General features: G+C 39.1%; 2 protein-coding genes and 1 long non-coding RNA gene across 3 annotated transcripts in view; 1 reads left to right on the plus strand and 2 right to left on the minus strand.

Moving 5' to 3' along the window:
- Window positions 1–8,416: 8,416 nt before the first annotated feature.
- LOC142149974 (uncharacterized) lies at window positions 8,417–22,411 on the plus strand. The gene is made up of 3 exons (XR_012690949.1): window positions 8,417–8,644; window positions 15,479–15,545; window positions 22,359–22,411. It is a non-coding gene; the product is annotated as an uncharacterized LOC142149974 (long non-coding RNA).
- A 13,327-nt stretch (window positions 22,412–35,738) lies between these two features.
- FBXO22 (F-box protein 22) lies at window positions 35,739–48,821 on the minus strand. The gene is made up of 7 exons (XM_075208435.1): window positions 48,607–48,821; window positions 47,251–47,389; window positions 43,453–43,540; window positions 41,490–41,585; window positions 37,177–37,341; window positions 36,825–36,990; window positions 35,739–36,371 (listed from the first exon to the last, which is right to left on the minus strand). The coding sequence occupies exons 1-7, from the start codon at window positions 48,771–48,773 to the stop codon at window positions 35,960–35,962; spliced, it is 1,233 nt and encodes a 410-aa protein (XP_075064536.1). The 5' UTR covers window positions 48,774–48,821; the 3' UTR covers window positions 35,739–35,959.
- A 14,109-nt stretch (window positions 48,822–62,930) lies between these two features.
- Window positions 62,931–72,089, minus strand: part of UBE2Q2 (ubiquitin conjugating enzyme E2 Q2) — a 17,337-nt gene continuing 8,178 nt past the window's right edge. The window contains exons 5-13 of the mRNA XM_075208436.1: window positions 70,036–70,176; window positions 69,278–69,362; window positions 68,505–68,565; window positions 67,765–67,855; window positions 66,719–66,777; window positions 66,263–66,311; window positions 65,331–65,426; window positions 65,189–65,255; window positions 62,931–65,065 (exon numbers count right to left, since the gene is read on the minus strand). Coding sequence (XP_075064537.1) covers window positions 65,034–65,065; window positions 65,189–65,255; window positions 65,331–65,426; window positions 66,263–66,311; window positions 66,719–66,777; window positions 67,765–67,855; window positions 68,505–68,565; window positions 69,278–69,362; window positions 70,036–70,176 — 681 coding nt within the window. The 3' untranslated portion in view covers window positions 62,931–65,033. The remainder of the gene's footprint in view (window positions 65,066–65,188; window positions 65,256–65,330; window positions 65,427–66,262; window positions 66,312–66,718; window positions 66,778–67,764; window positions 67,856–68,504; window positions 68,566–69,277; window positions 69,363–70,035; window positions 70,177–72,089) is intronic.

Raw genomic sequence — 72,089 nt, forward strand, 5'->3', positions numbered from 1 at the left:
ACGGGGAGAACATACAAACTCCACACAGATAAGGCCATGGTCGGGAATCAAACTCATGACCCCAGTGCTGTGAGGCAAAAGTGCTAACCACTTAGCCACTGTGCATATAATGGATTAAAAAGATTATATAACAAACATTTGTCCAAGTAATAACAAGTTTTGTGTTAGCACCTCTGAGGTGGTGTCCTTTTCTCAGAGGGAATTCCACCATTTTGCATTTAACCAAAACATTAATTATACATATATTTATTCTGCTCTGGAAAAGTTTGTATATCGAAAGGTGTCTAGTCACGGGTATCAGTCTTTCTTCGACGCCACCACCAACTCTCCCCCTTGAAAACAGCTTTGAATTGGCAAGCGTGGGTGCATTGGTGCAAGCAGCACTCACTCACCATGGTGAGTGGGGCACACCTCTCAACTTCACACAAGTTGGGACAAACAAACCTATTGAGGTGACAGTGGGACAGTCCCCTCAAATCAGAGCTATCTGCCTAAATCGGGACAATTGTGAGGCATGCTAATTAGTTGCTGTACTGCACTTTGTGGACCTATAAAATTCCCTGCAGATGAAAAACTATGTGACACTAGTGTATTTATCAAAATTTAAAGTACAGCTGTTGGGTATTCAGTTGTGATGTCTGCTGTATTATCACTTTGCTACTCAGTCTCTGTTGTGAATTATGTCCCTGCTTCAGTTAACACTAATGGGGCCAATTCAATTTGACCGCGTTATTCTAGGAATAACACGGCCTGCACACTATTACCATTAGTACAGTAAAAGTGTGCAGTATTACCGTTAGTATGGTAATTTTACCGCTGCTTTTGCTCACACCACTTGGAGCCGCGAGTAAAAATCTGTGTTAAAACTAACGTATTAAAGGTAATAGTACTAACGCCGCATTAATCCTAGACTAACGTGGCCGAATTGAATCTGCCCCTATGTGTGCTGGATTACACTAGATACATCCGGCAATAAGATATCATATCTGTGCATATGTCTTGGGCTCCATAATCCTACCAGCACACTCCTTCTCTCTGTCGTCATTGGTTGGAGCTCAAGTAGTCAAATTATGTCTCATTTATAGTTAGGAGCAAATTAAGCTAAAGGGTCCAAATCTGCACCTGGACAAAACATAGTGATGTAAGGGCTGCAAATGCAATTATCTGCTTTTGCAGACAATTACTGAGCAGCTTTATTTTAACACTGAAATTTATAGTTGAGCCCCCACTCCCCATTCTAAATCTGTCTGCCCATTTTAACTTTGCCCCTACTCAGCACCACCTAGTTTTGCAGAGGTGCAAATTTGCACCTTTTAGCTGGATTTACGCCTAACTCTAAATGAGGCCCAGGGGGTGAGTGTATATTTAAGAGAGTGTGCCACTTTCAGTTACCACTTTACCATTACCCGGGAGAAAATGAATGCTATGTTATTATGCCCTACACCAACATTCTGGAATGCTGTACATTCAAGCATAGAAATTAAAACCATTTTAACAATATTACATACAACATTAGAATGAAGGTGAGGAGAGCCTGCTTTCTGGAAGCATATTTAAAATAATAATAAAATAATAAGACAGTTCTGCATATGGATTCAGCTGAATCTTTAGTTACAAGGGTAGCAAAATCCCGCATTGCATCTAACTTCTCTAGTGCCATCTACTTTCCATTTTTGCCTATCCCCCCACGTCCCTATGGATCAGGTAATTCAGAGGGAAATTCGATATGGAAGCTTTAAGCTATATCATATCCATATGATTGTGCAAAAGGAAATGTCCAGTTTTCGATAAAGATAACTATGTCAGTAGAGGAAGAAACAATACTCTAAGTTCCAAGCAACATCCTATATTTTCAGTGACCATGAAATGTATAATTAAGGAGATTCAACATGAATGAACCAAAAGGAAGGTCTGACTGTAACTTTTGAAGATAATGAATTTGCAAGTTGAGTTTCTGCTCCTAAGGTTGATACCTACATTAACAAGAGGTGATGCCTAAGACTGCATGGTAAGAAATACATCCTTGAGAGTTCATCCAGTCACATCATTCAGGCAGAATCTATGTGACATCAGGAGGAAAGTGCTCTCTTTTAATTTGTGACATTACTATTATTATTATTATTGTTGTTTATTTGTATCATAGTGAAAACATCCAGGAACTCAGTAAATTATGTCTTTGGCCGTTGGGATATATTTGTGCCTTTGATGGTTACATTCTGATTAAAACCTCAATATAAATCTGTCTTTACTACTTTGTGTGTATCAGCATACGTTTGGAATATGGATGGAAATATGGTTTGTAGAAAAAGTACTTGGACACATGTAACAGACGCACATGCATATGTACAATAATTTCACATCAGAACGTACATAACTTTTATTTTAAAATAACTGCTAACAATATAATAAAAAAATCTTTCAAATATAATATACTGTATATGTATATAGATATATATGTGGATAGATAGATATATAGATAGATAGAGAATATTTTTTTATTTCATAATTTTACAGTAACTAAATAAATCCTAAATGCATATAGTGGTTTTGTGGTAGCTATTGAGACACATATGTGTAATTTATAAATCAAAGATTATGCTGTGTCGGTCATCATTATCATCCTGCATTTACAGCTGACTTGCAGTATGTGTAAAAGCTACGGATGACGATAAACACAGGACTTGAACTGGCATCTGCGTTAATGCGCCCTTACTGTACATGGGCTAAGTTAGTCCGCCCCATTCTTCCCACATTCTGAAGTCATAAGTGTCAGATGCATGAGGATATGAACTACCTGCAATAGCGCTCATTGGCATAATGTCCATTTCTGGGCATGTGCAGTGCGGAATCATGCAAGATACGCTGTGCAAATTGACCTATGTCCAGACTTGACTAAGGCAGTGTGTTCAGGTTTCTTTTTATGTGGCATTCATTAGTGTGATTATAGTGAGTAAAGGAGAGAGCTCACTGACAGCTGTATAACTCATGTGTTTCAGGAAAGACAGCAAAGTTTGGTGGTGGGTATTATGCAAGTGCAAGGAAGTATCACGGTATCATCGAGGGATAACTAGATCCTGGCAGTTCAGCTGGGATTGGCGTGACTTCAGCTAGAGACGCGGAGTCTAACAAATGAAAGGTCTTCGCCAGGGATTCCTGCAAGGGTATATGGACTTCGCGGTTTCCACTTGCAGGTCACGACCCCCTAGAGAACTTCCCAATGAACCGCAAGAAAATGAGCGAAGGATTTGACAGGCAGTAGCCCACGGGAGATGTAGAAGAGGTAGGACAACTGGAGATCTGTAGCCGTTACTACTGACAAATGGAGTATAGTGATGATCTGCGGAATTACCACTAGGGAGTGGATTGCATCGATGTACCGCAGAGTTACAAGTAAGAAGAGGATTGTAGCAATGATCTGCAGGGAGAGTGGTTTGTAGCGATGATCTGCAGCATTGCCACTTAGAGAGTGGTTTGTAGTGATGATCTGCAGCATTGCCACTTAGAGAGTGGTTTGTAGTGATGATCTGCAGCGTTTCCACTTAGAGAGTGATTTGTAGTAATGATCTGCAGCGTTGGCACTTAGAGAGTGGTTTGTAGCAATGATCTGCAGTGTTGCCACTTAGAGAGTGGTTTGTAGTGATGATCTGCAGCGAATTAACCCCGGAAGAGCAGGATCACTTGGATACTGAATATAGGAACCCACAGGAACACAGGAACCAGGAATGCCGTAGAACAGGAGTTGCTTCCAGAACAGAAGGTAGAAACTGACTGAAAGAACCTGCCCAGACTCAAGAGTAATGAGGCTATATATAGGGCTGGTTTACTAGGGCAGCCAATAGTCAGGCAGAGCAAAAGGATAAAGGCTGGCGGTTCTGCGCATGCGCAGAACCACCGTCAGCGGAAGGACCGGCCGGCAGAGTCGACGCTAGAGAGGCATCTGGATAGCCGCAGCAGTTGAGCAGGTAAGACAGGCTGGCGGGGACGGAGCGGGATAGCAATGGGTGAACACGCCGGCTCCCGGGCAGACGCCGCGGAAGACCGGCGCGTGACAGGAAGTCAGCTCAATTTCTCAGCCGAACACAATAACCATTGGCTCATACAACTGACTTAGAAAATAAATAAACTGACAAATTGCTGATTACGTTTTTTACATTAATCACTGTAGCAGACTATAAGAAGAATCTTGGTATTTACCACTTTCATTATTTTTTTTCATGCTGATAGTAATTATTTATAATTCTGCACAGTGTCATGTGACTAGAATGACAACCACAGTCACATCACACATGATGTAGTGAGCAGATAAACTTTGTAACGTCCCTCTGAGATCTGTCTGCAGAGTGCACTTTAAAATCCTCCCCTTCTATATTCCCCGTCAGATTTCACATGATCTGCTGAGAGCTGTAAGCGCGCGTGTGTGTGCCTGGCAGCCATATTTGTTTGCCCTCCATAGAGATTTTGAAAAGGAGATAATGATTTGTAGGAGGATAGCTAAGAAAACCAATGAATCATTAAAAGGTATTTAACTTGCTGAGTAAAGAAAAAAATACTTTTACCTGGGATTGTGGCTATAAAATGAAAAAAAAATAATAACATTATATGGTAGTCATAATATATTAGATGGTATAGAGTCCCTATGTCTGGCTGCAGTGCACAGCATCTGATGCACTTACATGTAGCATGCACCTACACAAGTGAAGAGTATATAGAAAATACATTATGCCAGGATTTACTGTCCATTTCTAGGAGGAAGCAAAATGAGTATCTAGTGTAGGATAGTTGGTGAAATTGTAGGAGACTGTATCTAATCTATGAACTAGTCCTAATTAACTAAGTTTAGCATAATTTCAAAATGAATCCAGTTTTTTCTAAGAAGATAGATATAATATAATTGATAGCACAATACATTCCACTAAGGAATGTGGTTGTACTGGAACAGATAAAGCTTCCAAGAAAGTCAGATAGCTTAGTACAGGATGCCTAGTAAGAATGTCAATTAGATCAGCTCTGCAGAAATAGGTGATAAATGTGTGATGTATTTGAACAGCCCTGACAACACCAATTCTAAAACAGACTAATGTAACATCATTTCACAAAGGGAGAAATCATTTTTGTAGTTACACACAATTCAATTTGCAACAGTTAATTGGCTGTCAAAATTGCAGTATATTTGAGCACATTTCGTGGCTGTTTCCTGGGGCCAAAAGCTACAGGGACACAAAGTCATATTAAAAATCTGTAAAACAAAAGAAGATTATAACAAATGAAAAATGTAAAAAGTCAATGTCAGTGAATAGATAAAAACAATTGTAATAAAATATGGTTAAAAAATAACCATATTTATGAGAAAAACCTATCAATTCCAAAATTTATTTTATTGAGCCTCATTTTTGAAAAAAAAACTCGACCAGCAGTTAAAAATGCATTGGTATTGCACAGGTGCATCTGGATAGTCTGTACAGCGCACATCAAAGTGCATGATTATTCTCTACCCTCGGGAGATGCCTCTGCAACCTATAAGTGCACCTAGGTTTGCAAAAGTGCAAGCATCACGTCAATGTCCAATTTCCTACCACTTCAGAACCACCCCCTTTCAATAACTTTTCATTCACTTTTGTATGTGTGAAGCTTTTTATTGGATTCCTGGGGGAAGTGTATGGAGAACGACTCAGGAGCTAAAGCACAAATATGGTGATGAGACTAATTATTACCATGTGGTATGTGTGCTCCCCTTCCCTTCACTATGTGTTCAAATATAGCAACTCAGAGGTGGGGATGTTCAGGTCAAGGTTTGGAGCAGTTTAACAAATAATTAAATAACAGAGCACTGCTGTAAGACTACACTAGTTCATGGAACCCTTAGTTTATCAAAAGGAGCGGGCAACGTTCATGTAGACATCTCCAGCTGAACACACAACAAAGCAATGTACTCATGAAAGACACATTATTTTGATCTGTATTGTCATATCCAAGTAAGAATAATGTTAATAATCCTGTACTCTCCCTAAACAATATAAAAAAAACATTGATCATATTAATATTAGACCATGCTTGAAATATGTTTTCCCTCCAAAAACCCACGGATAATTATCTCATTAACTACAGATTTCCTTTATATTCAGTGTATTCTGATCTGAGCCGGGAGTAAAATAATTCAATGTGCTGACTATATTTACAACCTTTGCTGTTTTTACCTACTTCGGTTGCTAAATTTACTTTGTGGAATATACAGTGGCTTGCAAAGTATTCAACAGATTTGTTTTGATGAAGGGCCCACCGGGGGACTGCAGCGCTATGGGCCCACCAGAGGGGGTGTGACCAGCTATCATAGAGGCGAGACCAGACACTAGAGGGGGAGTGGTCAGCCCACGAAGGACAGCTAGCACCATAGTGTACTATATAAAGAATGCAGTGTATATATAAAGAGTACACAGTCTTGACCTGCCCCTTAGATTGGGCAGAACAGTCACCAAAAATAGGGATTGTCCCACTAAACCAGGCTTGGCTAACCTGTGGCACTCCAGGTGTTGTGAAACTACAAGCCCCAGCATGCTTTGCCAATATATAGCAGCTTATTGCTGGAAAGGTATACTGGGACTTGTAGTTTCACAACACCTGGAGTGCCACAGGTTAGCCAAGCCTGCACTAGACTCAGAACATTTGACAGACTGTCCTACCTGTTCTTGTCACTTTTACCACCTGTGGCTGCTGGTTTCGTTACTTGCAGCTTGTCTGGATCCTGGAATGTTGAGGGCCCTATTTGGAAAAGTAATGGGTACATTTAGAAAATTTCAACCAGCCCTGGCGCGAACAACTACTTCTCAATAAGCTTTTCTTTTGAACTTCCTGGTACACTCCACACTTCATTGTTCCCTCAGTGATTACAAGGTGTCCTGGTGCTGGGGATTTAAAGAAGCCCCAAACCGCACTACTCATACTTTTTCTAATTTGTGCCAAACAAAGAAAACAAATAACTTTTTGTCTCACTTGTCTACAAAACTTTCTTCAAGTGACCTGTTGGGTCACAGATGGTCTTTAGGTAAACTTGATACAAGTAGCAATGTGAACACTGATCCTTTGTAGTCTCCCATGAACACTAGTCTTATGCAGTTTTTCCTTATGCTGGACTCATGGACACTGACTTCATAAATGAATGAGAAATAGCTTTTGTTGGATTGTAGTCTCATTAATTATAACGTTTGACTCAAACCACTCAAGGATATTTCATTATCATTTGTTTTCTACAAACACAACTTATGTTGGCTCAATAAGTATCTTTGTGTTTCATTTGTTTATTCATATTCTCTTTTTCTATTAGTAAGACTGAGATAAAGACATTCTTATATTTGGTGTTAAACAAGATAGACCAGACAAGATAGACCAAGCTGCTCACTACAGTCATTGAAATCTATTTCTATTGTTTAAATCAATGCAGGAATACAGACAATTCTAGAATGATGACAGTCTTCCTCTCATCTCTGTACGTTGAAATGATGCCAAGAAGGTAGATGGTATAATCCAACCAGTCCTCAGACAGAACTATGTGCCCCTCCTCAATCACCAAGGAACATTATTAAAGTATCATCAAGTGCTACAGTAGACATCAGAGACTGCTCTCCTACAGCCAGGTACCTACTCACTTTTCTCTTCTGCATTTTTACAAGCCACAAACTGCAAGTGTCCTATGTTGTATAAAGCAAGTTAAAATAGGTTAATTTGAAACTAAATATTGAAAAAGAAAGTTTTACAATTTTGCAATTTAATTGTTTCTGAACAACTTTAAGCAAAAAAACATATTAGGTTTTATTTAATATGTTGCTTTGCAAATTTAATAGCTAATGTTGTTTTATGTTCATTTGGATATAAAACTGTGTTCATTTCACATGTTAAAGTGATGTTTTTTAGCATTGTGCAATTGTTACAAGCGACAGTAGTTACAATTTGACGCAAATCTTGTTAAAAATCATTGCAACAGCTCACAATGTAAAATAAGTCACTGGTTTTACATTTGTTTTAATTCATTTATTGACTGTGTTTGGTAGAAACAATTTTAATATATCTTTTTACCCTCCAATTTATAGACTATAGCTGTTTGACATACAATTTGCTAAGTTCATAAATGCCACTCCTTGATTTCTCTGGGTGCCAAATGCTCCACAATTGTTATTTGATCTTTACCCACTGCTTGATCTTAATCCAGGTCTAATATGAGTCTTTGTTCTGGGAAAAAGATATCCCAGATGAGCTTTGCCAGTTACATAACCACTGTGTTCTTACACCAGCCATAGACAATATCATGCGTCTTTGCTAAAAAAAAAAAAGAATTATGCAATCAGCAACATTCCAATGAAGCAACACGTCTGTAGTATCTGTGACCAATAGGTATAATAGTGCTGAATTGGGACAGAGAGAAGGAAATAAAAAAGGAGCTCAATACAATCATAATATTTTGGAAATAAATGATAAAAAAAGACAGTGGAACAAACGAGAGTAACAAGGATAGACTCAGCCCAGGGGAGGAGCAGCTGTGTGAAGCTCAGGAAGTTCAATATCCATACTAGGATTGCATGGGGTTGCACAGACATTACACAGACCAGTGACATGAAACAACCTCTACTATCTTTCCCGTAGATGACAGGATACTGTAAGTAACAAAACACTACAGTGTTGCTACATTACCCAGTTATGTGTCAGCAGTATATGAATGTGGGTAGTAATATAATCCATGTGTATGTGAAACATGTGGAAATGTATAACAGTTGAATACTGTGTATGGGCCTATTTGCATCTGTAAGCTACCCAGCATATAAACATGTGTGTATCAATATAGCACTATAAATAGTGTGCTCTTACATGGCCTTGTACTAGAATGAATATAATCAGTATATTTTCATTAGGAATATATATGTTATTATATATAACATTCATATATCTACTATACTGTACAAATACTATGTGTAGACACAAAGTGTCTCTGATTTCTAAGGTCTCGCACAGTTTTAATTATTTTCTTGTTCTTCTTAATACCAGTACCAGTAATGCAGAGTACCACTTCTGTCATTCCATATGATGAATGTAATTGTTAGTATCACTTATTATTTAATATATGATATGATATGAAAGTTAATAATAATTGAAGGTTACAATGACCAGATGTCCCAGGATCCCATAGATTGTTCAGAGGGCTGCTCTTGACTGTAACATTTCCCCAAAAATGTCTTAGTACTTAGACTGGACAGTAATAATATAAGAATTCAAATTTCTTGTAAATTAAATGCAACAATTTTGCTGGTTGGGTGCTTTTAATAATATCATTTTTCACAAGATATAACATTTAACATAAAAAGATGCCTTTTTTAACCTGTGTCCATAGACAAGAGCACCACAGCAGACTGTTACATATACATAAAACACAACTTACTATACACAAGTACAAATACCACAATGCAATGTAACATTTAATAATCTAAATTGATATTAGGGCATGTCTTAAAATCAAATGATTAAAGCTAGAAAGAAAAACAATATATTGTTACGGCAACCAGTGCGGCATAAACTCATAGAACTAGTATAGAGGTCTTCACCTTTAGCAGCCGCCTTTCCTGTAGAGACTGGTTATGCTCACAGGTACTCGGATGCCCCCAGGACTTATGCTCAGAGAAGTTTAAGTTTATGCTCACACGGCAGCGCACAGGTACAGGAGGTAGCACACAGAACAGAGGCAGGCCAGAGACTGGACAGAGCACTGGAGGCAATGTTAAGTACCAGTAGGGTCAGGGTCACCGGCAATGGTTCAGAGTCCGAGTACAGGCAAAAGGTCAGGGTCACAGGCAATGGTTCAGAATCCGGGGACAGGCAAAAGGTCTGGGTCACAGGCAATGGTTCTAGGGTCCAGGGACAGGCAGAGGTCATACGCAGGTAAATCGATCCAAGGTTTCAACACCAAACAAGAACTTCCCCCCTTGAGAAGGGGTCAAGGAACCCCGACATCCAGGCTTCTTAAAAAATTCCTTAATTAATCTCACAGCGTGGAGACGCCTCTGCGGTATCCAACATCGCTCCTCAGGACCATAACCTTTCCAGTGTACAAGGAACTGAACTTGGCCTTGAACTTTTCTTGAGTCAAGAATTCTTTCTATAAGGAACTCACGGTCTCCATTCACAAGCAAAGGCCGGGGCCTGTTAGAGGAAGGCTGGTTGAGCTTGCTAGGAGAAACAGCTTTTTTTAGAAGAGAGCAATGGAAAGTGCAGGGTATTTTTTAAAGAAGGTGGTAGTTTAAGCCTGAATGCCACTGGGTTTATCATTTTTTTCAATGGTAAATGGTCCAATGTATTGGGGCCCCAGTTTCCTGCAAGGTTGCCTTAATTTGATGTTCCGTGTGGACAACCAGACTCGATCCCCCACTTTCAATAAACACGGACCACGATGACGATCAGCAAATGACTTGGATTTGTGAGAAACTTGATATAGTGCGGAGTGCACCTTCTTCCAGTCAGACCTTAACCTAGATGTGAAGGCAGGCGTCCCGGAATCGCCAATGGAAACAACAGACGAGAAAGAATTAGCTTTCGGGTGGAACCCAAGGTTACAGAAGAACGGGAATGTACGTGTTGCGGAATGACAGGAATTGTTGTATGCAAACTCCGCCCAAGGTAACAGAGAGGACCAGTTATCATGGAACTTGGAAACATAGATGCGCAGGAACTGTTCCAAGAATTGGTTGGTTCTTTCCGTCTGACCATTCGACTGAGGGTGGTAAGCTGAGGACAAACTGATTTTGAATCCGAGGGAGTTGCAAAAGGACCTCAAAAATTGTGCAATAAACTGGGACCCTCAGTCCGATACGATGTCTTCCGGAAGGCTGTGGAGACGGAAGACATGTGCAATGAATAAGGTGGCCAAACTTCTGGCATCCGGCAGTTTGAGTAAGGGTACGAAGTGTGCCATTTTGCTGAACCTATCAACGACCACCCAAATAGTGTTATGACCCGAAGACAATGGGAGGTCGACAATAATGTCCATTGAAAGATGGCTCCAAGGCCTGCTTGGAGTCCGCAAGGGTAGCAGTTGACCAGGAGGACAGTCTCTAGATGATTTATTTCTGGCACATTCTGGCCAGGTACGTACGTAGTTTTCCACATCGGATGATAAGCTGGGCCACCAAAGCCAGCAGGAAAGTATTTAAATGTTCTTATGGATTCTGGGATGACCTGCTGAGCGGTTGTCGTGGCATTCGATGCAGACTTCCTCAGATGAACCGGGACAAACAATTTACTAGCGGTTGTCTGAGCTGGAGCAATTTTCTGGAACTGGCGAAGTGTGACCCCAAGATCTTGAGTTAGACCGATATGAATGGAGGTTGAGGCACTTACAGTTTGCGGGTCAGGAGGCCGAGGATGGCATGCCATAAAGCTCTGAGACAGAGAATCAGCCTTGGTGTTCTTTGATCCTGGGCAGTAAGTGATGAGAAAGTTGAACCGGGTGAAAAACAAAGCCCAGCGGGCCTGCAGAGGATTTAGAGTTTTGGCGGTTTGAATATACTGAAGGTTTTTGTGGTCAATGAAGATTGTTATGACATGAGCTGCTCCTTCTAACCAATGCCGCCACTTTTCGAGGGCCCACTTGATGGCCAATAACTCTCGATTCCCAACATCGTAATTAATTTCAGCAGGCGAGAATTTCCTGGACTCTTTGAGAGAGAATGGCGCCTCCTCCTACATCTGAGGCGTCCACTTCAACAATGAACAGGGGCTCAGGGTCTGGGTGCCTAAGAAAGGGTGCAGATGTGAAGGCGGCTTTTAGGGCAGAAAAGCTCGCCAACGCCTCTGAAGACCAATTAGCTGTATCTGCGCCCTTCTGGGTGAGAGCAGTAATAGAAGCCACCAAGAAAGAAAATGAGCGTATAAACCTCCGTTAGTAATTGGCAAAGCCAAGGTACCTTTAAAATGCCTTGAGGTTTGCAGGAAGAACCCATTCCTGGATTGCTTGGACTTTACTGGGATCCATGGAGAAACCAGATGAAGAAATAATATATCCTAAGAAAGCCACTCTGGAGACTTCAAACTCGCACTTCTCAAATTTTGCATAGAGATGATGTTGGTGCAACTTCTCCAGAACTTCCCGAACCTGTTGGCGGTGCTGAGACAAGGACTGAGAGTAAATTAGATTATCGTCCAAGCAGACCACCACTGCCTTTTCTAGGAATTTGCGCAAGACATCATTGATGAGGTCTTGGAAGACTGCCAGGGCGTTGCACAATCCAAATGGCATTACCAGATACTCATAATGCCCGAAATGAGTATTAAAGGCCGTCTTCCACTCGTCTCCCTGTTTGATGCGGATAAGAATATAAGCACCCCGGAAGTTGATTTTAGAGAAAATGGTGGCTGACAAAAATTAATGGCAGCGGGTAAGTGATTTGACTGTAATTTTATTCAGGCCGCGGTAGTCGATGCAGAGTCTCAGACTGCCATCCTTTTTGGAACAGAGGGATAGGTGATAGGTGATCAGGAAGAAGGAGACTTCCTCAGTATGGAGAGCTTCTACAGACAAATGAATCAATGGAGTCTTAGTGAGTATGCTACCCCCAATCAATGGGTTTCCATCGAGACCGCAGGCGGTAATGCTTGATCCCAGTCGGACTTTAGGAATACCAAGCGTCTTAGCCATGTGGATGTCCAGAAAGTTACCTGCCGTACCGCTGTCGAGGAAGGCTGTGACCTCCACGGAATTATCGCGGAAGACTAGACGTCCAGGGACCAACAAAAAGTTTTCTGAAGAGATTACTTGGAGACCTAAGCGCATCTCTTCACCAGCGCTTAGGTTTAGGCGTTTCCCGACTTGCTAGGACAGAATGAACTAGATGGCCTGATTGGCCACAATACAAACAGAGACCTAGAGAACGTTGTCTGGAATGTTCCTCAGGAGGCAGACGGAAGGCGCCCAACTGCATGGGTTCAGGGGAATTCAAAAGAGTAGAACCACCAGACTTGGGAGGTGAGCAAGGAGGTATAGATGACTCTCGTTCAGTTTTCCTCTCTATGATTCGACAATCAATCTTGATGAAAAGCTGCATCAAATCTTCAAATCTAGGTACAGGATACTGAACTAGGGAGTCCTTGATTTGCTCTGTAAGGCCCAAGTGGAACTGACTCCGCAGCTTCGGATCATTCCAGGCACTATCAATTGACCATTGCCGGAATTCTGCACAATACTCTTCCACAGAACGACGTCCTTGCCTCAATGACTGGAGATGTGACTCAGCTGAGGCCACTCTGTCTGGGTCGTCGTATAGCAAACCCAATGCCTGGAAGAAGGCATCCACGGTTTGTAAGGATGGACTCGTTGGCGGGAGGGAGAAGGCCCAGGACTGGGGATCACCCTGGAGTAGGGAGATTACAATCCCGACTCTCTGCTGTTCAGAGCCAGAGGAGCATGGTTTTAGGCGAAAGTATAACCTGCAACTCTCCTTAAAGTTGTGGAAGGCGGACTTGCTTCCCGAGAATCGATCGAGCAAATTCAATTTTGGATCCGGAGAGACACCAGAGGAGATCTGCTGAGGCTGCAGGCTTCTGGATGCCTCTTCTTGTACTGACAAGTGATGAGATAAACCCTGTACAACTTGAGATATAGCCTGGATCTGATTAGCTAGGACCTGGGCTGGAGAAAGGTTAGAGTCGTTGTCCATGGCAGAATTACCTCCAATCTTTACTGGCCAGTTATAATGTTACGGCAACCAGTGCAGCATAAACTCTTAGAACTAGTAGAAGAGGTCTTCACCTTTAGCAGCCGCCTTTCCCATAGAGACTGGTTATGCTCACAGGTACTCGGATGCCCCCAGGACTTATGCTCAGAGTAGTTTATGCTCACACGGCAGCGCACAGGTACAGGAGGAAGCACATGGAGCAGAGGCAGGCCAGAGATCTGCAAACTGGACAGAGCACCGGAGGAGATGTTAGGTACCAGCAGGGTCAGGGTCACCGGCAATGGTTCCGGGTACAGGCAAAAGGTCAGGGTCACAGGCAATGGTTCTAGGGTCCAGGGACAGGAAGAGGTCATACACAGGTAAATCAATCCAAGGTTTCAACACCAAACAAGAACAGGAGCAGGCAGCAGTATTGGGACAGAACGCTATAACCGGAAGTGAGGCCCAGCCCTCACTGCCTTAAATAGTACAAGTGACCAATCAGAGCAAGAGCCCTGCAAGTGCTCCAGCAGTAGAATGATTAAGTGCCAGCTCAAAGCTAATGGCAAGGCAGAGAGCCAGCAGATGCCTAACTAATCAGCCATAATTGGCTGATGCTGGACAGCCCTGCGTGCACACGCCCGGCTGTTTGACAGCTGGCCAGGTGCGGCGGCAGGGAGACCGAAGCGTCCCGTTTGTTGTTGCCCAGGCAACAGGGATACAGAAACCAGAAGTGATGTCCCGGTCGTCATAACGACGGCCGGGACGCCAGCAGAAGAGAGCCGAGAGTCGCGGCGGTGTTCGTGGCCGCCGCGACTATTAACATATATTTAGTCAAAACTGCATGTAGAGGTATGTACATGCCAATAAACTGTCATCTAAAGGTAGAAACCTCCTATAATTTAGCCATTTTATTATTGAACGGATATATTTTAACTCTCCTTTTAATCGCTCCTCTTGTTTTACTTGTTCTCTCTTCCACTTAGAAAGTAAGCTCTCTAACATACAGGGACATCCATACCCTCTGTTGTCATGTCTGCATTTATTTTGTCTGCCTTGTATGTCTCTGTTTTATGTATGTACCGTTTTCCCTACTGTACAGTGCAGGCCGTAGCTAGGGCTGTGCGAGAGGGCGCACCTCTGAAGGGGTCGCAGTTCATGAATATTTTTGGTTCATTTGGTTAAAATTGAGGTCTAGGGGGTTGCAGCTTTGCTTCGTGCCCCAGGCAGTAAAAATTTAAGTTACGGCTCTGGTACAGCGCTGTTGAGCACTGTGGTGCCTTTCAAATCTATGATAATAATAATAATTGTGTATGGAGTCATTTACCCATATAGTTCAGAACCAAGAGCTAGGAAAGAGGGACAAGGTTATGGACCCAAAAGGAGGAGACTCCCCATGTGTGGGATAGTTGGGCACTATCACAATAATGCATTTACTCAATTAAAAAACATGTTTTATTAACTGTATTATATAAACTTGAGCTGGGGAAACTGTGTATTATAGTACATGGCTTTATAATTAAATGAAAATGATGACAATTAAATATCCAGCAGCAACCTGTGCCTGCAAATTGAATTGAAATGATAATAGAGGTAGTATCATCTGTAGAGGTTTTACAATGGAAATGATGATTAAGGTTTTGTGAATTCATTTCTCCACCTAGACACATTATACGTGTTACACAATTGTTAAGTGATACCAAATAAAAGTATCTTGGGTGTTATTTAATCAGGATTTTGAATACTTATTTTTTCAAATCTATTAAGTAAAATAATTTATGTGTGTTTTTCAGATTCCATTTTCCAGCATATTGTCTTTAAGCCAGGACCAAATTATCTGTCTGCATAATATGACAACAGGTACAAGTATACAGTATATTGATGTAAGAGTATTCTAATGATATCTTGGTAGTCTACTTGAATTTGATGTATGAATTAGGGTATTTTGTTCAGAGTGATTTGTACAGATGTAAAATGTAAGCCATGTAGCACTTACTGAAGATGGTAGACATAGGTTACTATGTAGAGAGCATGTAAAACATTGTACATTTCTGCATGGTGCAGAAGCACAGATGTGTCAGCAGTGGTTGAAGTGGGGGTGTATATGGTGATATGCCATACGGCCCACTTATGCTACTGCTCTGATTGAAAAACTATCAAATTATATTAATATACATTTTCTATACACCCTACTTCTAAACTTCTATGTAGTTAATTAAGAAATCCATGGCACTTTTGCACCCCCTAAAGTTTATCTTAAAAAAACCAAACATTTTAACCGGATTATGATTTCAAAGCACCATGAGATGCATTTGTAGAGCAGATTATTTTATTACCCACCACATACTCTGTACAGTAAGGAACATAAGTGGAACTAGACCACAAGAGGGCAGTGCTCTCTACAACCTAACCTAAAGAACACGTAGAGAATGAACAAGTAATTGTTTTGTACATTTATATTTTCTGTGCAAACACACAAAGTTTGCTGAGGAGAAGGTATTGCTGAATAGTGAAGAAAGGAGGGTAAAGGAGTAGTCATATATTCTTGTTATGAAGACAGAGTTGTGCTAATAAGCCGTGTAGTTTAACTACTGAAGTAATGGGTCTAAGACCAAGGTGCTAAGATCGATTCATTGTTGAATGGAAATTTGTTCTCATGCAATTATCTACATCAGCAGCCTTGCTTTAGGTTTGAGGTTTGAAACACATTGCACTAGTGTAATGATTTTCTAATCATAAAAGAAAAGTCTAACATGATGCTCTAGGGAATTTGTTGTAGCACTTCTTACAAAAAATAACATTAGGAATCAAAGAGCTACATGAGAGACCCTTGTATAATACATATCGGGCCTAAGTCATTAAGGCAAAAAATGGGTAAATGTTCTCTGGGACAAACCATGTTACAATGCAAGGGGTGCAAAGTAGTTTATTATTTTGCGCATAAGTTAAATAATGGCTGTTTTTTCATCTAGCACACAAATACTTAATAGCTTTATTACTACACTGAAATTTAAAGTTGATCAAGGACATGCCCTATCCCAACTATAAATCTGTCCCCTCATTTTAAATTTACCTCCCCCTCAAATGCAACATGGTTTTGCCCAGGTGCAAATGTTACTCTTTTTTTATGCTTTGCTCTCCTTAATGACTCAGGCCCATCATGTTCTGAATTTTACTAATGTTAAAAGCACAAAGTAAAATCAATGTAAAATACACCAGTTTGTAGTATAGGTATGAGCTCTAAGTTGCAATAGTTCTAGTCACTATGTATCAAATGATGGCATAAATAACACAAATTGTAGGTTTGAAAGTTTAATTATTTTGAAAACGTCCCAAACAAAGGCAAGGTAAGTGTTTGGATTACAAACGCTCATTTCATATATTTTTAACAGAATGATTCATTAATACACTGTCACATGTTGTAGGTGCTAAACTGCATCTGTTCGGAAATGTGTTATGGGCTAAAGGGTAACCTAGTTAGATCAGTAACAGTAATCAGTAATATTTGTAAAATAATAAACAGGAGCGGATAAAATGGACACGCTCAACTGCTGAAGTGGAACTCATTTAAAACATGAAAGCACTTGTTTTAAAACTCAACTTATAAAGTATTTATTTATGCAAGCTTGATAAATGAGTGTTTTCTACTGACTTACATGATTTCCCCATCTCTGGCTGTGAACTTTAATGATGATATATCTGAAAGTGGGTGGTATTCCCTTTATATTGAGAAAGAAAATAATATAATAATGGAAATGCTGTGACTAAAAGGCTGTGGGGTGGAATTTCATAGAAATAGGTCAGAACACAGCAGCAAGCAGTCAGCAACTTCTAATTTGTTTTCTGATTAACCAGAGCTGTTCTGACGCATAAAGCAAACCACAATAATACAGTATGCAAAGTATTAACATTTCTATTTGGCTTAGTTGCTTATGAGCACAGAACTGTAGAATTGCTATAAAGCATTGCACACTCCAGAAGTTAATAATGTAGGTAAAATTCATGAGGAAACCGAAGATGTAACTATACCTGAGCTCAACCACTATCTGTGTTGCAAAAGCTGCAAGATTAACAATGTAACAATACAATCATGTTCTAGAAAGGACAAGCGAGAATTTATATGAAGGTTGGAATGTTTCTGATTGGATAATAAGATAAATGAATAATTCCATTTAGATTAGTTTAACAATTGGACTCATAACCCTATTACTCCCCATTACTTTTGTCCACTTGCTGTAATTACTGCTTTAACTCAGAAGTACTCATGTTTTGGTGGTTCTAGAACCATATTGGTTGACTACATTCTGTACAGAGAAACAATGAGCACATGATTTTCTTGTTCCATTGTAGGTAAAATTGATACTAATATGATGGTGAAAGTTTGCATGCTTAGTTTAATGATTATGTGATTTACACTGGATCCACCTATTTTCCAGGTCATGGAGTACCCTGCGCAGAGAAAGAGCAGAAAGGTTTCTGTATGAATGGAGGCATATGTTATATCATAGGTCCCAATCAACTCTGCAGGTCAGTGAACATGTAATGTTCTGCATCCATTATCTGTGATCAGTTTTAACTTCTCAGTTTAAAAGAATGCTAGTGACACACAACAGCCCACAGCATTCATCTAACCAATGGTCTGTTATTCTTCCTACATATTTTTAACTGGACGCAGATAAATAAGTGTTGTTAATAACATTTGTAGCTCCGAAAGCCAGCTATGAGGTCATGCACTGGGCAGGGTAGCAACATGCTAGTTGGGATAAAATCGCCAGATGAAATTGAGGTATTAACATAACTACAATTAGTGCACAGGGTGGAGCTACACTATGAGGCCAAGCAGTTGTGCTGGTTAGGCTATAAAGCTTTTTCATGCCTTGTACCGCTCTATACAATGCTCTGACTCCATATCCACCACTGTGTTATCTTGTGCAAAACTTTGTTTAGTAATGTGTGAAAGCAGTTAGGATTTGAGGACATTCCCTTCTCTATTCTAGCTCTATCTACACCCATGGAGAGAGGGAAACTAAGGAATGCTGTGATATGGACTAAGAGAATAACACCAACGATTATATTTATTAGGGAAATAATAAGACTTTGTTTTGTTATGGGAAGTGGGACTATATGAAATGGCAGATGGTATGATATACTGCATGGTGGAAAATGTCCAGCAATAATAATATTATAGGATGGGTGAGAAAATAGATGAAATGTCAATAATACGTGTAAATGAGAAACACTATAAGGGGGAATTCAGTTAGCTGCCAGCTGTCTCGCAGACATTCCAGAGATATTTGTGACGAAGATTTTAACAGAAATCTCCGCTCACTTTAGACCCATAGAGGTGCAAGGAAAACTGAGCTGAGGTTTTTACCATAGTAATGGTATAAGTGTGCAGCCACGATATTCTGAGGAATATCGCGACTAAATGAATCCCCCCAAAATTAATTTCCGAACATGCAAAAATGTGGTTGCACAATGCCTATTTAAATGGGCAAATGCACCTATTAGTCTGCTGCCCGCGTATATGGGTGCACAGCTATATTGTGCATTTGGGAACTACCACCACAAAATGCTGATGTGTCTACTTTTGACTTAATACGGGACCCAAAAAAAGCGCATGGTTGGAAGTCTACCTACTGCAGTTTTAGGGCCACTTATTTCATTAATTGAAACTTTTTGATTATTCCTAAAATACTGCTCTATTTTGCCATATTCATGTAATTAATTAATTATGAGATAGAATCGTCTTCTTGACTCTTATTATATATATATATATATATATATATATATATAATATAAATGTCTAGTGGCGTGTGTTAGTCTGTCTGTGTGTGGAAAAAAAAAACAACCAAGCTGCAACGCCACCTGCTGGGCAGAGTTATACACTGACCTATATATTTCTTGAAGGAGAAGTGACAGTTGGGAGTGGTTGGTGGTTGCCGGGGGTGACAGTGGGGAGTTTTTAACACCTTAAGTAGCTTGATTTGACTAGAATGGATGAGTATCATGCACGGGTTAACTGACCTACTAAATTCTTAGTGTGTGTGGGAAAAAAACCTCAAAAAGGGCTGAAATATGGTATACTGACATTATTGACGAGTTGAGGGGTCAAACTCATTTTCGTGAGGTAATTTTACCTCATGAACACACATGTGTACAGTGGCGGATCCAGGGGGGTGCGATCGGGGCAATCGCCCCCCCCCCCCCTAGCAGGGGTTTGCTGCCGACGGCTGCACAGTATGTGCAGGTCCGTTTGGCAGTGACAGTGTGCTGCCCGGCAGAGCAGCCAGGCAGCACACTGTCCCTGCCTGTCACTGCCGAGCGGACCTGCACATACTGTGCAGCCCCCGGCAGCCTCAGAAGTCAAAAAGGGGGCGGGGCCTAAATCGCCCCGCCCTAACATCCCCCCGGGGAACAAACATTTTCTAGATCCGCCCCTGCATGTGTAGCGGCGTGTGTTAGTGTGTGTGTGTCTGTGGAAAAAACTATTTTCTCAGAAAGGGCTCATCCGAATGACCTGAAATTTGGTATACTGACATTATTTTACAAAAAAATGCATGAGTATCATGCACGGGTTAACTTGTATGTATATATATATATATATATATAAAATCACTTTTTCAATGTTGTTGTTACACAGGTGTGCCTAATTAGTACATTAATCGTCTTGATGATAGTATAGGATGTCTCCCAATAACTAGCACCTATGAGCACCCGTAAAAAGTTCTTTAATGGGGAGGAAAAGGACCACCCACCAGAACACTCCAATGAATGCACCCGCTCTACCCCATGAATTTCTTTTAGATATTGTTTGCCTCATTTTTGCATGTACATACAAGGCGCATTCACGTGCAAATGCTGCCTTTAGCTAGGAATGGCCTGATCTGTCCTGCTCTTCTCATCACAATATGTAAAATATGTAGCCCCCATAGATATCTGTATGTTAATGGGCACAACATTCATTCAATTCCCATAAATATGGGTGCAATTACTCACCAATAGACACATGACAATTTTTGCACGTTTGCAAGTTAGCCTCACTGCCAGATTATATAGAAAGAACAATGATATATATATATATATATATATATATATATACATACACATACACACACATATGCATATATGTAAGTTATGCAGGATGGTAATTTATGTAGAGCCAGACATACGTGCAATTGCACCCAGGCCCGGCGCTCCCATTAGGCAAGGTTAGGCAATTGCCTAGGGCGCCAGGCTCTGCAGGGCGCCTCAAAATTAAAAAAAAACGGAAATCCACGGGGAGGAAAGGAGGGAAGGGGCTATTGAATCTTACCTGCATGAAGCTGCTCCTCTCTGCTCTGTCTTCTCCCCTCCGCTCACTGACAGTGACAGGCCCGACAGTGTCTGTGAGTGGAGGGGAGAAGACAGAGCAGAGAGGAGCAGCTTCATGCAGGTAAGTTAAAGAAAGACATGGGGAGGGGTGGGGAGGGGAGCTGAGGGAAGCGCAGCGGCGATTTTTAAAGGGGGGGGGGCGGCGATTTTTAAAGGGGGGGCGGCGATTTTCACACTGTGCCTAGGGCGCCAAGGACCCTAGCACCGGCGCTGATTGCACCTATTTCTAGGCTTCCACTCATACACAGACACAGAGCAAGGTCCTGGTCCATTTGAATTTTTTTTCTTAAATTTAAACATTTTTTCTCCTAATATATTGCCAGTCTCATAATGCTCTTATAAGTAACAGACCATTGGGGTTGCCTTTATTTAAAGTGACAAAAATGTACATTTCCTGGTTTGTTTTTTTTAAATACATTGGTTTTGTTAATATATGGAGCAAGGGAATTAGCTGCAATTGATTGAAAATGACAGATTTTGCCGCCTTAAGTCAAGTTCTTACTATGATCTGTAAAATATAGAACAAATTGAAATATGCACAAGTTTCACTCTTATAACATAATTTAACCATCTAGTCCTATAAAACAAATTTTGTTTCTGTGGACTAGGCTAAAAATGAGCTTCATTCTTAATTTAAACATCTCTTAAAACTGGTTGTACAGTCCACAACAACAATTTTGTGGAGGTTTTTTTTGTTTGTTTTTATTAAACATTCAAGTTTGCTTTTGAGACTTAAAAGTCAGTTTTTTCTATTTCTAATGTTGGGTTGCTGATGAGCAAAGGAAGATAAGAGTGTTGTTCTTTTAAAGTTGACCTACAGTAGTCTTAAAACATGTTTTGATTACTGGCCATGAAGTACTGGGAAAGAGGAAAAGCAGACAGTGACATGATTTAAGGGACAGATGGATGAACAAAACTAAACACAGAAAATTCTCAGCATTAAATGATTTCTCCTCAATGGACCAGCACAAACATTTGCTAAATATTAAGTGGCTCAGAATTATAATTTTTAACAATATATTTTGGTTTATAGGTTTAATTTGCAATTTTAAAGTACAATTTCAAAAAACATTTTTGTACTACTTCTATAGTATATCGCCAATACATGAAGAGGAATGCTTGTGAAATAAGACGATTGTGAAATAAGACGATTTTCCAGAAATTCTTGCTGATGTACTGAAGATTTTCTTCTGCCTTGGCAAATGCTAATGCTTTAATTGCTTGTTGGTTCCATGTTTTTCCCTGAATCTAGTGGATTTCTAGTTATAGTAATCATCATTTGCATGGTTTGTTTTACAGGTGTGTTAACAACTACACAGGTGAACGTTGTGAAGGTATCCTTTTAGCTAGAGTGGAATCCGAACCAAAAAGTGATTATTTTATTCATTTCCTGATTTTAGCAATTTTCCTGGGCCTGCTATTTTTAGGGTTCATCTACTTTTGTTGCAGGTAAGCAAATGCACTAAAAAAAAATGTGTTTTAAAACTAAATAAATATTTGAGCTCTGTTTATTAAAATGCTGTTAACATGCTATTTGTTAGACATAATTTCCAATGTTCAAATCACCGTGCATATCAAAATAATGCCTACATCCTCTTTAAATAAGGATGTGCTCTCTTGATGTCCCTAAATGTTTGAAAATATAAATGAGATATAAAATTCTGTATCTAATTTCACAATTTGGATATTCATGAAATATTTCATCTGTATGCTTTACATTGCAACTCTCCCTATATACTTATATATAATTTATACGTGAATATAGGGTCCCATCCTAGCACAGTCCCTTTTTTCCACTATTTTTTTTAAATATTTTATTGAAGATATTCACTTATTTACACAATATAACATTCAAAATACAGTTGTCATATGAATTTACTAAAGGGCTCACCATAATTTTTTATTCACAATGATTATGCTCCCATAATTCAGACTCCTGAAATCCCCAAATTAACAGAACAAAGCTTAACAAGCTCCTACATCAGTTTTACTTTGTTGACACCAAATAGAAAGCATAGGATTGTTTTTATGGCCTGAGTAAAATCCATGTGTGTTGTGTTTTTTATTTCAAAATTATGAGATCCCTATCTATATATTATGCTAGCTGTTTTGTTTGTTTTGTTGAAATGCTTACTTTCTTATTTTATCTTTTATAAAACATACACATTTTACTGTTTTTAAAGACTGCTTACTTATACTCACTTGTCAATAAAACTGATTATGTGGGTAATGCTTGGTTTGTGTAAAAGTTGCCTGATTAGGGTCTGTTTTAGCCATGTGTGACATTAATCATACGGACGGACTTCATTCAAGTTTTCCTTAGTGAGTTTTATCATAGGGATCAGTAATGCCTCTTACAATTTGTGTTCAGGCTGCAGTGGTCACTGCACAACATTTTGCCATTTGAATAACTGAACCCTGTTTTCTGTTCCCACTGAGTTTTGTTTTTTTAAATTAATTTTGTCTCTAGTTAGGGAAACTTTATTTCTAACATGCCCATGTGATGTCTCTTTTTTTTTAAACCCTCCAGAAGAAAATTTAAGATTCGTAGTGAAGACGAGCCATAAAAATGATACAGATGACATCTCACTGCCTTTCCAAATAACCGGAGGTACATTCTATCTTGGTGTATTCTGTATGTTTGGCAAATCTGAGCTATTTTTGAAAACACACAAAACATTTCATACAGTATTACAATATATTCTTTTACGTAGGTGTAAGACGACATTTGCAACTTTACTGAAGATTGGACCGTTGAACTGCATTTAATTAGAAGTGCTACGATGATTTGCGTTTTATCAAGTGTTCTTGCTGCTCCTGGGGACTTAGGATTCAATGTCTCATATGGACTCGGTTCTTATGCACTTTGGGAAACAGTCCTGAAACATTTGCTGCACAATCTGAATCTCATTACATGAATGTAATACTGCTTTATCTATCAACACCTTTCTGTACAATAGATGCAGGACTAAATATGCTATGGTTTCCAAGCCACAAGATCTAGATGTCAATCTAGATGAGACAAGGAAGATGAGGGAATGTCAGCTTCTATGTACAGCATGACATCTACAAAGGAAACGATGGCGCCGACTAATAAAAACACAGCCACCCAGATCTCTAGGGAATACATTTAGATTATAAAGTACTAGCAAGACATAGTAAACCATCAGTTGTCAAGAAGATGCACCAGAAATGACTGTGGAATCACTGGGTCCAGTGAATAGGAAGTACAGCGGCTATAAAAAAAAAATATTTACCCCTTTTGGCATTTTTCACATTTTATGTTTTTACCTCATGGAATCAAAATGGATTTATATGGAAGGTGCTACCACTGATCATCACACAATAATATGCAATGACAAATGACAACAAAGCTGTAAAAATGCCTTCCTAATTTACTACAAATAAAAGAAACTAAATAATAACAGACAAGCAGTTATCTCCATGGCTAAGATACACCTAAATAAATTCTACTATCATTTGTCTTCAGAATTCACATTGTTAATAGCAGTTGCATTTTAACAATTAAATTGTTTCAACTGATTTAAAAATAATTATGCCAGTCTGTTAGAGGTCCTACTGTTGGTTTCAAAGAAAGAGCTTCATCGTGAAGATCAAAGAACATGCAAAGCAAAACTAAGACAAGGCTATTGAAAAGCACCAAGCAGAAGAAGGATACAAGATTTTAACACTTTTAATATCGTTCCTAGGACTGTCAAGTCCATCATAAAGAAATGAAGAAAATATGGCACAACTGTGAATTTATTCAAATAAAATATTATGAAATAAATATCATATGACATTGATGTTGATAGAATAAATGTTTTGCTAGGTCAGAGGGCTTATCCAGTGCAGTACATTCCTGTTTACAACTGAATTTGTCTAGAGTAGGTCATCCTCAAAATATAAGCATATATGCAAGAAAGGTGCTTGTAAGGGAGGTCAGGTAGCGGTCTGTGGCAATTCTGACAGAGTCACAATATTCCATGGCAAAGATAGAAGAAATGGTCTACGAGACAGCAATAGCCCTGGCACATCACACAACTGCACTTTATTGGAGGGTGGCACACACATCACCACAGTAAATCTGAAATCTTACCTAGAATTTGCCAGGAAGTATGGGGAAGACCCACATACCAAGTGGAGGAAGCTTGTTTTGGTCTGAAGAAGCCAAGAGTGAAATTCTAGCCTCAATGCAAGGTATTATGTACGATGCAAGCCTACAAGTCTAACACTACACATCGTCCCAAGAACATTCACATACCTACAAGCATGATGATGGAAGCATAATGCTATGGGGATGTTGCTCTACTTCTGAGACTAATCAAGATAGAGAGCAAAAGGAATTGAGCAAGATCTGAACAAATCATGGAGGAAAACCTGCAGGAATCTGCAGGAGACCTAGAATTCAAGAGGAAAATTCATATTCCAGCAGGACAATGACCAAAAGAAGTATGGGTGAGAAGAGAAATGTCTAGATGTGCAATGCTAGTAGAGACTTACCCAAATAGTAATTGCAGCTAAAAGCGCTTCTACCAAATATTAAAACAAAGTGGTCATAATTATGTAATCAATTGTCTGTTTTTTATTTGTAATAACTAAAGTAATTTTAAAAACACCAACCTTTTTATTTATTTACCAGTACTGTTTATGTTCATAAGAATTCCCAAATAAATCTGTTTTGATTCTATGATGTAAGACAATAAAATGGGCATAAATATTTCATTTTATTTGTTACATTAGTATATACAATTGAACTATATATCTCATAGTCTTCGCGAGGAGGGTCAATAAGCCAGGTTTAAAAACTCTCTGATATGTGAGCAAAGCTTAGGTGTTTCTACTGAAATAGAGCATAAAGTTTAGCTTTATAAAGAAACATTCAGTTTAATTGTAATAAAAAATATTCTGCACTACAGATGATACATTGTATGTACTGGAAATGTGTACAAATACTGGGTATGTAACTTTAGTTTGACCTATACAAGTAAATATGTGCTAGGAAAGGAACATTCTCAAAACCTTGCTATTTTCTAACCATTTGAAGCAAAAAGGCGCTCAGATGCTCAGAATACAGTGTTTTAACTTTTTTCTACTAAATATATTTATAATTTTAAAAACTTAAATTCCATAAAAGGAGATATCTAGAAATATAAAACCCATAGTCGCAGCTGTGACCGATTTTGATACAGAAAGAGAATTTATTACACATGAGCCGCCAAGGAAGGGTCTGAAGACTGAAAGAGGCCATTTACAATGCACATAATAGCTGCTTCACAGAAATGCACGTTGATATGTTTGCCAGGGCACATAGCTGAATCAGGGCCATCTTAACAACATTATGGGCCCCAGGGCAAAGCAGTGCATCTGGGCCCCTAGATATAGATATAAATATAGATATATAGATGTATACAGATTCAGATATTGATATATAGAGATAGAGATAGATAGATGTACTTGCTCAGTGACCCTTGTAGGTTTTTTTGCAGGTTCTTTTCTTTTGCAGGATTATTTATTCTCATTAAGAGCCGTGCCTATGGGGCCCCCTTGCTCGTGGGGCCCCCGGGCAGCTGCCTATCGTGCCCAATGGAAAAGATGGCCCTGAGCTGAATGGTGTAGGATGAGCACATTTACAGTGGATCAACAGTTTGAAAGGCATAAGGGGGGTGAAGGTGTTACCAGCTATGGATGGGGTAGACTCACATATGCATCTAGATTTGTGGAGCAGTGAAGGAAGGAGATTTCAGTTTAAGGAGCAAGATTGCTTAAATAAAGTGGTAGGGAGGCTGTATTTGTAATCTACAAAGACTCAAATTTTGCACAAGCTCAGAGCTGGAGGAGATCTGGGGGTAAATGTATCATAGTGCGGGTTGTACAAGTCGCCTGAAATCGGCGAGATGACAGCTTAAATTTAAAGCGGCGCTGCCTTGTAAAGGGAAACTTCCCTTTACAAGGCAGCACCGCATTAAATTTAAGCTGTCATCTCGCCGATTTCCGGCGACTTGTACAACCCGCACTATGATACATTTACCCCCTGGACTAGTCCTGTACTTTTAGGGCTTCATTTAGAGTGGGACGCAAAGTCCGTTTTAGGTGCATCAACCAAAAAACCACTATCACGCATGTGCAGCAAGCACCATATCTGCCTGCATCTTGGACACAATTAACACTTGCGACAGCTTGCGGCTTACTACGAGGGAAAGAGCGTAACGCAGAATTGTGAAGGTATGACCCGTAAGTCCTAGGTGCAGTAAGGCGCAGATGCAACAAACGTCAAAAAAGGGCTAAAAATGCGGCAGGAATTAGGTGGCGCAAGTAGTTAGCTAGCTGCAACAAAAAATGCTCGCAGCTCGGTAGGGTATTATGAGTGTGATGCAACTGGAGTTGCATGCTACTCGTAATAGCCTACCAAGCTGCGGCACACTACCACTCCTCCACGTCTTAGACGCACATTGTGTCCGACTCTAAATGACGTCCTTAATAGTTTGCGTCCCCATGTTGTATTTCGGCAGAGAAGAGCAAATCCAGACACACTCAGAGTAATAAATATTTTCATATGTATAAAGTTTGCAGCTGTAATAAAGACATAGCTATAGCAATATAGTAGGATAAACTAAGCATAATGTTATTTGACTGAAAGAGATGAAAATAGAGGAAGTTGGAGTTTGAAGTGAAGTTTACACCTCTGCACAGCCTGAGAGCAGGCATGTACCCTGAAGTGCACTGGGTGGACCATGCTAGCACATGCGTGCAAAACTATGGCATTTTGTGGTGTGCTTTGTAAGTCACCTGTATGTCCCAGAATTCACTGCTGGTGAAGAAGATACAGACTATGAGGCTGTGAGAAGATGACACATCAACCACATAGACCCTAAGGAAGGGGCTGCCTGTATATTTGTAACCTAAAACAAATATGGGAACCCCTCAAGCGCTTATACCACATACATAGCAGCCTGGCCAAATCTATGAAGTACCACCACACTGCAAAGTTCAATACAAATTTAATAAGTTAGAAATTGACCTATGGCGCATAAGAATTATGTACATCAATATTGGTACATAAATAAATCTAAACAACCATACCTCCCGCTCACTAAAAACAAGGTGGTGTGAGCACATATGGAACATTAAAAAGGGTTTAAAAAATCACTCATTATCATGTCATTTTAAGTAAATACTTAAGTGTTCTATGTAGAAGAAGTTTTATTGGTATTGAACATGTTCAGAAACATTGGAGACACAGCGACTTCTCCTCAGTATTAGCAAGGGCAGAGGTGAAATGTATCCACAATTAAAAAGTTACATCCTATTGGTTTGAATCAATATTTTAAATTAAAATGGTTCCTATAATAAGATGAAACTATATAAAAATTCATAGATGACTCACCCTTGTTATGTGGGTATACTGGCTATAGGATGATATAGTGCTATAAATGAATAACCCATATATAAAGTTTGTGTACATTTTTGAATCTAGAACATAATTTATTCAGTACTGTAAGGTATGGGTTTCTTGTATTATAATGCTTTATTGGTAGAATTCCTTGAGTTCTATGTATCCTGGAGCATTGTAATTATAAATCCTTAATTGCATCATTTAATTAGAGTGACAATACAATCAAATGGGAAAATAGTATACTGGTAGAACCTCTTGAGAATTGTATAACCTACTAGTACCAAAGAAAAATTCCTTAAGAAGAACTATTTATTTTTTTGGTGGTTAAAGACTAACAATAACTTTTAATACATCTAACAGTATGCACTCATATAGTTATATAACAGCGCTATAGAATGTTATAGGTCACAAAATTTTTCCTAGGTCTCCCATTCCTTCTGTGGCCAGGTCATATACTGTTTAGCGCTCTTCATTTTTGCCTTATAATGGATCCTATTACATGGCTATATAGGTCTAGTGGGACCCATTGTGAGACAAGACTGTTTACATGGGAACTGAGAATGTCTTGTATGAATAAAATTTGATGACATCACTAAAATCTGATTGGTTGGTGTTCAAGTGAACACAGATTTGGAGTGTTTAAGTTTGTGTAATGTTTTAAGAACATTGCAAAAGTGCTATTATAAGCTAATCAAGAAATGTTTAGTGATATTGTTTCATTAGTAGTGTATTTCTATTTGTGAAATTTGATTTGGAGGGACTACAAACAGCTATCTGCAATAGAGCTCCAATTTCTTCACCCATTGTGATCAGCTCTCTATAAAAAGGAGTCATTATGCATCTAGCTCCCTTACCTTTATAACGACCCCTTTGTGGGTTGAACTGCATTGGTTCTTCTGGGTAATTTTCCCAACTGCAGGCGGGTACCTGGTATTACTCAGTTTGCTGGAGAAAAGAAAACACATGACAGATCCTGGGACTAATATCAACATGTGCTATTGAGATGCAAACTTACTACTAATATCCGGTATGAATGTTTGTGGAAGTAAAGAAAAGGGTACTTTTGTCATATATGCTTAACCAATTTTAAAGAAATAAGTGTGTTTTAAGTTGTTTTTATATGTCAAATAAAAGGTAAAGTTGTGTGCAAACCAAGGTCAGAGCAGTGAAGGGAGATATGCTTATTTGGAGCCACACAGACCAAAGAAAAGGATCTCTAACATCTTGGTAAATTTACTACAGCTCTTGAAATGGATTATGTCAAGTGCAACAGTAGGGGGGGAGATGCATGGTCTCCTCCATACATTCCTCTATATTACTGTAAATGAGAAAATATTTTTGCACTTGGGCCTTTTTTTTACCACTAATTGTAGTTTATTTCCTTACTATTATTGGTGTACACATTCCTCAGGCGACATTGGTCAATTTCTAACTTGTCACTATTTTATCAGTGTTGGGGAAACTTAAATACTGGCATTAAACCCGCCGGCAGGATAAATGTCTGTATTTCTTCTACCGGAAATATGACTACCACCGGTATATTTGGGTCTGACACTTGAATTAAACAAGCCACTTGCAGACTACCTGCCGATTTAAAACAGCGAAACATAGAAAGAACCATTTTTTTTGGTCCCTGGCACAATGATCACAGCACATAGCAAGTGAATGCTTTGTGCTCATTTCTCATATCAACTAGGACTACTGTGATGTCACAATGACCCCGCCCATACCCCCCTATTAAACTCCAGTCCCAGGTAAAATGTACAACCTGATGGCATTATGAGATTAATGTAAACTGGATCTAAGAGAAGCAGCTGGATTAGATGTAATGATACACTGTTAAGAACACTATTAGATTTAGGGTAACAAAATAGTTATTTAAAAGTTAAAATTAATAAACACAGGTCATATATCAATAATTAAAACTATTAGGAAAAGCAGAATTCTTTAAAAAGTGTAGTTTCGGGGTTGTGGCCAGATGGGCTCCTTTTTTCATATTTGGTGGTCCTGCCCTAAAATATCCTCCTTTTGGGATCGAGTTAGGGCCCTCCTCTCCTCCCTCCTTCCATGCCCTGTCCGGAAAGACCCATGGTCTTTTCTTCTCTGTTACCCTCTGATTGATGATGATAGAGAGTCTGCGAAATTGGCTTCCCATGTCCTTGCAGCTGCGCGATGCCTAGTAGTTAAGTTTTGGAAACAAGTTGAGCCTCCCACTATGGCGGCCCTGCGATCCTATGTCTGGTTTATTGCCCGGATGGAACAGATTACATACCACCTGCATGATAAGGGTGATAAATTTCACCAGATATGGGCTCCTTGGCTTTACTTATAACTCCATACCTCTTGTACCATCTCCTTCCTCCTAAAAAAAGAACTCCCTGTACTCATAGGTGGCCTGACTCTTGATGCGTTCTCCCTCCTCAGAGAATCTAAGTAATAATCTCCTTTGAAACTTTTATTGCCCCTCTTTTATTTATTTATTTTTAATTATTTGTCTCTCTTCTTAAAAAGGACAAGATGAGGATAAGGAACTGTGTGGATAAAGGGAAGTGTGTTCTCTTTTTCCTTCATTCTCAGTGGCGACCAGTACTCCCCCCCCCCCTCTTACCCCCCTTCACCCTCCCACATTATATTGTAAAAAATGTTATAGTGTCTTGTGTATTCTGGATAACAATTGTATATTTGCCGGTCTGGTTATTGACAGCCTCTGGCTGTCTTGGATATTTGCTACTCAAATATTTTCAGCTTCATTGACAGTTACCCATGATATGTACTGTTCTCTGTTTTTGTTTCTATTCCTGCAAATGTATTATTAGTTGATTCTTATCTGTACATGATTGCTATTTCTCAAAATAAATAGTTAAAAAAAAAAAAAAAAAAAAAGTGTAGTTTGTCCATAACTGTATCTATAAAATGGCAAAACAAATTCATGACAAACCTTTGATCATTAAGCGTTTAAAACAAGATTTTGATGTAGACTTGGCCTTTGTGATGAAGCAGGGAACTGTACAACAAATGAAGACTGAACCTTTTTTATTGTAGATGTAATTAAAAAAAAAAATTAAAAAAATTATCACATGTGCAAAATGCAAAAACAGAGTAATTTTATGGACAAAACATAAGGGGTGCGAGTCATTAAGTAGAGCAAAGCATAAAAAATTGGGTAACTTTGCACCTGTGCAAAACCATGTTGCATTGGAGGGGGAGCTAAATTTAAAATGTGATGGCAGATTTATAGTTGGGGTAGGGCATGGCCTAGATCAACTTTAAATTTCAGTGTACAAATAAGCTATTAAGTATTTGTGTGCTATATGAAAAAACAACCAGTATTTAACTTAAGTGCAAAATAATAAACTAATTTGCACTCCTTGCATTGTCACGTGGTTTGTCCAAAAGCAAACTTACTCCTTGTTTTTTGCTTTCCTCTCCTTAATGACCTCTAACTCCCAAAATAAAGGAAACATCCAAGTGTCATAGCACAGTATATATAGCTGCTGCTGAAGATGACGACGACAGCGACACGGTATGATGAGCAAATGATAACAGTAACAGTGCATGTTAACATTGATTTTACCAGTGTCTGAAACTCTATTGTGGGATTTGACACATTCTTCCACCCGAAATTCTATTGGATGATGTTTCACGAATGGTGGTTGAAAACACTGTCTCAGAGACAGTTCCTGATTCTCCTTCATACACAGCTGCCCATGGCTGACATCCTTCCATTAGATTGCCATGCTAACATCACCTTAGCCTCTCTCCCCATACAACACTGACAATTTGAGTAGTCTTCATGACTGCTGCTCACTCCAAATACGCCACAATAACCAACTCTGGTCTTTTCTGCTAGCCATGGTAAACACGATATTGGGCAACTGGGCCTGGCATACATTTATGTGTGACTAAGCATGATGGTATCCTTATTGTCTAATACCCTCATCTAAGGAGCCACTTACTTTTAATATACTTCAATATACAGATTATTTTAATTTCAATTGAATGTCATCTACACTGTGTATGCTGTTATAGTATTGTTTTGTGGTGTTAGTAGTTGGATATAGCAAACTATTTTCATTTAAATGTATACCTCAAACTATGCCAAGGTGCTTGTGTATGAAAACAAGTAAAAGTACATCCATTAACACATATATGTAATGTCACTCTTTGGCCAGATGTAGCATTGGGAGATATGCATTTAACCTAACATACACAATAACTGAAAAGAGCTGGAGAGTCATTTCTATTTACCTACTTCATAAACAAAATGCATAAAATAAAATATTCAAACTATATCTTAGGCAGACATAAAAGCAAGAAGATGGTGCACACCCTAGCATTGGATTACCACCAATTGATTACATTTTTTCAAAAAAGGGTGTTTATAATTTCTCTATGAACTATCAGAAGGTAAAAGGGCCACTCAAAAGTAAACAGTCTCTTCTGCACTCTATACATACATTTTTTGGTTGTACACTGAAATGACAATGCATTTGGCTTTAAAATAAAGAGAACAGAGCCAAGCATTGCATGCTAAAACACACTAGTCTAAACTTACTTTAAACGTGTGCATGTTAATTATTATTATCGTAGATTTGTAAGGCGCCACAGTGCCGTACAGTAGGGAAACCAGGACATACATAAACAGGGACATATAAGTTAGACAAAATAAATGCAGACATGAAAACAAAGGGTATGGAGGACCATGCACATTAGAGAGCTTACATTCTAAGTGGAAGAGGGCACATCTGAAACAGGAGGAGCCAGTGTGGCTTAGAGTGGAGATTGGGATAGTTGTGAGGGCAGTTTAATGTGGATAGTGTTATCGAGGATAAGCTCACCTCTAAAAAAAGAGATAGGTTTTCAAAGAGCTTCTAAAAATTTGAAGGCTGTGGGAAAGTCTGATTGAGCGTGGTAGGGAATTCCATAAGTGGGGAGCAGCACGGGAGAAATTTTATAGGCAGGAGTGAGAGGTGGTTATCAGAGAGAGAAGGCAAAGGTCAGAGTTTGATCTAAGAGGGCGGGAGGGAGATTATTTTGATGTGAAATGTATGCAGGGGTAGTGTTGTTAAGGGCTTTGTAGGTAAGGGTGAGTAATTTGAATTTTATTCTGGAGGACACAGAGAGCCAGTGTAGGAGTTTGCAAAGTGGTGCCGAAGATATGGAGCATTGAAAAAGGAAGATCAGTCTTGCAGCAGCATTTAGAATGGATTACAAAGTGGATATATGGGTGTCAGGAATGCCAGATAGCAGGAGGTTGCAATAGTCAAGATGGGAGACTGGGAGAGAGTCTAGATGTGAGGAATAAAGTAGAGAGCGGGGTCAAGTGTGACCCGAAGGCAGCGGGTTTGGGAGACTGAGGAAATTGCAGTGTTATTGACAGTGAGGGAGATTTGAGGTCAGGTGCTGACTCCGGCAGGAGGAAAGATAATAAGCTCTGTTTTGAGCTTTAGGTAGCGTTTGGACATCCATGTGGAGATAGCAGAAAGACAGTTGGTTACACGAGATAGTACAGAAGGAGAGAAGTTAGGGGAGGAGATATTATAGGTTTGGGTGTCATCAGCGCAGAGGTGGTATTTGGAGGCCGAATGAGCGAATTAGTGCCCCAAGAGAAAGATGTAAAAATGAAAAAAGTAAAGAGCCAAGAGCAGAGCCTTGTGGGACCCCAACAAATAGTGGGAGTGCAGGAGAGAAATGTGTCAGAGGTAGAAACACTAAAGGAGCGGTTCAATAGGTAGGAAATGAACCATGTATTAACTGTGTCATGGAGGCCAATGGATCGAATCTAGAGAGATTGTTACATAACAGAATGGGATCTATCCAACAGGCATTCCACTGTATGTGGGTGGATTTAAACCCCCCCATAATCAATAAACCACTGTGCACATTACACTATGGAAAATGGGAACAACTTGCGATTGGCCCCTTCAATAGTTTTAAAAGAAAAAAAAATGGGTGGTTTAACTTAATTTCATTTTCTGTCAATATTTGAATTCTCAATTCTCATGCCTGAGTTGTACACCGATCCGTCACAATATTAAAGCCCAAGACAAGTGAAGAACATTGATTATCTTGTTACAATGGCAGCTATGAAAGGGTGCTATCTATTAGGCAGCAAGTGATCAGTTCCTGAAGTTCATGTATTAAAAGCAGGAAAAATGGACAAGTGCAAGGATCTAAGCGATTTTGACAAGGGCCAAAGTGTGATATCTAGACAAATGAGTTAGAGCATCTCCAAAACAGGTCATGTGGGGTGTTCCTGATATGCAGTAGTTAGTACCTACCAAAATTGGTCCAAAGAAGGACAACCGGTGAACAAGCGACAGGGTCATGGGTGCCCAAGGCTCACTGATGCACATGGGGAGCGAAGGCTAGCCCGCCGGGTCCAAATCCACAGAAGAGCTACTGTAGCACAAATTGCTGGAAAGTTAATACAGGCTAAAATAGAAAGCTGTTGGAACAGACAGGGCATGCAAAATTGCTGCATAGGGAGCTGTGATGCCGCAGACTGGTCAGGGAGCCCCTGATGACCCCCTGTCCACTGCTGAAAACGCATAAGAGGAGCACGTGAGCGCCAGAAGTGGTCCATGGAAGGTGTCCTGCTCTGATTAATCATGCTTTCTTTTAACATGCGTGCGCTTTGTTTACTTTGGGAAGAGATGGCACCAGGATGCACTATGGGATGATAGCAAGCCAGCAGAGACAGGATGATGCTCCAAGCAATGTTCTGCTGGGAAACCTTGAGTCCTGGCAATCACATGGATGTTACTGCGACACGCACCACCTAACTAAACATTGTTGCAGACCAAGTACACCCCTTCATAGCAACAGCATTTCCTAATTACAGTTGCCTCTTTCAGTAGGATAATGCACCCTGCTGCACTGCAAAAATTGTTCAGTAATGGTTTGAGGAACATGACAAAGAATTTTAGGTGCTGTCTTGGCCTTTATATTACCTCGACCTGAATCCAATCGAGCATCTGTGGGATGTGCTGGTAAAACAAGTCAGAGCCGTGGAGACCCCACCTCGCAACTTACAGGACTTAAAGGATCTGCTGCGAACGTCTTGGTGCCAAATAGCACAGGACACCTTCTGAGATCATGTGGAGTCCATGCCTCAATGGGTCAGAGCTATTTTGGTGGCACAAGGGAGACCTACACAATATTAGGCAGGTAGTTTTAATGTTGTGACTGACTGGTGTACATATGGAAATATTTCACAGCAGCTTAGAAACTGGATATACATGTTTTGGAACAGTGAATTGTGGTGGCAGCATAAATACATGAAAGCAATAAAAAACATTTTATTAGAGATGCAGGAAATAGGAATGTTTTACAAACTAACCATTATTTTCTTTTTATTATTATATTTTTTTTCTATGAGGCAGTATCACATAAAATGACACACAGTCACTAGTCTATCATTGCTGGCAAGATTACACAGAACCCCAACACATCCAATTGGTAAGAATGTCAGAATATGTGCACTTATAACCACTGCCAGGAACTACTTGCTAGATCCAAAATGAATTATTGTCATCACTGTGGTGTATCCATGTAAAAGATTGTCCTTTTCACCATTACATTCTCGCAGAGTAAAATTACCACTAACTACTCGGTCACAACCAATCTCCCCATTGCCAAAAAAACCAAAGAGAGGCATAGTGGGAAAGTGTTTACGAAATGAGTCTGCCTCAACATTTTTCTTCTTGTAGTGCTGCTCTCCTCGGCCAATACATGCAAACATGAGGCCCACACTATTCTGGTCAGGTATGTTGGCTGCTTTCAGACGCTGCATGGCGGAGTCTGCAGTCTTTTCATCATATACATCTTGGTCTAGAAGTACTGTGGCTCCTTGGATCTGAGGTCCACTCAGTGCCAGCCCAACAACACCAATACAGTCGGTTCCCTGAGTCTTTCTGCAAGATAAAGAGTACAACTGGTGATAAAAGCTATTTTGTTATAGTTATACTTCATTTTATTGACTCTTTACCATTTTCATAAGAAAGAAAATGGGGGGGGGAGAAAGAGAAAGAAAAAAAAAAAGGAAGCAACCTTAATTTACAAATTCACAGAGGGATTGCCATCACCATATCTGTATACATCTCAACATTATTTCCAAAAAAACATGTCTATAATGGATGGTGTTACCACAATTGGTTGACAATTTTCCATACATTTAATGTATAGTGATACTAATAAAACAGAACAGTGATATATTTCCACCAAATATGCTACTGTTTGAGTGCATTAACTTCTTTCATACCTAGTATTCTTACACAGCTCTAAAAAGAAATACATTTTACTGGACATTTGTGAAGCTGACAAATAGCTAGTAAAGAAATTATTACAGTATAAATAAACAAACATACGCCTGGGAAGAGAACGATGCAAGGTACTCGACCTGCCCTCCAGCAATGATAATACTTTTCTCATTCAGAGGGTTTAGGACTTGATGTAGGAAACGCACTGATCCATTTTTCCATGTGTTGTAGCCAAAGATTAGAACCACCCGCAAATCCGGGTTATTTTTAAGACCTATAAATAAAATATGAATAAGCTTAAGAGGAAGTTACTTAAGGTACAGTGTGGGTTTGGCTTAGTCTCAATGACTCTGAATGTAGCAAAAGAGAAATTGTTTAGGGATAGACGGAAAGTTGGAAATATTATTTGTGCTTTCTTGAAAGCCTAAACAAAGTGAATAGTTAAATAGTTTTAACTCACCAGCCTCTTGGAGCTTGTTCTCGTCAAACACTTTATTCTTGGAGTCTTTGAAGAAGTGAAATTTTTGAATTTTGACCCCATTAATTTTTGGGAAGAGAAGTGCAAAGCCAGACTCTCCATCTTCCATCTCCAAGGGTCGATTATTTGGCGAACCCGTGGGAGTCACTTAAGCAAGACAGATTATTAAATACATAATACACAAATAACATATGCATAAACAGTGAGCTCTGATGTTACTAGGAAAACATGTGAAGGATAAAGAATATTGCACCCTTACTGTAAATTACTGATATTAACAGTCCCCATAGATTTCTGTGACCTGTATAAAACACTTAATCGTATTATAACTGTTAATGTACAGATATACAGTAGGGAGTGCATTATCCCATATATATTTTATAAGAGAAAACTATATAGCATAATAATATAGGAGTATTATCAACACATATTTACATAACACAGAGCAGTGCTTTACAATTAGGAGCAAACAAGGTAATAAAACAAGATTGGGTATTAAGTACCAGACAAAGTGGTAAAAGGGCCCAGCTCACAAGCTTACAATCTATAGAAAATTGCAATATATTGCATATAGATTCAGCTGGATTATAATGTGGAAATGCACAATATTGGGTTTGAGGTCAGTAGGTTGTTTGCTTAAAGAGAATAAACTATGCATTTTGCATGAACCCAAATACCACTCCACATTTTAACCTCACCCCTGCCCTCTTTATCACCCCTCTTCGTGTGTCTTTTCACAAACAAAGTATACCTCACCCTCATTCATCCTCTTCTTTGTGTCAGCCACTCTTGTTTCAACCCCTTCCATCTAATTTCTAGTTCCCTTACACCACACCAATGTGTCACCGTGTTTGTCTGCCCTTCTAGATTGTAAGCTCAAGCATGAAGGGCCCCTCTTCCCTCCTGTCCTCCTTTTGCTACCTATGCCCTCTGCATGCCAGCTATATTTTGCACCCCCTCCCTGGGCTCTCTGCCTTCGGTCCCCACATCTCTCATCTCGCATCTCAATCAGTGCCTCTGATCTTGCTTGTTGCACCCATGCTACTTGGCAAAGGTACAGCTTGCCAAGATTCATTTTCCCACTTGCCCTCTTTCCTTAGTCTAGTTACAAGTGTGTTACTATACCGACTTGCACCTTATTGCCCTGTGCATCTATTCATAGCTGTGTAGTAAATTGTGCTGCAATGTGTTTATAGTATTGTGCTGTAATGTTATGTACTGTTGTATTGTATGCTCTGTGTATGGCATTGCAGACCCTTTGTGGCGCCCTACAAATAAAGGATAAAGAATAATTGTGTAAAGGTGGTAAATCAGGTAGAATAGCTTAGAGAAGTTAATGTGATGGTTCAGGAATTTGAAGAAGCTTGTCTTAAAGAGATGAGTTCTCAGGGAATGCTTGAAGGTTCGGAGCCCAGGGGATAGCCTAGTTGTACAAGGTAGGGAATTCCAGAGTGGGTGCAGCCTGGAAAGTCCTTGAGACAAGTGAAGAGATGTATGCGTTTACAGATTTGTTAATGTCTTTGTATTTTATATTAGATTCTAAAAAGTGCATACAACCAATATACAGACGAAGGGTGGAGCAGCAGAAATATATCTTACGAGGAAAATCAGTATAACGGCTTTGTTCAAAACAGGTTGTAAAGGTGAAAAGCCTGGTTATGGGAAGTAAGTAAGATGGGGATTGCAGTAGTCAGGAAATTATGACTACACAAAGTAAAGTTTTTGCTTGTGTTACGTGAGAGAAGTGCACATTCTTAAAGATATTTCTTGGAGTCAGGTAACAAGATTTGGAGACACGTAGCCAGCGTGTTTAAGGGGTATGGTTTCTGCTTGTGTTGACAAAAATGTCAGGTAAGTAGCAGATGTTGGTTGGTGGAAAGATAAATAGCTCAGCTTTTGTTACATAGATTTTGAGGTAGTGAGAGTGCACCCAAGAGGAAATGACTAAGACATTCTCTAACGTGGGGCCAACACAGATGGTGAGAAATCTGGAGAGAATAGATACTATTTGGATGCCATCTGCATAGAGGCGATACTGAAACCCAAAGGAACTTAATAGTTTGCCAGGAGAAGTGATATAGAAAGAATCTATTTATTACGCTTTACAGAGAATATTTGATCATTTGTATCAGTCTCTGGCCAATTGAAGGCTATTTAGATGAACATACACATAAACTAGGGTTAATTTTGTCAGAAGCCAACCAACAAGCAGAAAGAAGATGGATCTAGAGAAATGAACACTGAAGGAGCTATTTGATAAGTGGGACAAGTAGATAAGTAGAGTTGAGCAGTGTGGAGAGTAAGTAGAGTATGAGCAGTGAGTTGTCAACGGTCAAAAGTAGCAAAGACATCCAGGAGAATTAAAAGAGAGTAATGGCCTTTAGAGTAAGCAGCGATCAACTCAATCATCCCCTTTAGTCAGTGCAGTCTCTGGAGTGTTTACTAGGGGCACAGGATTAAATACCACAATTGAGTATTAATGAACAGATGTCAGTGGAGAGAGAGATTACCGATGACAAGTTAAAACTGGGATAAGCACAGGAGACGGTGAAGAACGGATTTGTGAGGGGACAGGGTTGAGTGGAGAAGCAGTAGAAAGAAAAAGAGGGTATTAGACTTCATTGTCATTTGTGGACTCAAATGAAGAGAAAGTACCAGGTTTAATAAAGAAATTGAGCAGGTTGTTGCTTAAAGCTGGGTACACAATACACTGTTTTTGTCCAATAATTGGCTCAATCAGCCGACATACGACCGCTCGTTCAAAAGTTGGGTCAGTGTGTGCAGTGACACGATGGTCGAAAGTCTGCCCAAATGGACGATTATCGCCTCATTTGGTTGGTCGTACCATTTAATATTTTCGTTCTAATCTCGTTTCCGCTGTGCAGTGTGTATAAACTTCTGACCGATCCACAACAGTGAGTACGAAATTACAGTCATTGCTCCCGACAACATGGCTGTAAAAAGTCACTAAAGGGACGTCCGCTCTTCCCTTTATCGTCCTAAACAAGGCTAGTGTGTATGCAGTCCATGGACTGAGCAATCGGACCATCGATCGCATGTAAAATCGCTCGGCATAAAAACTTGGTCGAAATTTCTGTAGTGTGCACCCAGCTTAAGGAAGGGCACACAATTTCATATTGGATTTTGCCAATCTTGTCCTTGAATCTAGATCTTAAGAAGTGATGGTGGTTTGAGGGTTGGTATGATAAGGTCTGGGGTTAGAAGTCTGAGCGGTTTCCTTTGTGTGTTAAGACGAAGATGATTGTTGAAGCTGGGAACAAAATGTAGCTAAAGCCATTTGATCATAGGCTGTTGCTCGGGTGTGATTAAGATGTGGAGCTACCAGATCAGGACAGGAGAGTGTAGAAAGGAGGCGAGAGAAGTTTTCAAGAGAGGTGAAAAGCTGTTGTTGAAAAATAATACAACTGGAATTGATATGGGGTACCAGAGGCTTAGTGGAGTTACAGCAAAAAAGTTAAATTGCAGGAGAGTTTACAGGTGACTGTCAGAGAGGGAAACAGTATTACAAGTGGAGTAGGAAGAACAAATGCAGGGTGTAAAGGATGCGGTGATCCCAATAATAATTCCATGGAGGGATTGGAATAAAGATAGTATATTAACTTATCTGGGATTTGATACGGATTTTATGAGTGGCATGGATGATGGTAAATAAACAAAAAGAAGCATTGACAAATAAAAGCGTGTCGTTCCATTATCCAGGGCAGTAAGATGATGAATGCAGTTTCTGGATGAAGCAGATAGTGTGGCTTGTAGTCCTTAGATGCTGTCAATGGTCATGTTTACTGTGAATTTCCATCATTTTGTAAGTGAATCACAAATGCATCCATCCCCAGCAAAGGCATCCCTCCCAAACTTTAGTCATTTTAATAGTGTAAAATGATCTCTCACAAATATGTGATAATTTTCCATGCTAGCAATGGCCTACGTATACATGTTATAGAGGAAGGGTAGCTAAATAATCATCTTTCACGACATTCAGAAAGTCACGTTTCATGTTACTTACCTAAGTCACAGACTTGGGACAATAAATGATCTGTTAGTTGTAATATTTAGTACAGCAAAATTGTTTTATTTTCTTTACATACAGACACTTTCAGTTGCTAAAGGCTCATAATGCAGCATTAATCTACACCATATGAAAATAGACACCTACCTATTACATTGCGTTTTAACAGTAAGTGTTTTAATTGCATTTAGTTATACTATATGAAAAACAAGTTTAAAGTGTATTTTTGCTGTGCTCTGTCTTAGATGTGCAGGATGGGATATATTACCTACAATTCCTGGTGTGGCCATTCCCAGAATTTCACAACCCTTTGGAAGAAGCTTCTCAATGGCAGCTGCAGTTTCTGAGCCATGTTTCTTTTTTGCTACAAAGGAGATTCAACATCATCAGCAAGAACTAAATAGAAGACTTACTTAGTACAGAGGCTAGATATATATTTATATCTTGAATTTTTATTTTGTTGATGACGTAAGAACATGAGCAGGATTTTATCCCACCCAGTAACAGCATCACAGACATAAGGATAACTGTTGGTCTCGTATAGTATGTAGAAATATCCTAAAGTAACAGTCACTGGAAGAAATGTTTTATTTTTGACAATTAGGTTAACTAATTAATAAATACATAAATAGTGGGCAAAAGAACAGCATTGTCACATAGTGAATGTTAAAGCATTTGGCAATGTAGTAGTGCAGGCCTGGCCAACCTGGCTCTCCAGGTGTTGTGAAACTACAAGTCCCAGCATGCACTGCCAGCTGTCGGCTGCTTATCTGCAGGTAGTTTCACAACACCTGGAGATCCACAGGTTGGCCAGGCCCTTAGTAGAGCACTGTACTTTAAAACAGCACTCCCAGGTAGGATGAAAACTAAACCTGAGCGTCATTCAGCAGAGTACCAGTGTCTGCTCCGTGGGTCATGGTCACTGTGGCTTAACAAAAACACAATATAAAGATTGTGTGTAGGTTTTAACATTAAATAGCATTCAGCACTTTTCATTGTTATTTTAAAAGGTAAAAGATTAACGCAAAGTGGATTTTCGTAATTTGTATTATTTTTGCTTTAATTTACCAACAGTCTTAAAAGTCTTTCTATTTGTGCCACAAAGCAAAAACAAATCCAGGAACAAATGGGATTGTTGTCACTAGGAGAAGATAAAGACGCAGAAATATAGCAATCTAAAGAAACCATCTACACAATTTCCCCACACCACCCAAGAAGAACTGCTGAAGCTAATTTAGAAACATTCCTGAAGTGGCCAACAAAAGCAATTTAGCTAAATGGATTTGGAGGAAAACCGTCTCCCATACTGGTCGGTACAAATTGCTTTTCCCTGTCAACAATAGACATAACGCATGTCTCTCCATGGAGGAACAAGCCTACACCTGCCTAAGTCATAACATGCATGGAGAAACAGAGTTATGACAGCACAGTAACTGCTAGCTGAGTCATGCATAAAAAGCTCTGACTTCAAAATAATACAGAGGTATTCAAAATAATACAAATCCAAGTCAAAGGGCCCAAAAAACGTACAATCACATAACACTATCTCAATAGAACAAATAGATCATTATAGTAACATAGTATGTTTTTGTTTGAAGATTTTACTATTTTGACGATAGTATACATTACTTCCATTAACACTTTTCAGCAATTCTTCAATAAAATTAACTTAGAGTGAAACCTCTAAGAAATAGCATATAAGTTGTGTATTGAGAAGGTTAAGATTCATTGTTGTAAAGTAGCAGCAACTGTGGCCTCTATGGCTTATGTAGTGTATTTTCGAAGCTTTTCACCAGAGATATTTATTACTTAGTAGTGACAATTGTGCCCTTAAATCTGGATGTAACACTATACCTACCCCGAGATGGCACCCACACCATGTCTTTGCCACATTACCTGTGTTTTAAACTGTCAACGGTAATCTACGACACACACAGGCAAGCGCGGGCTGGCAAGATGCGCCCGCCTGTGCGCTGAGGCGGGTGCGTCACATGACATTTTTACCGGCAGCCGTCATGTGATGCGGCCGCCGGTAATAATTTGGTTATAGTGCAGCCGGGGGAAGGGGGATCTGGGCGGCCAGCCCTAACAATGTATAAACTGAGCGGCCTGGGGGACCGATGCCCCCCTGCCCCCCGGGCCAGCCCGCCCCTGCACACAGGCAGCAGAAGCTTAATCTCAATATGGGATAAGGTGTTCACATACGTAGGGATGATTGAGCGCCATCTTACCTTTCTTTGGCCCGGAGTTTGCTCCATGATCATTAAGTGACTCGGAGTCTGTGAGGTATAGAAAGATCTCTGGAATAATATATACCTTCTGCAAGAAAGAGAATAAATTGAGCTTCAGCATCAGTTTTCAGAAGTGGACAATTGTTCGGGAGATCTACCGTATGTTATCCAAATGAGATATTTAGATGTTGTTACAAACTCCGCACCATCTAATATTAGATGTATATACTAAACTTAACATATACACAACAGCGAGGAAAATGTATTTGGGACAGTTAATTTGATGATTGTATTATACATTGCATAATTAAACATTTAAGGGACACGTTAAATGGACTGAAAAGAGTGACGAAGGGAAGTAATGACAATTATAAGGAGCTATACCAGATTTCCAAAATAAGAAAAGAAAAAAAAAAAAGAAGAATGATCACTGCATTTCAGTGTTTCTTCCATAGCAACTTTGATGAACACTGCTAAACAATTTAATGAGGAGGGTAACTGAGTGGGGAAACACAGAGTAAGGGAATTAAATTGGCAGGTATGCCAGGTAACAAAGTCCAAGCCTGTAGAGAAAATTTAAATAGAAGCTAATCAATGATCCAAAGTAAAAAGGGAAATTATTTCTGTATTTAAGAATTTGATACTTAAAAAAAAATAAAAAAAAATAAAAATGTCCCAAATGGAAGTGAAAGGACAGGTTATATGAAATGTGATAAAATGTGACAAAATATGATGGGAGGCAAAAATTATTGATAAAAGAATGAAAATTGCATGCAGGATACTAAATTAAAAGTTCCACAATTATTATTATTACTATTTATTTATATAGCACTACTAATTACGCAGCCCTGTACAGAGAACTCACTCACATCAGTCCCTGCCCCATAGGGGCTTACAGTCTAAATTCCATGACACAGACGGGTCAATTTTGTTAGCAGCTAATTAACCTACTAGTATGTTTTTGGAGTGTGGGAGGAAACCGGAGCACCCGGAGGAAACCCACACTGAGAGAACATACAAACTCCACCATGATTGGGAATTGAACTCATGACTCCAGTGCTGTAAGGCAGAAGTGCTAACCACTAAATCATCGTGCTGCCCACAATTAAATATTAGAAAAGAAGATAACATAATACAGGAGATGAAAAGTACATGTAATTAAACAAAAGTATTATAATAAAAGAAATGACATGTAATGCAAGAAAAGGAATGAAAGGACTTGTAATGGAATAAATATATATATTAGAACGGCAAGAAAAATGACATACATGCAAATTATAATATAATAAAACTAATTTAAAGCAGGATACTGGATGAACAGGTTATATGAGAAACAGAATAAAACGAACAAGTAACGAAATACCCACATTATGTAAAAATGAAACAAAAGGAACACAAAGAAGGGATTGAATGAGGTTATATATTAAATATAGAATAAAAATGATATGCAATGGAAAGAACATGTTGTATAATATGGAAAACTGATTTAAAAGAAACACTGCTAAGATTATATATTGGAATCAGAATAAAAATGACATGCAATGCAAGTAATGGAAAGAGCAAGTTATATAATATATAAAAGCAACATATAATGAACATGATGTTATAGACAAGTAGGCTAATATATTAGAATGAGTATAAAAATATGGCAGGTAACATAAGCATGGAGCAGGTCATGGGTCAGCGAAGTGGATGTCAATTAGTTTGATGATCAACAGATGGAACTACCTGCACTACTCCGGAATATTATGGGGCCCAGATGATAGTAGATTCTGGACCCCAGTGTCGGGCATGTCTGCTCTGTGAATGAGGGGTGTAGAGAGGACAGTTTGGTGATGCTTTACAGGTCAGGCAGGCAGCAAAGGTGGTGGAGGCCAAGTATTCCATAGGTAAAGGCCTCAGGACTAGCAGTGGTCACCTGCATTGATGACGGTCAACAAGGGCCAGCCAGGGGCGGCAGTGAGAAGGGCCACGGTGAAGGAAGACTACAGCTGAACATGTGCCTCCAGTTAGATAAATATCAATCAATCTGTCCAGTTCAATGCAAGAGACAGCTTCTATTATTATGCTCTATTGAATAGAAGTAGATGGAGTCCTTCTATGCTGTGAAATTCTGTGGCAGCCTTAACATACACAGCACAGTCTGGCTTACCTTGCAGGTAATGCCCCCTCCCACCATATACTACATAGGGAAAAAAGGTAGGATGTGATAAGTTGTGAAAGATAAAAAAAAGTTAACATTCTTTCACCCAAACTACTTTAAAGAACGGTCATCTATAAGAAGTAATAACTAGACTCGAATAATTATAACCTTTATTTGTTAACTTCATCAAGATGTCATAAAAGGTTTTCTTAAATTTAAAAAAGATTTCTATTCTTATTCTACCCTTCATTTGGCAGAGAAAAGAAAAACAATAACATAATTCACAATTTTTACAGTATATATCAGTACATCAATTATGTATTCTATTATCTGGAATACTTGTGTCTTAAGAGTTTTCCAGATAAGTGTTTTCCTCCATAAACTGGAGTACCACCTAAAACATACTACATTACACCTACAATTTATCCCTATATTTTCCACACCTTCCCTGGCATTCCTCTCCACATTAAATTGTTTAGCAGTGCTCATCATATCGATTATAGGAGGCAATGTTCAATGAGCATTTATCTGTATGACATTTTCATAGAGCAGCAGCAATTATTTATCTTTCTTTTTCCCTCTCTGGCTTTCAGAGCTGTATGAATGTTAAATGCAATAGACCTTTTGCCACCTGCAAAATCCCTTCTAATTCAGGTATACAGTGCGCACTGGAGAATTGATCTGAGACACACACACAGTTGTCTGGAATAATTAGTTCTCTTTTACTGAAACTGGTATACTAATATTTATACAAAAAAACATAGCATACCCTCTTGTGGTTACACAGTATAATATTTAACACAATCCTTTACATTGTAGTTATGACCTTAAATCAATTGTACAAAGATATCTGTAAATCTTACTTAGTGCAGGACAGACAGCTCATCTTGCTTATTTCTACTGAAAATGAGTTATATCTAAGTTTTTGAAGCAAATCCGCTCATCATTAAAACAGAGGTTGTTAATCTAATTGGAAATTCCTTTAGCTATGAAGATCTGTAGTTAATCATTTTTAACTAATTGACTTCTACATTACCTATTTCTATGAAAGCTATACATTGCTTAATTAAAAAGATCATAACTTCTTTTACAATGAGTCAACAGGTTTCTAAATAAGAGGTCCAGGACCTGTATATTTAATTTTCAAAAAAACATTTTACATATCCATGTCCAAAGTAATACATAATGCACGTAAGAGGAAGTGTTGCAAAGGACTGTGTAGGAATGTGTATTGAACTATAGTTACAAGCACCAATAAATAAGGAGTTTAACAAGTTTAACTGCACCAGTTAAAAGGTAATAAAAACACATGCCTTAATGAACTACTCTATTCTGAATGTCGCTAAATGAATTGATAATTTATAACATTTATTGTAATACATAATCTGTATAATACCATAAAACATTAATGTACTTTCATAAGATCCCTTAGTGAATTTGCATTCCATATTCCACTTGAGACTTTCATTTTCTTATATTACTCCCTATCTTATTTTATTTTCTCTGTTCAGTCTTTTTTCATTAATGCACTTTACTTCTGTTTAGTATACTGCCACATTAAATAGATTTCACATAAAGCTAGTCAACAGTAAGCAATATCTATGTCTTGCAGATTACAAACTGGAACAGAATTTAAGAGAATATTTATCTCTTACCTCAAGGTCTTCTCTGACAACTTGGACCAGTGAGTGACCACCCAAATCAATGTCCCCTTTTCCAGTGGAGGATAACCATGTGACCCTTTGCCTTACTTTCAGTTTACGGAATGCACAATCCCTCCACAGTCTACAGACACTACAACAAAAAGATTGTTTTAGAGCTTTTATTTCCCCTTGTTTTAGAAAATAAATACATTTTAGGGGGGTAGACAGATGTGCACAAAGGAGAAGGCGAAGTAACCGAATGGAGTAAGAGAGAAGAGCTGGGTGTGGTTCAAGTTAATTGTTTTAGCTTTCACACTGTTGATTTGCATTAGATATATCAGCTCCTCTATCCAAATAAAAAATTAATTCTAAATCCAAAAAGACACGACCTGAATTCCATAAGGATTAATCTTGATAGTCACTAAAACATCTTACTGATATACAAGTCCTGAGAATGGTGGGCATATCTCACTTTAAGGGACACCCGGCTACTATAAGCATGCTTGCCTAGTCAACAGGTAGCCAGATCAAGTCCACATGAGTAAAGTTCAACAGTTAAGGTCAGGATTAGATTAGGCCAGAGTCACTAACAATTAGGCAGATATAGGACCAAATCAGTATTCAGAGGCTAACAATCAGTTAAATACAGTAGTGGCATGGAGGCTAAAAGTGTCATCCAAATTAAAGGGATAGGTCTGATCAGGAGTCAGAAGAAGTTAAAGCACCAAGTAGTAGTGATTGTACCAGCCTGGTATTTGGAATAACTCATCATGGGCACTGCACCACATGTGCCCTGATCCAGGGCACATGTGGTATAATTTATAGGCGACATGCACCTATAAATTACTGAGACAGGTGCCCACACAGGTGAGTCCCAGGATGGCTGGATGTGTCACTGTGAGCATTGTTGCCAATCACTTTCAGCAAAATGCACCAGGTACCAAACACAGAATGATGGTGCAAATGGGTATGACTGCAAAAGTGAGCACTGACATCACATTAAAATTATCACTGAATAAATCTTTTAAAAAAATATAAGCAGCCAGTGGGTAGGAGCCTGCCAAAATACCCCAGCAAAAACAAGTATTTTAAAGGCTGTAGTGCAGAGTTGTAAAACCAATTATTGGCTATTCACTGTGGCAGTATTTTCAGCTAATGTGATTCAGTCTTCTTTCCAGAGTTCTCTTTTGACCATATGTAATCTTCGCTGTTACACCCTTGTTATAACTGTTCTACTTACAAGCATGGATCAGGCAACAGGTGGCTGTCAGCACTAGCATGCTGTGATTTGTATTTTCACAACAGCTGGCGAGCCGGAGAATACAAGCGTACATACACTATACATAAAGCAGCTGTAAATAGACACACCAGGCTGCTCTCAGCAGGGATTTGCTAGGTAAAAAGCTCATCACTCTCTCCACCACCTCGGCCAGGGTACTTAGCACGTAGTGCCCCTGCCTCTCCAGGCTGCTGTGTGTTCTAGGCCCGTTACTTTCCAACACTTCCCCAAACGAATCCATTTCCATCCCAGACATTATCACATAATAACAACTCCTCCAACATCCGCCGGAAGTTGCTCGCGTCACGGAGTCTAGCAGCCGCTTGTCATAGGAAACTGGCAGACGTACTCCGGGCATAGTCTCAACTGATCAGCCGCTCGCCCGCCATGTTTGATTTGGGAAATATTATTCAATGACTTATATCTGTGGTTTGCATAATATTGCCGTGTAATCCTTATATACTCCTTGTAACTATATTATACTGAGAAAATAAAATTGTAATGACGCTAATCACAAACACAATAGAATGGGTATCAACATAATATCTGATTTTACTGAAATAGTAATTGGTTTTAAACATTTGCCTGGTGTTTTTTGTCCCTGGTATATTAATTGTTTGTTGCCTTATAATATATATCAACTGCCTAAACGTAAAAAATACAATTAAAGGGAACGTGTTTTAACATTGGAGGGGCGTTCTTTCCATCAGCTCCAGGTGATTGAGTGAATGAAATACTTATATCATACTTGCCAACTCTCCCTGAATGTCAGGGAGACTCTCTCACTCCATGAAGAGTCTGGCATTCTCCCTGATGCTGAGCCAGTACAAGACGTGGTTGGCTTCGCCATCTGTGGCATGATGACACAGTTCTGAAATTGTGTCCTATGTCCATGTATTGATGCCTATGGAGGTGGCCATTTTCATGGAGACCAATATTTAATGAACGTCTGACAGGTAAGACAACATGACTTCAGTAATGGACACAGAAATGTTAAAGACACTTCAGTCTCTAGAGATTCAATAGCTGCTTTTCTTTAATGCATAGTTGCCTGCTCTCCCGGAATGTCCAGGAGACTCCACATTTCTGGGAGACCTCCAGGGCTCCCTAAAGAACAGGGCAACCTGCCGGTTCTCGCCCCGCAATAGAAAAGTGGAGGGGAGCGTGCCTTAATGATGCAAATATCACACCATCTTTGCCCCGTCCCCTGCTGTAATTGGCCAAAATTGTGACATTTGTTTAGGGGGCGGGGATAAATGAACCGCATCATAAAGCCCCGCCCCCGCATGCCAACTTTCCTCGGGATTTTACTGAAGCCAAAGAGTAAAAGTTGTCAAGTATGACTTATATTCTGTTTGAAATTATAAACAGAAGCCTCCTTCAACTGCTAAGCACCTTCACTTGTGGCAGATTTTTCAAATCCTGGACCTTGCCCTGATTGCAACCTCCCACAGGACTGCTCCATTTTGGAGGTAATGTAAGATAAATACCTGCAGCTCCCTCAGTGGGACTACTCATAACAAAACACCAGGGAGTATATTTACTAAACTGTGGGTTTGAAAAAAAGTCCAGATGTTGCCTAAAGCAACAAATCATATTCTCGTTATCATTTCTTTTCTACATTCTACAAAATGACAGCTAGAATTTCATTGGTTGCTACAGGCAACATCTCCACTTTTTCAAACCTGTAGTTTAGTAAGTATACCCCCAGGAGGAAAATGCTTTCAAATAAATATTACTTGAAATATACACCTTAGAAGATGCGAGCACTCAGCTATACTTGAAAAATCCAAAAAGCTCAATACACTCAGACTGCTCTACATCAATGCAAAAGATTTCCTATCCTGTTTTTCACACAAAAAGCTTTTGAAAGGAAGCTGGTTTTACAAGTGTACAAGAGAGGTGTACAAAGGAAAGGCCACACAACAAACAGCCTGAAACATCTATAACCCTGTGTAGAATTGTGTCATCACCAATGGTCGAGGTGGAAATGTAGGAGTGGGGTTCTGAAAAATGTAATGGGAATGTAAGTGAATGGAATTTAATAGTTTTACAATGAAGGCAGTAGGAGAAGTGGCGATATGATATAGCACTGTATACCCTCCACTTTCAACCACAGGTCATCACAATAAGTCAGGGCAAACCTGCTAACACTGTGACTGTCCTCCCAGCTAGCTTATCCTGCCTGAGCTTGCATGATCACTCATCCCCTCAATCATCTAATGTGATCTCACTCTGTGTCCTGATCTATAATCAGAGAATTCTTCGATATCTTGAAAAAGTATTGTCCAAACATTTTTTGAAATGTTCAATTAATTTAGCTAAACTACGAACTCCCAAGATCTTAAACACAAGCTTCAATAACCCTCGAAATTCAAACTTACCAATTTGGTGTCCTTCAACAATTTACGCATAAAGACCTCTCATGCTATATACCATAAATACCAACATGTCATAGGGAAAAAAGCCAGAGATGGCAACTAGTACAATACTTCAAGAAAAAATAATAATCTTCCACACACGAATAGCAACATACTTGAATCCTTCATATCCACATGGAGCCAGACTTGGAGGAAAAATATCTCTACCTAACCACTGTGATTGGGATCCCAGTTACTGGGCAATAAAGTTTATCCCTCCGGCGACACTTTCTGTAGGTTTCTTAAACACCACCATGTGTACAGTTAAAATATTTTTGTATATCTCTACATTTTATGATTTAATGTTTGGTAACTGTAAGTGCCACTGCAGAAATGCATCCATAAATATGGACAACTCTATTGATATCCATTGGAGCCCACAGCTGCACCAATGGATGGGGGAGTAATAAACATTTGGGATATGTAATTTACAGTACCTGTAGGGGAGGGCTGTTCACAACTATCCCTGAAAACTATGTAAAGGGTTAAAATAGGGAGAACTTAATGTTACATAGTGAGGAGTTAATGAGCATTATCCCTGGTAATCTACATAATGCTGGGAAGAATTGGATCCAATTGCATGCTTTCCTTTCATCACTCAGCCATACTAGAGTCATACACCTCAGGATGGTGACCTCTGCTTTAGGGGATGGAATCTCTTCTACAGTCTGCCCTCCTGGGATAAAATCTCTATGATGAGTTAGTCCCCGTATCACCTGCTCCAACCTGTAGGCATGTGACAGTGTGGAAAAATCAGGGGACTTAAAAGAATCAGTGCCGGCTAGCTGTCTGACAGTACTGTCCAGAATCATGATTCTGGTTGTGCTGCTTTAGCAAATGTGTTGCTATAAGGACCATATCACGATGGAATTGGGCTCCAGCCCTTATGACTGTACGTCTTTGTCTGCCTGCCAGAAGTCAGATCACATTGGTTTGGGTCACTGTCCATGTGACAGTGGGATATTGGCATTGTATCACCCTTGTGAAGGACTCTGAGGAACTTTTGGTAACGTGCAACATTGTATACCCTTGTTCATCGTGTCACCTTATGCAATTGTGTGTGTGTGTGTGTATGTAAACTGTTGGGTTATTGTAGACATTTTCAGGGATTCTACAACTTAAATACATACTGGAGGTAATCTAGATAAAATATAATTGCCTAGGTGTAGATACATGTGCCCCATTGAATATTAAGCCAGTAGATAAGACTTGCGGTCAGAGCCCCAAGGTTTATCCCTGGTGATATAGTGGTAATCCACAATTGTTAGAGATCTGGGGGTAAATGTATTAAGGTGCAATTTTGCAAAATCAGCGATTTTCTCAGGTGAGTTGACACTCGCAGATGTATGAACTTGAGATTTCATGTAAAATCGCGTTTCCGTTAAAAGCGCTACTTCCAAAATAGATAGAGATCAAACTCCTGACTGTTTGCCTTTCTAGCTATACAAGTCTCAAATGTATGAAGCTGCAATTAAGCAAACTCTCCTGAGTTTGCTTTAAAACACGCCAGATACAACATGCTGCATTCTAACAGCATGATTAGTAATCACATCACTGTTACACTGTCTGCCTATAGAGCCGGAGGTCCCGACAGCTGTCAAAACTGTTAAAAATAGATAAGTAAAAAACAAAAAAAGCATAGGGTCCCTCTGTCCGGCCACTATTAACCCTAGTGCTGCCAGCCTACTGCTGGTTATGTGAAAATTGGGGGAAAAAATTGCGTGGCCCCCCCCTATTTTCACTTAACCAGCAATAGGCAAACCAGCCTGGGGTAGGTGGCACTATAGCAGAGGGACACGCGGCACTGATCCCCCTGCCATAGTGATAACCATCCCCAGGCTGTTTAGCGCTGTGCTGGATTCCCTAGGGAGTTTGGTCCACCCAAAAAAATGAGTGGGCCCCCCCACTAGGGATAACCAACCCAGTGCTGAAAGCATTAGAGCTCTTCCTACACCCCTGGGCGGTGGGTGTAGGGTAATAACGGCGATATAAATGTAAATAAATAAACGTACGCCGTTTTGTTTTGTGGAACTACAAGTCCCAGCCAGCAAGGGTGCCATAAACAGTATTGGCATGCTGATACTTGTATAACTACAAGCAGCAGCATACCCATGTCAGCCAGACCATGTTGGCACTTGGAGAAACACAAGTGCGAACATGCCCTGACACCCACGGCTGACTGGGACCTGTAGTTCCAGAAAAGAAAATGTAAAATAAACCACCACACCCTGTTTACAAGCACATACATTTAATAAACATAATGAAACCCCAATAAAGACACTAAACACCCTCATTTATACCACATACTTTTATTAAAAATAATAAATCCCCAAAATACTCACCACTGATGTTTTCATTTGTCGTCAGCAGCTTTTAATCCAAGTCCCAAATAAATTTGTATCCAAAAGTCCTGCTTGACAAAGTCCAAAATAAATTTGTATCCAAAGTCCTGCTTGACCAAGTCCAAAATAATTTTGTAATTCCCCAAGTCCATGCTTGGCAAATTCTGGCCAGAAGAGCCCCCTTGTTGATTGAAGTTTTCTTATCTTCAGCCAGAAGGACCCCATATTTGTAAGATCCCGTACGGAACATGCTTGTTTGCAAAAAATAAAAAAAATTATGAGAGACGCTGCAAACAGCTTCCACACTGTAGAAGCTCCGATACGCAATGAATATGTTCATCAGCAATGTCTATTTATAGTATTACGGGTTTCCCACGACAGCGTGGGAAAATCCCCATATACTATAAATAGACCTTGCGCATGAGCACTGGGCTGGTTGTCCCTAGAGGGGGGGGGGGGGGGGGGGGGCTCATTTTTTTGGGCAGACCCCACTCTCTAGGGAATCCAGCCCAACACTAAACAGCCTGAGGTTGGTTGTCATTATGGCAGGGGGACCCCTGCCGTGTGTCCTTCTGCTATAGTGCTACCCACCCCAGCTGGTTTGCCTAGTGCTGGCTAAGTGAAAATTAGGGGGACCCCATGGCAGCACTAGGGTTAATAGTAGCCGGGCTGGGGGACCCCATGTGTTTGTTTAAAAAAACTTTTATCTATTTTTAACACTTTTGACAGCTGTTGGGACCTCCGGTTCTATAGGCAGGGACAGTGTAACAGTGATTACTAATCTCGCAGCTAGATAATGACAACACAGGAGAGTTTGCTAAACAAGGGAGTGTTTAACATCGCAGCAAATCGCGAGAGATGACTAGCGATTTTGAAGATCAGGGTAAAAACCGCAGATTAATACATTTGAGAACTTTTGGACTAAAATCGCTGGTTATCACACGCAATTTGCTGCGATTTTAACACGCTGAAAAAATCGGATCTTGATACATTTACCCTCGGATTTTTGACAACCTCCCATAGAGATTTTCTGTTCTTACTAAAAGAGATGACAGAAACAAGTGACAATTCAATCTGAGTTTCAGAAGGCTTTTGACACCCTAAACAATAAGCTGACCCAAGAACCTAGGGATGTGATCCTGAGGCTTTACTACTACTAGGTGGAAGAGGCCATACTCTGAGAATTCCGTGAAACCGAACTATCTCTTTTTTTTTTTTTTATACAACGTTTTTATTGAAGAAGTTCAGATGTGTACCATTTGGTTTTCACAATGACAAAGTGGTAAACGTGTCGAAGTACCGTTCATTACCAGTCCAAAAATTATCAGTCCGAATCAACAGTCAAAAGTATTGTGAGCATGGCATAACAACTGTAACGTGTGTTTCCAAAGTACAAGAGTTCAATATCACGGAGAGTCAAAAAAGAAATGGCTATATAGATTATAATAGCGATCTAAGGCACGGAGGGAGCAGAGAGGGGGCATACACACACCCACTAGAGGTAAATCATAAGATCTTGTAAAAGTACTCTGGTTTCATACCAAATCGTTTGGCGAAAGCACTCCCAAAGCTATTCCCTCAGAGGAGCTTTCTTGGGTCTCAAATAATTTTACAGGTTAATTTTGCCTTCTGACGAGGCACCTCCAACCAGTCCATCCGTAGGATATAAACATCTTTTCTTTAAATAATTCAAGTGTGGGTGAAGAACTCTGGATCCACATGTGGAGAATGCATTTTCTAGATGCTGCTGATATCGCCATCAATAATTTTTTGCTGGCTGCAGAAGCTCTTGTGTCTGGAGGCAAAGTGGCCAAAATCACCTATTCAAATGTAAATGGTAAGTAATTCACCAAATCAGTCATTTCAAATCTCCACACACGGGTCCAGAAGCTCTTAATGATGGGAAAAGCCCATAAGCAGTGGAACAGGTCTGTCTGGGGTTCGTCTCATTTGGGTCAATTAGTCATTAGAGAGGCCTATAATATGTCTACAATGGGGCGAAAGATGACCTCTATGGAAAATGTTGAGAAACATTTCTGGTGGAGGCAGGGGGGAGTTTAATTGAAGTATCCCACGGCTTAAGTAATGCATCTTCGCTTAATTGAGGAAAACATCTCTACCATTGGCTCAAACCTGTTTTAATGTAAGTATGATCTAATATAGGTCTCAGAAAAGTGTAGTGGTAGGATATTGCTCTTCTTCGAGAGGGGGCAGATAACAAAACAGTGTTAAGGGGATTATCCTAATCAGTGTGATAGAATATTGACATTACTAGTATACTGTTGGCTCTGCAGAAAGTGAGACCACAAGGACTCAGGAAAGAAAATAATTAATTTGCTTTGAAATAACAGAGAGGTTTTCTGCCAGTTTTATCTATCAATTGCCCAACCAGCTCCAGTAAACGCTTCTCTCACGTAATGAAGGGACGGGCTGCCATGCCATTTTGGAAGTCAGGGTTTCCAACAAGGGGTAGGTAGATGGGTTTGTAGGGATTGAGGTGCAATTTGTGATGTAGTATATGCCAAATTTTCTGAACAGAGATTAGGGGGTAAATGTATTAATCTCCGGTTTTGTCAACTCGCGGGAGTTCGGCGAGATGACAGCTTAAATTTTAAGCGGCGCTGCGTTGTAAAGGGAAGTTTCCCTTTACAAGGCAGCGCCGCTTTAAATTTAAGCTGTCATCTCGCCGAACTCCCGCAAATTGACAAAACCGGAGATTAATACATTTACCCCTAGGTGTGAATTGTCCAAGATGTGAGAGAGGACTTCTTGGTCATGAAGGTGGAGAAAGGCTTTAATATATAAATTGGGAAGAAAATGCCTTTCTACTGCTAGATTAGTGGAAGTGCTTTGGTTAGTCAGCCAATCTCTCAAGTGTGCCGCGTGGCTATATTGGACGACATCAGGAAAATAAATACCCCTATTAGCTTTAGGTTGCTAGAGCTTTATTAAAGTAATACGGGGGGAGTGTCTTCCTCCAGATGAAAGTGTGGAATAGATAACTAATATATTGTGTAGCTATTTTGGTTAATAACAAGGGCAGTGTTTGTAAGGGGTACAATAATCGTGGAAACGATATCATCTTCAGGAGGTTTGTCCTGCCCAAATAAGGAAGATAGGAGTGTTCCCAACCTACCAGTTATTTTTCCATATTAGAAATAACTGTGCCAATATTGAGTTTGTAAAGTGTGGCTATGTTCTTTGGGAGTCGAATTCCCAAATAGGGTATAGACTTGTTAGCCCACTGTAATGAGAGAGGACAGGCCCATGGGGTTTTCACTCTGCCTTTCCCTAAGTAGAGGGCTCTCAATTTGTCAAAGTTCACTGCAAATCCAGACATTGATCTAAGCATCTCAATCTTCCTCAACAGGGAAATCAAAGAGGATTCGGGATTCAATATATATGTAGCAAAAAGACGTCAGCAAATGCTGTGATCTTAGTCTATTATGTACCAATCTGAATATGCTGAAGCTGGGGCCACTGCCGAATGACTTGCAACATTGGATCCTGCGATAGGTTTAGCAACAGAGTGGACTGTTTCCTGTGTAAATATTTAGGTTCTTTGAGGTTGTAATGAGTTAAAGCCTCGTGACCTTAAAGTTCAAATATTATTCTTTTATTGCAAACAAGTTAAAAACATAATAATAAGGTACTTAGCATCAAATAGTATCCATAGCAATATGTTCAATCAACCGAAATTATCCAGGAATCCGTTCTTCTTTATGGGCTGGATAGACAAATGATTGACACCGCTGCAGACGATCCAGGAAGAGGCACCGTGTGTCGCAGCAACCCAGCTTTTAAAGACAGGAAATTAAGGGTGCCGGATATCACTAAGAAATTAGGTATAAACTTAGGTATAAACATAATTCAGAACTTCTTATTGGTACAGCTATGAGCATTAAACAATTTCAAATACTTATTCCATGTAGGTGCAATAGCAGTGAAGTTAAAAACAAGAGCTTTGGTTAACTACAGATACCTTTGCATTATGGGACTTTCCAGTACTTTCTGTATATGCGCAGATAGCATTGGAACACGTCTAACAGATATATATTGACATGTCCCGACTTTGGCTTAGTAACATCAACATTTCATTATACACACATAAAAGTACTAGAACAATAAATGGAGTTCAGGTGCCATTTCGCTTGGCCTGTCACAGGGCCTTTGGACACCCTTGCCGAGTCCCTCTTGTCATCACGAGGAGATCTCCAAGCAGCGTGTTTTTATTATCAGAGAGGTCGAAAGTGTATTATAGAAATAATGGCCATGAAATCCCTACCAACATCCCTCCTGTCCAGTATAGCATTCATGAAAGACCAGGAGATCGTATCAAAGGCCTTATGGGCAGACTTAAGAGCATATTAGAGGTATTTTGGAATTGAGAGGAAGCTATTATAGATGCAATTACAGTACAAATGCCCCTGCCACAGTGTCATCTGTGTACAAATCCTAATTGATGTAGAGTGAATAGGGAAGGGAGAATACTTAGGAGATGTTTTACCATAATCATAGAGAGTATTTTAAAGTCTAAGTTCAGCAATGTAATAGGGCGATATGAGGACATTAACATAGGGTCATTATTCGCCTTCAGAATGATAGTAGTATATGCCTAGTTAAAATTAGGGTATTGGGGACGTTGTCAATGAATGGTGCAATACAATGTTAAGAGTATTGGAGTCATTTCTATTTTCAGTAGTTTATAATATTCAAAGTAGCCATCTGGGCCAGATGATTTATGGCGTTTCAAGTCTGAGATTCTGTCTGAAATTTCTTGTGCAAAAATATCCAAATCCAGTGACTCTTTTTAACAAGGAGTAAGTTTGGGTAGATTGGCCACATGCAGGAGGTCATTTAGAAGTGAGTCATTGGGGGGAGTGGCAGTATATAAAGTTTGGAAATATTTATAAAAGGCTGCTGTGATCTCTTTAGATTAGGAGGACAGGAGATTCTCTAGTTTTAATTGCCACAATACGGTTTATGCGTCTGTAGGGCTTAGACATAGTGGCTAAAAGTTTACCGGGCTCATTGTTCCATCTGTATTTTTTTTTTTTGAGTAATCAATCTTAGATTGTGCCTGGGCTAATAAGAAGTTTTCTAGAGTCAGCTTTGTTTGTTCATAATTGGCTAAGGACGTGTCATTAAAGTAGGAGACATACGCATTATACCGCTTCCATAGAATTTGTACTAGGAACTGATAAGTCTTTTTGGTTTCCCTTTTTCTGTTGGCCATGTATGTTATTATGTTCCCCCTTATTAAAGTTATTTTATCGTTTATCAATAATCATTGTCTATGCGATTTGTGTGGTTCCAACTCACAAACCGATTTATTAGCAAAAGCAAAAGAATAACAATTAAATATATAAGTACAGCCGATACATACGCCGCTGCTGGATCCAACTTACAGTCTTTCAATCCTGAAGTCTGTGGTCAGAGACTGTAAGCTAATTCCAGAAAGTTATATACATTTGGTGTTACAGTAAATACAATACAGATGACTTGGCATATTTTCATAGGTTCAGGCTCCAGGACAGTCCAGTATAGTGTAGTGTAGTTCATAGGTCAGTTCAAATAACACCCTCCAAGGGTGGGGGGGGTCAGATGCATACCAATCTTCCTGACAAAAGCTAGTTCAAACTGGTCTATTTACATTATACACACAATACCATTCTGATCACGAATTCCCTTTATTCCATAACTAGCATACACAAAGTGCGATCTCATAGCCGATGGAACCAAATAACTAAGCATAGATAGATTTACATGATAGGTTTCCTGTAACCTGAACCTTAGATCTCCATAAAGTGCTTACCATTATCATATATAACTAAACTGGAACTATTATAAAAATGAACTATGTGCAAGTGTATGCGTGTTATTTATTGTACGATTGCATCACAACACGTGGCGTACTGATCGCAATCGCACAGTAAACCAATAATAATCAATATACTTTCTTTCATCCAATTATTTGACACCCATAACACTGCCTTGAAGGTCTCCCAGAACAACACAGGGTTGTCAAAGTGTTCAATGTTGTCAAAATAGTCCATCCAGTGGTATTTAAGATGCGGCTTAAAGTTTCTGAATTATATAAATATGATGGGAACTTCCCTGAGGTATTCCGTGAACCTGCCAAGTGAAGACGGATTGTCTTAATGTTATTAAGAGATCTGCCAGAAGGAGGTAAGTTGTGGACCCCAGGGAGAAAGGTAAAAGATTTATCTGTGGGATTTAGCAGTCTCCAAGGGTCCATTAAACCATGTGTAAGTTTATGTTCAGTGATCTGGGTCCATAAGTCTGATCAATTATTCTGATGGATAGGGTGTTTGTCTAGACTAGGGTCATCAACTACACTGAAATCACCCTCTATGATTAAATTTGGCGTATCCTGGGACAAGAGTTGTGAAAGAACGCATATTGGTTAATGTTGGGAGCATAGATGTTTAAGATTGTGTATATGTTGACAAATTTGGATATCTAGTAAAATGTATCGATTTGGGGGCAGTTACCCCATCTGAGATGGTATAAGGCATGTTTTTCCTAAACAAGATGGCCACGCCCCTGGATTTGTTTTTAAAAGGGGCCGATATACATTCAGTAAGCCATGTATCCTTCAGACTAGAATAGGCTCATAATTTCCAATGGGTTTCCTGCAGGATGATGATAATCGGGGAATGATGTTTGAGATGTGAAAAAACTGTTGTCTGCTTAACAGGGGTATTAAGGCATTCCAGGACAAAATTTTTAAGGCTGGAGTGGCACGGGGGAGATTCCAGCAGGCAATATATGTGGAAAACTATCTCTTTTGACAATTCAATACTACAAAAATTTCAAGACAGCTCTCCCATTACAATATTCAAATGCCAGGAGCCAAAACCCTTCACATTTACACTTTGAAAGAACAGCATAAAGAATAGATGGGAATACTCTTTCTGGTGTGGCACCAGAGAAAAATGTAGGCAAAATACTTGAAGCTCAAGCCTTCTTTCCCCAAACGGTGTCTCCCTCCAAATGAGGAGACACCGACTAACACGTTTGTCTTAACTCAGTCGCAGACAAAACCCAACCTCGGTATCTCTTATGGTAACCTCTTCTGTGTATCAATCAGTGCTTGCTTGCCCTTAGAATAGTATTACGTCAGCTGGGCACATCCTCTTCCTTCCCTATCTAGAAAGATAAGAAGGTTCTACAATTAATCCTATATTCCCCCCCACCACATCCCTTCCTAAAAATGAGTCCTAGTAATGAACACTAGCTAATGTTTTTTCTTTGACAGATGGTTCTGTACTCTATAGGACTGTTAAAATATGGTCTGACTTTTTCAGATCCTGTTTTGCTTTGATCCTGTTAACATATTTTAATGTATTATTGTTGACCAGTTAAAATAAAGAATTATAAAACAGAATATGTACATGCATTTCTTTTTCTCGTACATTTAAGTTTAGCCAAACTGGGTATCTTCCATATTACCAAGTCGCTCAATTACATACAATGTATAACAATTATGATCACAAAAAAAATGCAATCAAAAGGAATTGGCTCATTAATAAAAACACCACACATTTATTAAAATTTTACATATTCAAAACATTTCATATTCATATACCAGAGAACAGAAATTGGAACCTGTGCAGCAGTAACATTAGTGTTAGATCAAAGACAATCTAGGCTCATTAATATTTAGCAATCTGAATGGAGTTAATCCACAGAGTAAGGTTAATAAAATTAAAAAATCTTGTTAGGAACTTCCCGAATGACTTTTTATGGAAACCTTTGTTCCCCAAATGATGTAAAGGCATAAGAGTCCCAAAGTGCTACCCGTATATTAACTGTAGTGTGTCCGCACAACTTTATATGAAAGACACAATCCATTACTCCAAACACACTAATTTGGCTGAAACCTATAGCAAGATGTTCCTACAGTTTGCGCCTGACATCCAGGCAACAAGGACCTGTTGTCCAGGTGCTTAGATATTGAAATACCAAGGTGTTCTCACAAACCGCTTGTGTGTTGATTCAACTTGCGGTTTATCTGAGCAGGGTGCTCAGAGTCAAGATCTGTAGGAGCGCACTGCTGACACGTTTCATCCAATACCTACAGACTTTCAAAAACAGATTACTGATTCTCAGTTGCCAATTAATACAAATCCTGTTACAAAATAGCCAAAACTTTACTTGAGCCAGTTCCTTTAAAATATAGTACATATACACAACTCCACACAAAATAAAGTATGTACAAAGTAATGCTTACAGATTCACAGAATCCTCATTATACAAGAGTACTATATTTAAAAGGAATTGCTTTGTAACATGGAGTGTTATCCTGCTGGAGTAGTCAGAAGATGGGTAGACTGGTCATAAAGGGATAAACAGGGTCAGCAATACCATTACTACCATCAACCTGCACAAGGCAGGATAGATTCAGGTTGTTGCCTGTAGCAGCAGAAATGGAGATTAGTCAGACCAGGCTACATGTTTTCAAATCCTCAACTGTCCAGTTTCTGTGCCCACTGTATCTTCAGTGTGTTTTTTTTAGCAGACATAAGTGGGACACTGTGTGGTCTTCTACTGCTGTTGCCCATCCACTTCACAGTTTGACATGCAGTGCATTCAGATGCTCTTCTCCATACCACTGCTGTCAGAGTTAGTTGCATGCCAGCTTGAACCAGTCTAGCCATTGTCCTCTCATTAACAAGGTGCTTTCAACCACGGCATACACTGGATGTTTGTTTTGTGCACCATACTCTGTAAACTTTAGATACTGTTGTGTGTCCCAGGAGATCAGCAGTTACTGAAATACTCAAACCACCAGACTTACTCCACGGTCAAAGTCACTTAGATCACATTTCATCACCATACTGGTGTTTGGTCTGAACTAACCCTATTTAGTTGCTGCCACATCATTTGTTGATTAAATATTTACATTAACGAGCAGGTGTGCCTTAGTGGCCACCAGGTATCCATATTTAACAAAATTATATTTTTGATGTCCAAATTTTACACATGAGATCTACAAGCCATGATAAAGCATAATGAACAACCTAAAAGGCAGGCCTGTAAAATATTTCTATTATATGCCCCATTTTAGTTTTGAATTCCAAGGCGGGTATTCAATTGACAGCGGGATCGCCGAAAATCCCGCGCTCGAAAAATATTACCGTTAATATCTCGCTGGATTTCAGCTCACGGCTCCCTGAGCTGCAAGCTGAAATCCAGCGAGTAAATTACCCTATTAACGGTATTTACACGCAGGATTACCGTATTAACAGTAATATTTTTCGAGCATGGGATTTTCGGCGATCCTGCTGTCAATTGAATACCCCCCCAAATATTGTTTTTTCAATCAAGAACACCTCAGTCATGAGAAAATGTTCTTGCTATTCAAGTTGTTGGGATAGTGCTGTGCCTTGCATGAGCGTCGATGACTAGGCAGGAAACAGCACATATAAATTCCCAGCTCAGTGGCAAGTACTAAGTCACCCAAACTGCACATGTGCTGGATAGGATGGCTATCAGAATGCAAGTGTGAAAGGGGGTATGTAGACAAAATTCCTTAGCAGTAGTGAATTGTGTTTATTTTATTGTATGCAAAGGTGTACAGATTGCAAACAAAGATTCTCTGTAAAAAACTCAGGACATATCTGCTGTTTCATAATCTATTATTTTATTTGATGTATACTGAGGGATTGTCTAATGTACACAGGCAGGAGGGAAATAATTGAGAACTCAATCAACAGGTTATATCTTAAAATGGTTTAATCATAAACTTGATGCAAGTTTACAGATTACTGTACATTGCCAAATAAGTCTGCAATGGAAAAAAAAAAATTAAAAACAAAACCAAAAATTCATGCCAAGTCAGCAAACCTTCTACACCCTAAAAAAAAATATCAATATCAGTTTTCGGGTTTTTGCCTTTTCTGTTAAAGTTAGTTGAAATAGATGTTAAACAAGGGCCTTGTAAAAAAACATAAGCACACGCAAAATATATATAATGGATCATTTTTGGGAGTGAAAAATCATTTAGCCAAATCCTGCAAAGTAGCACAGAGGTACAATTTGCAATAGTACAAACTGCACTGGGGTGGGTGACAAAGGTATGTTATTGAATGTTTTGCTCTAGGTCTAAGATTTTCTCACTTAATCTATAGATTCACCCTTATTAGAACAAAAATAAAGACATCAAAATCAAGCAAACCTCATCTTCAACGTCTTACTATACAATAGGAGTAAAGTTTACTTACAGACTAAACAAATTTGGCAAGGTTTAAGAAAAAAACAAAAAAAACAAAAATGAAACTAGGATTGGGCTGAAGTGTTACTTACGTTCACAGGGGCGTATTCAATTGTTAGCGTTAACGCTAACAAACGAGTGCTCGAAAAATGTTACCGTTAATACGGTAACTACTCGCGGAATTTCAGCTCGCAGCTCCCTGAGCGGCAAACTGAAATTCCGCGAGTAAACTACCGTATTAACGCTTTTTGCACGCAATATTACCGTATAAACGGTAATATTCAACGAGCGCTCGTTTTGCAGCGTTAATGTTCACAATTGAATACGCCCCTACAATGTCTATAAAGCACATTATGCTTGGGGTCTTAAATCATCTTGTACACTGTGCTTCAGAATGACATGTTTATTCAAAAATGTACACAGTTTGCCCATTTAAATTATTGATTATGTGCCAATTCGTTTTCATTAGTTCATAGAACAATTGCAACAACCCGTTAATGAAAAAATGCAACACTAGGAAAACAAGCTTAGTACTCAATTACTTCAAGCTTCATAGTGATGCTCTCCTGGGGTTAGAATCAGATCCAGCACTAACAGCAAAAGGGAGGGAGGGAGGAACTGAAAATAAAGTTCTGCTTTTTTTTAGATTTCTGTTCTGCCTGAAAATGTAGTCCAACAAAAAGGACCATATTGAAATAATGACCAGAAACTGGAAGAGGATGGCAATGACCAGCATAATTATATCACATCAAATACCATATTGTATTCTTGCAATAAATGGAAATACATCTGCACTTTACATGTACCCATTCACAAGCGGTCTTGAAAGCATTCCTTGTCAAGGAGAAAAACAAAAAGCCTGAACATTTCTCTTAAATTATCTTTTGTTTGCAAGGTTAATTCATGGCCCATTATTCTATTCAACACCAAACTAGAGAGGTTAAACAGAAACCTAAAGGATTTCAAAGTCTTAACCTCACATTTTCCAGCCATTAATATAATTAATGGCTTCTCTAAGCCATGGGAGCCCCCAACCCCCCCAACAAATTTGGCAATGCTACAAATTTTCTCCAGTAATGGATTTCATTTGGAGAGCTAGTCCGCTGCTTTAACCATATCTTAAAACTGCATTCTTAATTGTATCAAACATTTGTTTGGCTTTATGAAAACTATACAAAGCAGTTTATTTAGCAGAACAGTCTGCAAAAGAAAACAAAAAACGAACAAAAACAAAGTGAAAGCAATTTACAATAGTCTAATAAAAGTGGAATGGATGTAACTAAGCTATATCTTCTGTTTTAAATAGGACGTTAAAATATTTGGAGTGGCCTCTTCAGTAAAGGCAGCTGCTCTCAAATCCAGAGAAGCAGACGTGGTCTAATATACAGGTCTGACAGTTCCTTTATCTAATAGCTAACATATGCTGTACAGAGGACCAAAAGGGCAATATTGGATCTGTTTGGAAAGAAATAGAAAATAAGTTTGTGTAAATCTTGGTCCAATGTGAGTTCAAGTTACCCATCTTCTTTTGGAGGAGTGTACCAGCCTATAGAGGGAGGAAAAAGGAGAAGTGATTACAGATATGTTCTACCACCCTACAACTGTAGTTAGCAGGTTAAAAAAAATAAGAAAAGTCCTAAATATGAAAGGCTTTTATAGAAGACAGTACCGTTTTTCTCATGGATTTGTACTAGTGATTTGTAGGATTGTTGTGCTCGAGCAAGATTATACTGATTCTGAAAAGAGAAAATATATTAATGTATATACAATATCCTCTTAGATACATACACATAGCTATAATTAAGCCTCACCTTGTTGGCTCCAAATTGCACACGTGCTTTTCCTTTAACCAGGGTAGCATTGATTTGCATGATAACAGACTCTATTGAATAGGCACTGCTCCATCCCTAAAATACCAAACAATTAACAGAGGCATATTAAGTTCAAGACACGCATACAATTGTTCACATATACTCAGAAATGAAAAAAGTATTAGCCCTTATGTCACTCAAGAAAGAAATCTTCAGTGAAAACAGGTAGGTTTGTTACTTTTTACATTGGGGTACACTATGTGTTTTATGGTTTGCATTTTATAACATTACCTATGAATGCTGCTGTGCCATAGGGTGATGCTTTACATATAGACAAATTGGCAAATTCTGTGTCACAGATTACCCTACTATTTGACAGATCCTCTTGTTAAATATAACTTTAATGACGCTTAGAAACTAGTAATACAGAACACTTGACAGGATGAGCAATGCATATAGTGAGATGTGTTCTCCCCCCTCCTTACAGATGACTGCAGAGGAAACTAGATGGTCTTACAATACAGTATACAATATGCATGATCTCTTCATACAATTTATCGACGAGCCCAATAATAAACATACTTCCCTGTAACAGCTTTGTCAGTAGAACTATTTTACTTAGGCAATGCCTTAGTATTAGGAGCATATTCAATTGGCCGCGTTACTGTCAAAAGTAACGCTGCTTGTGCACTATTACTAGAATTACCATAATACCTGTAATACGTGGCTAATTGAATATGCCCCTTAATGTTTAAAACATATTCATGTTGCTGACGAACGAATCAAAACATTATATATGATATAGCAGACATACTGCCAAGTAACAGAAAATAAGCTAAACATTACAGATAATGTATCACATACATGTAGGAAAATATATAATTTTGTTTGTTCTTCACAGAATTAAAATAAAAATAACTATTATGACCTACCTGTTTAGTAAGTAGCTCCATGCACAGAGCACCTCCACCCAGCACATACCTGGAAGAAAGAATTTTCTGTAAAAAATATTGGTCACTAGTCAGCGAAACACACTATGGGCCACACGGCTAGTGACATAATACACAGTTGCCAGAGAGTGGAAGGGGTAACAATATTAAGGCCTCACCCCTTAGCCATCTGAATTTTGGAAAACCAAAAGGTAGTACAGCCGCAGAATAACCTACACTTGTTAAGGACTATTAATCACAGTTATGCATTTCTGTTTATGATCTGGGACAGTGACAGCATCTTTCCATTTGTCAATATCCAGCTACTCAATTGGTAAAAAAAGTAAAAAAAGTGACAGCCATCAACCGTTGTAACAGAGAAATTCCACCATGAAGTATCAAACGGACATTTTGATTTGAATAATTTATGTAAAGCCTGGCTTGTCTGCCAATACTCACCCTCCAGAGAGTACAGGGGATACCACTCTCACAAACGGAGGGTCAAATGGAAAGTTGTCCTGCAGAGGGGAAGAAAAAATAAAAAAAATTAAAATAGGTTATACAGCAACACAGATCACTTCAACCAAAACATAGTCATTTAATTAAACTGAAAATCTAGTAAGTTAAAAAGAGACCATGTGTAAAGAGCACACATTAATAGGATGTAGCAGGAAGGTATGGCCATTTCCATAACTATATAGATTTTAGAATGGGTAAAATATTTGCTGTAGGAGGCACCAATTATTTTGAGGGGGGAGTGTGTAAACCAGGCCTGGCCAACCTGTGGTTCTAAAGGTGAAGTGAACCTACAAGCACCATGCCCTGCCACCTAGCTGCTGGCCATCTACTGGCAAAGCATGCTGGGACTTGTAGTTTCACAACACCTGGACAGCCACGGGTTGGCCAGGCCTGGTGTAAACACAGACATCCACTAAGATAACAGAGAGTCTAACTTATGAGGCATACACTGTTCACACAACCTGCTGGTGTCACTGAATCCTTCCACAGTCCAGTGGTGGTGTCCTGTATAACTCTGGCACATGCATTGACACCACTGCCAGTTTGAATCATTCAAACATGGGAATGCTACAGAAAACCACAGGTAGACTGCAGAAGACCAGCACATTCAAGTTATTACACTTTGGATAGAGTAAAGACTCAGGATTAGCGATACGATTTTCAGCACAACAAGAGGCATCAGTAAAGACACCACTGAAAGAAATTATTTAAGAGGAAGGAAATGTATGAATATTAGCACAGCAGCCTCTTGAAATACATTCTCCAGGCATTTTCCTCTTTACAGAAATGTCGAAAAACAACTGGCAGCTTCATCTTAACAAAATAAAGTCTTTGTTAATGGAAAAACACCACAGCTTATATATGTGGATGCGTCCAATTTTGACGATTGTAACATAGTATTAAATCTTCTGTATATCTGTAGGACAATGAACACACAAAAATGTTACAAGAACAATACACCCACCTGACATCTACACATGCTTTACCTTAAAGGAAAAATTCAGTAAAATGCAGTCTATGGCCTCCTTTTCTTTTAAGACAAGAAGGTCACTATGCAACGGGCTGTCTGGATCAACCCTAGGAGAGTGGGGGGAGAAAAGAAAATCTTATGCTAAATTGTCCAAGTTCCATGAAACCGCAGCAATATTCCTCATCCTATGTCAGATTGTAGACATCTAGTTTCTTGTCTTCTAGAAACACATGTTTAGACAACTACATACTGAATAAAAATAATTAAGTACTTTGCCTGACTAGCACTGAGGATATGCGAGACATCATTCATATCCCACATTTGCCTATAAAACACATACAGAGTGGCATTGTGGAAAGAACTGGGCTTCCACTGGCAATTTTGTAAAACATCTCAGTCTAAAGTAATAGTACTTTTTCCAAGGCTGTTTATAGTCTAGTGTGTATATTTACTAAGTAGCAACACTGACAAACTGACGATTCACTGTGGTTTACCGTAATTTTCTTAAAACTGCAATTTTATTCAATTTGAATCCCAATGGCCTTGGTCTTTAATTAAATTGCCATTTTAAAAAATGACAAGTCAAGAATCTGCGGTTTGTCGGAAACGACGCTTACGGCTTGTAGTATTAGTATATACATCATATCATAGGCCTAATGTACATCTCTAAACAAGCAAATTAACCACAAACCTTATGTTACCCCCAAAATAAACTAGAGCCCAAGGTGCATTTAGTAAACGGTGAAATGATCTTACTTTAGCAGCTTAACGTGCCACTCATACAGACTGTCATTTACAAGCTCCACTGAATAAATTCCTACAAAGAAATAGAATGGACGGTTATTCAAGGGTGTACAGAAGATTACCACCATATCAAGCAGCTCTATAAGCAATTATCGGTTGAACAAAGTAATCAACTGTTAAGTAATCTTTAGGTCTACCAATCCTAAAAGGTAGATACTCTAGCAGATCCAACTACTTAACATTCGGATCTACGTAAAAAACTAAGATGTAGCTGTTCACACTCTTGCTCAAAAGACTGAATTCTATGGGGCACAATTTATGTGGCTGGATGACAATGAATGTGCACACTTCCCAGGGTAATCAGATGTCATTATCTGCCAGTCCTAAAAGTGAGATTTCCTGATCAGATGTCAATCTGGATTGGTGGCGGTTTCTGGCACATAGACGTACTAATTTGTGAGCAATTACGTTTATGCGCACAGAGAATGTGGTCGGGGGACACAAGAGTTAACAACTTTCTACAAATCATGAAGAGCTGTATTTTGCATCTTTACAATTGAGAAACATTCCAGAAATATAAAATTACAACATTGAGGCCAGAATAGATAGGAAAACTATATTTTATGGCTTCAATTTTGTCATTCTATATTTCTGTAATGTTTCTCCATTGTAAAGATGCAAAGCACAGCTCTTCAGGATTTGTGAAAGTTTTTTTATTTATATGGCTTATATTTTTTGGAAATTCTACATTTTTACATGTTTTTAACAAAACTGGATTAACAAACCTGTTTTATAACTCTGTGACCTGTATATATCCCTGAGCTCTTTCATAAGACGATCAGAAGCTTGTACAGATCCAGAAACTGCACCCTAACAGAAGAAAAGAAATAAGAGTTATACATTTTTATTAGCAACAAACCCACCTCCCTTACAGAGAAACTGTTGTGCATTAGATGAATTCAGAAAGGCTTGAAGATTTTATCACCACATGAGTAGGATAAATTACCATTTTGGTAGGGCAAAGAAAAACGCCACATTTTGTTTCAGATTGAGGTACATTGGATACCATGGTGTTTCTGCACCCATCTGACAAGAGCCTCACTACCATTCTGCTGTTAATGTAGAGATGCACCAACAGGCTACATGTTGCCTACCTTTGCTCACATCACACCTTCCTACACAAGGACAGCCAGGAATTGGCAGTTGAAGTACACTTCTGTAGTTATGATAATGTTCCAACTGGCTACTGCTTGCACTAGCCCTGACCAGCAGGACATAAAAGGATGAATACACGGACCCTTGTTAACAACTAAAATTGATGACTAGGACACTGAACTTCAACTGATATACCAACATTGTAATGCTTAAATTTCCAGTTACAACTTTACTTGCAACAAACAAGTTCTAATAATTAAAACAAACTCAAGGTCTCCAATAGCGCCTAAAATTATATTTGTATACTTACAGGTTCACGCAGAAAGCCTCTTATAGACGCTGTATACAGATTCTCACCATGAAAATATCACAATGCTCTGTCACTTACATTAAGGTGGTCCTGCCTCTGATTCTTACGGATCTTCTCTAAGATGGCAAGGTTTTCTTTTTCAATGCCTTCATCCTCAGATTTCTTGCCATCAACTGGCTCCTCTTCCTTCATGTCATAGTGATCCAGATCTTCGATATCCTTAATCATTATTAAAAAAAAAATGTCATTAAATGTTTCTTATTCAGTGTACCATTAGGAATTGAACCAGCTAGCCATCAGTTGATACAAGGACACCAATAGGGGTATTCAATTGTTAGCGAGTTTGGAAGTTCGAGCGTGCAAAGTAATTTTTTTGCTATTTTACCTTATTTTCGAGCGCGAAAACTTCACGCAATTCTAATTTTTTTTTTTTACCGAAACGGTGTTATCGCGCTCCAAGCGTTTGTCAATATTAAAGTATAGGCTGGCTGCGAACCCTTAGCGGAAAAAGCTATCAATTGTTTTTTAACGCCGAGTGTGAAAAAGGCAAATATGCTGTTTTATCTCGCACCTCCATGGTCTGCTCAAAGAAATTTTTTTTTTATTAAGTTAAGAAAAATATACATTAAACTGAAAAAATAGGTGTAAAAGTTCATAAAAGTAACCTAAAAAAAGTACTTAAAAAAGTGTATAATAATTATTAGAAATTTCCCCCTTTAGAAAAAAACCATAGTGGTGTATGTATTTAAACTTTATATTAATTTTTTGTTTTTAAGGGGGTGGTTGTGCCAAAAAGTATCATTTTTTTTGGGGGGGGTTTTTTTAAAAGCAAAATCGTTTGCTCCCCACTCTATTTAGTCTTCGCCCTAGTGCTGGCAGGCTATTGATGTGTGAAAAATTTGATGTAGGGTTCCCCCTAATTTAATTGAACCAGCACTAGGCAAACCAGCCGGGGTGAAAGGCACTATAGCAGGGGGGGGGGTGAAACGCACTGAAAAATGTAAGCGGACCACCCCCTTAGGGACACCCAGGCCAGTGCCGATAGCACTAGGGCTCTTCCTACTATCCCTGGGCTATGGGTAGTAGGGTAATAAATGGGGATTTTGGATAAGAAATAAAATAAAAAATAAATAAATTGATTTGTGGAACTACATGTCCCAGCCAGCCATGTTGTCCTAAATAGTGTGGGCATGCTGCTACTTGTCTAACTACAAGCACCAGCGTACCCATAGCACCCAGGGCATGTTTGCACTTGTAGTAGAACCACAAGTGCCAACATCCTCTTACACCCACGGCTGGCTGTGATCTGTAGTTCCACAAAGCAAAATGTTAAATAAAAGCACAACACCCTCATTCCAACCACAAATCTTTATTAAAAATAATAAAACCCCAAGAAATACAGTAAACACCCTCATGTACACCATAGATTTTAATAAAAAATAAAAAATAAAAAAATACTCACCATGGACGAAATCCTCAGTTTTATGATGCTTTACTTACACACACTCATTTACGCAAAGTCCCAACAAATATTTGTACCTTCGAAGAAAGGTCCGGCTTGCCCCCTGTCCCACAAATATTTGTACCTTACAAATGTCCATGCTTGGCCAGTGTTCAAGAAATGTTTGTAAATTTCAAAAAATTTTACCTCCTTGTAAAATCTTTAATTCTGCTGTACAGGGGGGGGCCATTGTTGCTTGCAGTGCTGGGGCCCTTCTTCATTGCAGTGTAGGGGCCCATTCTCTTGTGCAGTGCTGGGGCCCTTCTTGATTGCATTAATTTACTTTTATTTTTTTTATAGTAAAATGAGTGCCTTAACCACTCCTCATTTCAAACTCGCTAGGACCAATAGAGCGCGAGGGGGTGCATGCAAAAAAACAATTGAATTGAGGGTTTTTTGTTTTTTTTTTAAACGCGTGCTCGAACAGAAAAAAAACTAGCGTTTTTTTTCCCCGAGCGCGAAATTTTAACGCATCTCGCTAACAATTGAATACCCCCACCAAGTATGCAAACATGTATTCAAGGTCCAAGCCACTTTTCTAGTATATATCTCCTCCACATACATTTTTAAACCACTTTTAATTACATAAACAGTTAGACTACAGTAGGTTTCCCCTTTTGCTAACACTAAA

The sequence above is a fragment of the Mixophyes fleayi genome, chromosome 4 (genome assembly GCF_038048845.1).
Source record: "Mixophyes fleayi isolate aMixFle1 chromosome 4, aMixFle1.hap1, whole genome shotgun sequence".
Lineage (NCBI taxonomy): Eukaryota > Metazoa > Chordata > Amphibia > Anura > Limnodynastidae > Mixophyes > Mixophyes fleayi.

Bases quoted from the DNA above. Each gene is read 5' to 3' on its own strand.
- FBXO22 (XM_075208435.1), bottom strand. From the start codon at position 48,773: ATGTCTGGGATGGAAATGGATTCGTTTGGGGAAGTGTTGGAAAGTAAC. The intron at 47,390-48,606 runs GTGTGTCTATTT...TTTTTGTTGTAG, and splicing joins TCCCTGCTGAGAGCAGCCTG to TGTCTGTAGACTGTGGAGGG. The intron at 36,372-36,824 runs GTATGTTTGTTT...TTTATCTTGCAG, and splicing joins GCATCGTTCTCTTCCCAGGC to AAAGACTCAGGGAACCGACT.